The sequence below is a fragment of the Pithys albifrons genome, chromosome 15 (genome assembly GCF_047495875.1).
Source record: "Pithys albifrons albifrons isolate INPA30051 chromosome 15, PitAlb_v1, whole genome shotgun sequence".
Lineage (NCBI taxonomy): Eukaryota > Metazoa > Chordata > Aves > Passeriformes > Thamnophilidae > Pithys > Pithys albifrons.
In genome coordinates this window covers 19,771,207-19,839,086 of record NC_092472.1, presented here as the reverse complement: position 1 = coordinate 19,839,086, position 67,880 = coordinate 19,771,207, and the positions used below count along the sequence as shown (strand labels likewise).

General features: G+C 55.0%; 1 protein-coding gene and 1 long non-coding RNA gene across 6 annotated transcripts; one reads left to right on the top strand and one right to left on the bottom strand.

The window, feature by feature from the left end:
* Positions 1-38,976: 38,976 nt before the first annotated feature.
* Positions 38,977-41,927, bottom strand: LOC139678829 (exportin-2-like). The gene is made up of 4 exons (XM_071570020.1): positions 41,697-41,927; positions 41,091-41,188; positions 40,826-40,911; positions 38,977-39,496 (listed from the first exon to the last, which is right to left on the bottom strand). Exons 1-4 carry the CDS (start codon positions 41,925-41,927, stop codon positions 39,468-39,470), a joined length of 444 nt encoding a protein of 147 aa, XP_071426121.1. The 3' UTR covers positions 38,977-39,467.
* A 566-nt stretch (positions 41,928-42,493) lies between these two features.
* LOC139678911 (uncharacterized) lies at positions 42,494-64,335 on the top strand. Of its 5 annotated transcripts, none has more exons than XR_011699116.1 (8): positions 42,494-42,673; positions 43,163-43,253; positions 43,763-43,819; positions 46,277-46,350; positions 51,468-51,548; positions 53,156-53,256; positions 54,157-54,287; positions 62,720-64,335. It is a non-coding gene; the product is annotated as an uncharacterized lncRNA (long non-coding RNA). The 5 variants fall into 5 exon arrangements; XR_011699115.1 differs by lacking the exon at positions 62,720-64,335 and adding an exon at positions 56,854-57,168; XR_011699117.1 differs by lacking the exon at positions 62,720-64,335 and adding an exon at positions 56,854-57,168 and having other exon boundaries at positions 54,138-54,287.
* Positions 64,336-67,880: the final 3,545 nt, after the last annotated feature.

The following is a 67,880-nucleotide window of genomic DNA, read 5'->3' as shown; positions in this document are numbered from 1 at the left end:
GAGTCCCTGAGGGGTGTCTGGAGGTCTAGGGGGGTCCATGGGGTGTCTGGGGGTGTCTGGGGGTCTCTGACAGTCTCTGGGGGGTCTCTGGGGGAAACTGGGGGTTCTCTGGGAGATCTCTGTAGCGTCCTGGGGGTCCCTGGGGGGTCCCTGGGTGTCCCTGGGAGTGTCTGGGAATCTCTGGGGTCTCTGGGGGTCCCTGTGGAGTCCCTGGGGGGGTCCTCTGGGGGTCTCTTGGGTCCCCAAGGAGTTTGGCCGAGGGACGACATTTCGAGCACCGGGGGTCCCCAAGGGGGTTGTCCGAGGGACGACATTTCAAGCACCGGGGGTCCCCAAGTGGTGGTTGCCCAGGGGCGACACCTCGGGCACCGGGGGTCCCCAAATGGGAGGTTGCCAAGGGGCGACACCTCGGGCGCCGGGGCTCCCCCAAGGGGGTTCCCCGAGGGACGACATTTTGGGCACCGGGGATCCCCAAGGGGGTTGTCCGAGTGACGACATTTTGGGCATCGGGGGTCCCCAAGGGGGTTGTCCGAGGGACGACATTTCGGGCACCGGGGCTCCCCACGGAGTGGTTGCCGAGGGGCGACATTTCGGGCGCCGGAAGTCCCCGAAGGGAGGGGCTGCCGAGGGGCGACACCTCGGGCGCCGGGGCTCCCCAAGGGGGTTCCCCGAGGGACGACATTTCGGGCACCGGTGGTCCCCAAGGGGGTTGTCCGAGGGACAACATTTCGGGCACCGGGGATCTCTGTGGGGGTCTCTGGGGTGTCTCTGGAGCATCTCTGGTGGTCTCTGAGGTTCTCTGGAGGTCTCTGTGGGATCTATGGGGGTCTCTGGTGGATCTATGAGGGGTTCCTGTGGGTCCCTGGGGTCCTCTGGGGGTGCAAAGGTGGGTCCCTGAGGGTCGCTGGGGGTCTCTGGGAGTCTCTGGGGGTGTCTGAGGGTTTCTGGGGGGTCTCTGGGAGTCTCTGGGGGTGTCTGGGGGTTTCTGGGGGGTCCCAGGAGATCCCCAGGGGAGTTCTTTGGGGGTCACAGGGGGCGTCTCTGGGGATCTGTGGGGGTCCCTAGGGGGTCCTTGGGGGTCCCTGTGGGGTCTCTGGGGGATCTCTGAGAGTCTCTGGGGGTCTCTGGAGGGTCTCTGGGGGTCCCTGGGGGTCTCTGGGGGTGTCTGGGGGTCCCTGGAGGGGTCTGGGGGTCTCTGGGGATCTCTGGGGGTCTCTGGGGGCATCTGAGGGTCCCTGGCGGGTGTCTGGGGGTCTCTGGGTGTCCCTGGGGGTCTCGGCGTGTGTCTGGGAGTCCCTGGAGGTCTCTGAGAGTCTCTGGGGGGTCTCTGGAGGTCCCTGGGGGTCCCTGCGGGTCTCTGGGGGTCTCTGGGTGTCCCTGGAGGGGTCTGGGGGTCTCTGGGGGTCCCTGGAGGGGCCTGGGGTTCTCTGGGGATCTCTGGGGGTCTCTGGGGGCATCTGAGGGTTCCTGGCGGGTGTCTGGAAGTCTCTGGGGGTCCCTCAGGGGTCTCTGCGGGTCCCTGAGGGGTCTCTGGCAGTTTCTGGGGGCCCCTGGGAGTCTCTGGGGTGTCTGGGGGTCTGTGGGGGTCCTTGGGCGGTCCCTGGTGATCTATGGAGGGTCTCTGGGGGTCCCTGGGGGGTCTCGGCGGGTGTCTGGGAGTCCTTGGAGGTCTCTGAGAATCTCTGGGGGGGTCTCTGGTGGTCCCTGGGGGGTCTCTGGGGGGTCTCTGGGGCTTTCTGGTGGTCCCTGGGGGTCTCCGTGGGGGTCTCTGGGGGTCTCGGCGTGTGTCTGGGAGTCCCTGGAGGTCTCTGAGAGTCTCTGGGGGGTCTCTGGAGGTCCCTGGGGGTCCCTGCGGGTCTCTGGGGGTCTCTGGGTGTCCCTGGAGGGGTCTGGGGGTCTCTGGGGGTCCCTGGAGGGGCCTGGGGTTCTCTGGGGATCTCTGGGGGTCTCTGGGGGCATCTGAGGGTTCCTGGCGGGTGTCTGGAAGTCTCTGGGGGTCCCTCAGGGGTCTCTGCGGGTCCCTCAAGGGTCTCTGGGAGTTTCTGGGGGCCCCTGGGAGTCTCTGGGGTGTCTGGGGGTCTGTGGGGGTCCTTGGGCGGTCCCTGGTGATCTATGGGGAGTCTCTGGGGGTCCCTGGGGAGTCCCAGTGGGCTCTCTGGGGGTCCCTGGGGGGTCTCTGAGAGTCTCTGGGGGTCTCTGGGGTGTTCCTGGGGGGGCCCTGGGGGTCCGTGGGGGCTTCTGGGAGTCCCTGGGGGGTGTCTGGAGGTCTAGGGGGGTCCCTGGGGTGTCTGGGGGTGTCTGGGGGTCTCTGACAGTCTCTGGGGGGTCTCTGGGGGAAACTGGGGGTTCTCTGGGAGATCTCTGTAGCGTCCTGGGGGTCCCTGGGGGGTCCCTGGGTGTCCCTGGGAGTGTCTGGGAATCTCTGGGGTCTCTGGGGGTCCCTGTGGAGTCCCTGGGGGGGTCCTCTGGGGGTCTCTGGGGTCCCCAAGGAGTTTGGCCGAGGGACGGCATTTCGGGCACCGGGGGTCCCCAAGGGGGTTGTCCGAGGGACGACATTTCAGGCACCGGGGCTCCCCATGGGGTGGTTGCCGAGGGGCGACATTTCGGGCGCCGGAAGTCCCCGAAGGGGGGCGTTGCCGAGGGGCGACACCTCGGGCGCCGGGGCTCCCCAAGGGGGTTCCCCGAGGGACGACATTTCGGGCACCAGGGGTCCCCAAGGGGTTCCCCGAGGGACGACATTTCGGGCACCAGGGGTCCCCAAGGGGGTTCCCCGAGGGACGACATTTCGGGCACCGGGGATCTCTGTGGGGGTCTCTGGGGTGTCTCTGGAGCATCTCTGGTGGTCTCTGGGGTTCTCTGGAGGTCTCTGTGGGATCTATGTGGGTCTCTGGTGGATCTATGAGAGGTTCCTGTGGGTCCCTGGGGTCCTCTGGGGGTCCAAAGGTGGGACCCTGAGGGTCTCTGGGGGTCTCTGGGAGTCTCTGGGGGTGTCTGAGGGTCCCTGGGGGGTCTCTGAGAGTCTCTGGGGGTGTCTGGGGATTTCTGTGGGGTCCGAGGGGATCCCCAGGGGAGTTCTTTGGGGGTCCCTGGGGGGTCTCTGGTGGATCTATGAGGGGTTCCTGTGGCTCCCTGGGGGATCTCTGAGAGTCTCTGGGGTTCTCTGGGGGTCTCTATGAGTCTCTGGGGGTGTCTGAGGGTCCCTGGGGGGTGTCTGGGAGTCTCTGGGGGTGTCTGGGGGTTTCTGGGGGGTCCCAGGAGATCCCCAGGGGACTGTTTTGGGGTCACAGGGGGGTCTCTGGGGATCTGTGGGGGTCCCTAGGGGGTCCTTGGGGGTCCCTGTGGGGTCTCTGGGGGATCTCTGAGAGTCTCTGGGGGTCTCTGGAGGGTCTCTGGGGGTCCCTGGGGGTCTCTGGGGGTGTCTGGGGGTCCCTGGAGGGGTCTGGGCGTCTCTGGGGATCTCTGGGGGTCTCTGGGGGCATCTGAGGGTCCCTGGCGGGTGTCTGGGGGTCTCTGGGTGTCCCTGGGGGTCTCGGCGTGTGTCTGGGAGTCCCTGGAGGTCTCTGAGAGTCTCTGGGGGGTCTCTGTGGGTCCCTGCGGGTCTCTGGGGGTGTCTGGGGGTCCCTGGAGGGGTCTGGGGGTCTCTGGGGATCTCTGGGGGTCTCTGGGGGCATCTGAGGGTTCCTGGCGGGTGTCTGGAAGTCTCTGGGGGTCCCTCAGGGGTCTCTGCGGGTCCCTGAAGGGTCTCTGGGAGTTTCTGGGGGCCCCTGGGAGTCTCTGGGGGTGTCTGGGTGTCTGTGGGGGTCCTTGCGCGGTCCCTGGTGATCTATTGAGGGTCTCTGGGGGTCCCTGGGGGGTCTCGGCGGGTGTCTGGGAGTCCCTGGAGGTCTCTGAGAATCTCTGGGGGGTCTCTGGTGGTCCCTGGGGGGTCTCTGGGGGGTCTCTGGGGCTTTCTGGTGGTCCCTGGGGGTCTCCGTGGGGGTCTCTGGGGATCTCTTGGAGTCTCTGGGGTCTCTGGAGGTCCCTGGGGGGTCTCTGAGGGTTTCTGGGAGTCTCTGGGGTGTCTGGAAGTCTCTGGGGGTCCCCGAGGGGTCTCTGCGGGTCCCTGAGCGATCTCTGGGAGTTTCTGGGGGCCCCTGGGAGTCTCTGGGGGTGTCTGGGGGTCTGCGGGGGTCCTTGGGCGGTCCCTGGTGATCTATGGGGAGTCTCTGGGGGTCCCTGGGGAGTCCCAGTGGGCTCTCTGGGGGTCCCTGGGGGGTCTCTGACAGTCTCTGGGGGTCTCTGGGGGGTCCCTGGGGGGGCCCTGGGGGTCCGTGGGGGCTTCTGGGAGTCCCTGGGGGGTGTCTGGAGGTCTAGTTGGGTCCCTGGGGTGTCTGGGGGTGTCTGGGGGTCTCTGACAGTCTCTGGGGGGTCTCTGGGGGAAACTGGGGGTTCTCTGGGAGATCTCTGTAGCGTCCTGGGGGTCCCTGGGGGGTCCCTGGGTGTCCCTGGGAGTGTCTGGGAATCTCTGGGGTCTCTGGGGGTCCCTGTGGAGTCCCTAGGGGGATCCCCTGGGGGTCTCTGGGGTCCCCAAGGAGTTTGGCCGAGGGACGACATTTCGGGCACCGGGGCTTCCCAAGCGGTGGTTGCCGAGGGGGGACACCTCGGGCACCGGGGGTCCCCAAATGGGAGGTGACCAAGGGGCGACATTTCGGGCGCCGGAAGTCCCCGAAGGGGGGCGTTGCCGAGGGGCGACACCTCGGGCGCCGGGGCTCCCCAAGGGGGTTCCCCAAGGGACGACATTTTGGCCACCGGGGCTCCCCAAGGGGGTTCCCCAAGGGACGACATTTTGGCCACCGGGGGTCCCCAAGGGGGTTCTCCGAGGGACGACATTTTGGGCACCGGGGGTCCCCAAGGGGGGTTCCCCGAGGGACGACATTTTGGGCACCGGGGGTCCCCAAGGACGTTGTCCGAGGGACGACATTTTGGGCACCGGGGATCTCTGTGGGGGTCTCTGGGGTGTCTCTGGAGCATCTCTGGTGGTCTCTGGGGTTCTCTGGAGGTCTCTGTGGGATCTATGGGGGTCTCTGGTGGACCTATGAGGGGTTCCTGTGGGTCCCTGGGGTCCTCTGGGGGTCCCAAGGTGGGTCCCTGGGGGTCTCTGGAGGTCCCTGGGGGTCTCGGAGGGGTTTCTCGTGATCTCTGGAGGGGTGTCTGGAGGTCCCTGGGGGGCATCTCGTGATCTCTGGGCAGTCTATGGGGGTCCCTGGGGGGCATCTCGTGATCTCTGGGGGTCTCTGGGAGTCTCTGGGGGTGTCTGAGGGTCCCTGCGGAGGTCTCTGGTAGTCTCTGGGGGTGTCTGGGGATTTCTGGGGGGTCCGAGGGGATCCCCAGGGGAGTTCTTTGGGGGTCCCTGGGGGGTCTCTGGTGGATCTTTGAGGGGTTCCTGTGGGTCCCTGGGGGATCTCTGAGAGTCCCTGGGGATCTCTGGGGGTCTCTATGAGTCTCTAGGGGTGTCTGAGGGTCCCTGGGGGGTGTCTGGGAGTCTCTGGGGGTGTCTGGGGGTTTCTGGGGGTCCCAGGAGATCCCCAGGGGACTGTTTTGGGGTCACAGGGGGGGTCTCTGGGGATCTGTGGGGGTCCCTAGGGGGTCCTTGGGGGTCCCTGTGGGAACCCTGGGGGATCTCTGAGAGTCTCTGGGGGTCTCTGGAGGGTCTCTGGGGGTCCCTGGGGGTCTCTGGGAGTGTCTGGGGGTCCCTGGAGGGGTCTGGGGGTCTCTGGGGATCTCTGGGGGTCTCTGGGGGCATCTGAGGGTCCCTGGCAGGTGTCTGGGGGTCTCTGGGGGTCCCTGGGGGGTCTCGGCGTGTGTCTGGGAGTCCCTGGAGGTCTCTGAGAGTCTCTGGGGGGTCTCTGGGGGTCCCTGGGTGTCCCTGCGGGTCTCTGGGGGTGTCTGGGGGTCCCTGGAGGGGTCTGGGGGTCTCTGGGGATCTCTGGGGGTCTCTGAGGGAATCTGAGGGTTCCTGGCGGGTGTCTGGGATTCTCTGGGGTCCCTGAGGGGTCTCTGGGAGTTTCTGGGGGCCCCTGGGAGTCTCTGGGGGTGTCTGGGGGTCTGTGGGGGTCCTTGGGCGGTCCCTGGTGATCTATGGAGGGTCTCTGGGGATCCCTGGGGGGTCTCGGCGGGTGTCTGGGAGTCCCTGGAGGTCTCTGAGAATCTCTGGGGGAGTCTCTGGTGGTCCCTGGGGGGTCTCTGGGGGGTCTCTGGGGCTTTCTGGTGGTCCCTGGGGGTCTCCGTGGGGGTCTCTGGGGGTCTCTTGGAGTCTCTGGGGTCTCTGGAGGTCCCTGGGGGGTCTCTGAGGGTTTCTGGGAGTCTCTGGGGTGTCTGGAAGTCTCTGGGGGTCCCTGAGGGGTCTCTGCGGGTCCCTGAGGGATCTCTTGGAGTTTCTGGGGGCCCCTGGGAGTCTCTGGGGGTGTCTGGGGGTCTGCGGGGGTCCTTGGGCGGTCCCTGGTGCTCTATGGGGAGTCTCTGGGGGTCCCTGGGGGGTCGCTGAGAGTCTCTGGGGGTCTCTGGGGGGTCCCTGGGGGGGCCCTGGGGGTCCGTGGGGGCGTCTGGGAGTCCCTGAGGGGTGTCTGGAGGTCTAGGGGGGTCCATGGGGTGTCTGGGGGTGTCTGGGGGTCTCTGACAGTCTCTGGGGGGTCTCTGGGGGAAACTGGGGGTTCTCTGGGAGATCTCTGTAGCGTCCTGGGGGTCCCTGGGGGGTCCCTGGGTGTCCCTGGGAGTGTCTGGGAATCTCTGGGGTCTCTGGGGGTCCCTGTGGAGTCCCTGGGGGGGTCCTCTGGGGGTCTCTTGGGTCCCCAAGGAGTTTGGCCGAGGGACGACATTTCGAGCACCGGGGGTCCCCAAGGGGGTTGTCCGAGGGACGACATTTCAAGCACCGGGGGTCCCCAAGTGGTGGTTGCCCAGGGGCGACACCTCGGGCACCGGGGGTCCCCAAATGGGAGGTTGCCAAGGGGCGACACCTCGGGCGCCGGGGCTCCCCCAAGGGGGTTCCCCGAGGGACGACATTTTGGGCACCGGGGGTCCCCAAGGGGGTTGTCCGAGGGACGACATTTTGGGCATCGGGGGTCCCCAAGGGGGTTGTCCGAGGGACGACGTTTCAGGCACCGGGGCTCCCCACGGGGTGGTTGCCGAGGGACGACATTTCGGGCGCCGGAAGTCCCCGAAGGGAGGGGCTGCCGAGGGGCGACACCTCGGGCGCCGGGGCTCCCCAAGGGGGTTCCCCGAGGGACGACATTTCGGGCACCGGTGGTCCCCAAGGGGGTTGTCCGAGGGACAACATTTCGGGCACCGGGGATCTCTGTGGGGGTCTCTGGGGTGTCTCTGGAGCATCTCTGGTGGTCTCTGGGGTTCTCTGGAGGTCTCTGTGGGATCTATGGGGGTCTCTGGTGGATCTATGAGGGGTTCCTGTGGGTCCCTGGGGTCCTCTGGGGGTGCAAAGGTGGGTCCCTGAGGGTCGCTGGGGGTCTCTGAGAGTCTCTGGGGGTGTCTGAGGGTTTCTGGGGGGTCTCTGGGAGTCTCTGGGGGTGTCTGGGGGTTTCTGGGGGGTCCCAGGAGATCCCCAGGGGAGTTCTTTTGGGGTCACAGGGGGGGTCTCTGGGGATCTGTGGGGGTCCCTAGGGGGTCCTTGGGGGTCCCTGTGGGGTCTCTGGGGGATCTCTGAGAGTCTCTGGGGGTCTCTGGAGGGTCTCTGGGGGTCCCTGGGGGTCTCTGGGGGTGTCTGGGGGTCCCTGGAGGGGTCTGGGGGTCTCTGGGGATCTCTGGGGGTCTCTGGGGGCATCTGAGGGTCCCTGGCGGGTGTCTGGGGGTCTCTGGGGGTCCCTGGAAGGTCTCGGCGTGTGTCTGGGAGTCCCTGGAGGTCTCTGAGAGTCTCTGGGGGGTCTCTGGGGGTCCCTGGGTGTCCCTGCGGGTCTCTGGGGGTGTCTGGGGGTCCCTGGAGGGGTCTGGGGGTCTCTGGGGATCTCTGGGGGTCTCTGAGGGAATCTGAGGGTTCCTGGCGGGTGTCTGGGATTCTCTGGGGTCCCTGAGGGGTCTCTGGGAGTTTCTGGGGGCCCCTGGGAGTCTCTGGGGGTGTCTGGGGGTCTGTGGGGGTCCTTGGGCGGTCCCTGGTGATCTATGGAGGGTCTCTGGGGATCCCTGGGGGGTCTCGGCGGGTGTCTGGGAGTCCCTGGAGGTCTCTGAGAATCTCTGGGGGAGTCTCTGGTGGTCCCTGGGGGGTCTCTGGGGGGTCTCTGGGGGTCCCTGCGGGTCTCTGGGGGTCCCTGGGTGTCCCTGGAGGGGTCTGGGGGTCTCTGGGGGTCCCTGGAGGGGTCTGGGGGTCTCTGGGGATCTCTGGGGGTCTCTGGGGGCATCTGAGGGTTCCTGGCGGGTGTCTGGAAGTCTCTGGGGGTCCCTCAGGGGTCTCTGCGGGTCCCTCAAGGGTCTCTGGGAGTTTCTGGGGGCCCCTGGGAGTCTCTGGGGGTGTCTGGGTGTCTGTGGGGGTCCTTGCGCGGTCCCTGGTGATCTATTGAGGGTCTCTGGGGGTCCCTGGGGGGTCTCGGCGGGTGTCTGGGAGTCCCTGGAGGTCTCTGAGAATCTCTGGGGGGTCTCTGGTGGTCCCTGGGGGGTCTCTGGGGGGTCTCTGGGGCTTTCTGGTGGTCCCTGGGGGTCTCCGTGGGGGTCTCTGGAGATCTCTTGGAGTCTCTGGGGTCTCTGGAGGTCCCTGGGGGGTCTCTGAGGGTTTCTGGGAGTCTCTGGGGTGTCTGGAAGTCTCTGGGGGTCCCCGAGGGGTCTCTGCGGGTCCCTGAGCGATCTCTGGGAGTTTCTGGGGGCCCCTGGGAGTCTCTGGGGGTGTCTGGGGGTCTGCGGGGGTCCTTGGGCGGTCCCTGGTGATCTATGGGGAGTCTCTGGGGGTCCCTGGGGAGTCCCAGTGGGCTCTCTGGGGGTCCCTGGGGGGTCTCTGAGAGTCTCTGGGGGTCTCTGGGGGGTCCCTGGGGGGGCCCTGGGGGTCCGTGGGGGCGTCTGGGAGTCCCTGAGGGGTGTCTGGAGGTCTACGGGGGTCCATGGGGTGTCTGGGGGTGTCTGGGGGTCTCTGACAGTCTCTGGGGGGTCTCTGGGGGAAACTGGGGGTTCTCTGGGAGATCTCTGTAGCGTCCTGGGGGACCCTGGGGGGTCCCTGGGTGTCCCTGGGAGTGTCTGGGAATCTCTGGGGTCTCTGGGGGTCCCTGTGGAGTCCCTGGGGGGGTCCTCTGGGGGTCTCTTGGGTCCCCAAGGAGTTTGGCCGAGGGACGACATTTCGAGCACCGGGGATCCCCAAGGGGGTTGTCCGAGGGACGACATTTCAAGCACCGGGGGTCCCCAAGTGGTGGTTGCCCAGGGGGGACACCTCGGGCACCGGGGGTCCCCAAATGGGAGGTTGCCAAGGGGCGACACCTCGGGCGCCGGGGCTCCCCCAAGGGGGTTCCCCGAGGGACGACATTTTGGGCACCGGGGATCCCCAAGGGGGTTGTCCGAGGGACGACATTTTGGGCATCGGGGGTCCCCAAGGGGGTTGTCCGAGGGACGACATTTCAAGCACCGGGGCTCCCCACGGGGTGGTTGCCGAGGGGCGACATTTCGGGCGCCGGAAGTCCCCGAAGGGAGGGGCTGCCGAGGGGCGACACCTCGGGCGCCGGGGCTCCCCAAGGGGGTTCCCCGAGGGACGACATTTCGGGCACCGGTGGTCCCCAAGGGGTTCCCCGAGGGACGACATTTCGGGCACCGGGGATCTCTGTGGGGGTCTCTGGGGTGTCTCTGGAGCATCTCTGGTGGTCTCTGGGGTTCTCTGGAGGTCTCTGTGGGATCTATGGGGGTCTCTGGTGGATCTATGAGGGGTTCCTGTGGGTCCCTGGGGTCCTCTGGGGGTGCAAAGGTGGGTCCCTGAGGGTCGCTGGGGGTCTCTGGGAGTCTCTGGGGGTGTCTGAGGGTTTCTGGGGGGTCTCTGGGAGTCTCTGGGGGTGTCTGGGGGTTTCTGGGGGGTCCCAGGAGATCCCCAGGGGAGTTCTTTGGGGGTCACAGGGGGGGTCTCTGGGGATCTGTGGGGGTCCCTAGGGGGTCCTTGGGGGTCCCTGTGGGGTCTCTGGGGGATCTCTGAGAGTCCCTGGGGGTCTCTGGGGGTTCCTGGAGGGGTCTGGGGGTCTCTGGGGATCTCTGGGGGTCTCTGGGGGCATCTGAGGGTCCCTGGCGGGTGTCTGGGGGTCTCTGGGTGTCCCTGGGGGTCTCGGCGTGTGTCTGGGAGTCCCTGGAGGTCTCTGAGAGTCTCTGGGGGGTCTCTGGAGGTCCCTGGGGGTCCCTGCGGGTCTCTGGGGGTCTCTGGGTGTCCCTGGAGGGGTCTGGGGGTCTCTGGGGGTCCCTGGAGGGGCTTGGGGTTCTCTGGGGATCTCTGGGGGTCTCTGGGGGCATCTGAGGGTTCCTGGCGGGTGTCTGGAAGTCTCTGGGGGTCCCTCAGGGGTCTCTGCGGGTCCCTCAAGGGTCTCTGGGAGTTTCTGGGGGCCCCTGGGAGTCTCTGGGGTGTCTGGGGGTCTGTGGGGGTCCTTGGGCGGTCCCTGGTGATCTATGGGGAGTCTCTGGGGGTCCCTGGGGAGTCCCAGTGGGCTCTCTGGGGGTCCCTGGGGGGTCTCTGACAGTCTCTGGGGGTCTCTGGGGTGTTCCTGGGGGGGCCCTGGGGGTCCGTGGGGGCTTCTGGGAGTCCCTGGGGGGTGTCTGGAGGTCTAGGGGGGTCCCTGGGGTGTCTGGGGGTGTCTGGGGGTCTCTGACAGTCTCTGGGGGGTCTCTGGGGGAAACTGGGGGTTCTCTGGGAGATCTCTGTAGCGTCCTGGGGGTCCCTGGGGGGTCCCTGGGTGTCCCTGGGAGTGTCTGGGAATCTCTGGGGTCTCTGGGGGTCCCTGTGGAGTCCCTGGGGGGGTCCTCTGGGGGTCTCTGGGGTCCCCAAGGAGTTTGGCCGAGGGACGGCATTTCGGGCACCGGGGGTCCCCAAGGGGGTTGTCCGAGGGACGACATTTCAGGCACCGGGGCTCCCCATGGGGTGGTTGCCGAGGGGCGACATTTCGGGCGCCGGAAGTCCCCGAAGGGGGGCGTTGCCGAGGGGCGACACCTCGGGCGCCGGGGCTCCCCAAGGGGGTTCCCCGAGGGACGACATTTCGGGCACCAGGGGTCCCCAAGGGGTTCCCCGAGGGACGACATTTCGGGCACCAGGGGTCCCCAAGGGGGTTCCCCGAGGGACGACATTTCGGGCACCGGGGATCTCTGTGGGGGTCTCTGGGGTGTCTCTGGAGCATCTCTGGTGGTCTCTGGGGTTCTCTGGAGGTCTCTGTGGGATCTATGTGGGTCTCTGGTGGATCTATGAGAGGTTCCTGTGGGTCCCTGGGGTCCTCTGGGGGTCCAAAGGTGGGACCCTGAGGGTCTCTGGGGGTCTCTGGGAGTCTCTGGGGGTGTCTGAGGGTCCCTGGGGGGTCTCTGAGAGTCTCTGGGGGTGTCTGGGGATTTCTGTGGGGTCCGAGGGGATCCCCAGGGGAGTTCTTTGGGGGTCCCTGGGGGGTCTCTGGTGGATCTATGAGGGGTTCCTGTGGCTCCCTGGGGGATCTCTGAGAGTCTCTGGGGTTCTCTGGGGGTCTCTATGAGTCTCTGGGGGTGTCTGAGGGTCCCTGGGGGGTGTCTGGGAGTCTCTGGGGGTGTCTGGGGGTTTCTGGGGGGTCCCAGGAGATCCCCAGGGGACTGTTTTGGGGTCACAGGGGGGTCTCTGGGGATCTGTGGGGGTCCCTAGGGGGTCCTTGGGGGTCCCTGTGGGGTCTCTGGGGGATCTCTGAGAGTCTCTGGGGGTCTCTGGAGGGTCTCTGGGGGTCCCTGGGGGTCTCTGGGGGTGTCTGGGGGTCCCTGGAGGGGTCTGGGCGTCTCTGGGGATCTCTGGGGGTCTCTGGGGGCATCTGAGGGTCCCTGGCGGGTGTCTGGGGGTCTCTGGGTGTCCCTGGGGGTCTCGGCGTGTGTCTGGGAGTCCCTGGAGGTCTCTGAGAGTCTCTGGGGGGTCTCTGTGGGTCCCTGCGGGTCTCTGGGGGTGTCTGGGGGTCCCTGGAGGGGTCTGGGGGTCTCTGGGGATCTCTGGGGGTCTCTGGGGGCATCTGAGGGTTCCTGGCGGGTGTCTGGAAGTCTCTGGGGGTCCCTCAGGGGTCTCTGCGGGTCCCTGAAGGGTCTCTGGGAGTTTCTGGGGGCCCCTGGGAGTCTCTGGGGGTGTCTGGGTGTCTGTGGGGGTCCTTGCGCGGTCCCTGGTGATCTATTGAGGGTCTCTGGGGGTCCCTGGGGGGTCTCGGCGGGTGTCTGGGAGTCCCTGGAGGTCTCTGAGAATCTCTGGGGGGTCTCTGGTGGTCCCTGGGGGGTCTCTGGGGGGTCTCTGGGGCTTTCTGGTGGTCCCTGGGGGTCTCCGTGGGGGTCTCTGGGGATCTCTTGGAGTCTCTGGGGTCTCTGGAGGTCCCTGGGGGGTCTCTGAGGGTTTCTGGGAGTCTCTGGGGTGTCTGGAAGTCTCTGGGGGTCCCCGAGGGGTCTCTGCGGGTCCCTGAGCGATCTCTGGGAGTTTCTGGGGGCCCCTGGGAGTCTCTGGGGGTGTCTGGGGGTCTGCGGGGGTCCTTGGGCGGTCCCTGGTGATCTATGGGGAGTCTCTGGGGGTCCCTGGGGAGTCCCAGTGGGCTCTCTGGGGGTCCCTGGGGGGTCTCTGACAGTCTCTGGGGGTCTCTGGGGGGTCCCTGGGGGGGCCCTGGGGGTCCGTGGGGGCTTCTGGGAGTCCCTGGGGGGTGTCTGGAGGTCTAGTTGGGTCCCTGGGGTGTCTGGGGGTGTCTGGGGGTCTCTGACAGTCTCTGGGGGGTCTCTGGGGGAAACTGGGGGTTCTCTGGGAGATCTCTGTAGCGTCCTGGGGGTCCCTGGGGGGTCCCTGGGTGTCCCTGGGAGTGTCTGGGAATCTCTGGGGTCTCTGGGGGTCCCTGTGGAGTCCCTAGGGGGATCCCCTGGGGGTCTCTGGGGTCCCCAAGGAGTTTGGCCGAGGGACGACATTTCGGGCACCGGGGCTTCCCAAGCGGTGGTTGCCGAGGGGGGACACCTCGGGCACCGGGGGTCCCCAAATGGGAGGTGACCAAGGGGCGACATTTCGGGCGCCGGAAGTCCCCGAAGGGGGGCGTTGCCGAGGGGCGACACCTCGGGCGCCGGGGCTCCCCAAGGGGGTTCCCCAAGGGACGACATTTTGGCCACCGGGGCTCCCCAAGGGGGTTCCCCAAGGGACGACATTTTGGCCACCGGGGGTCCCCAAGGGGGTTCTCCGAGGGACGACATTTTGGGCACCGGGGGTCCCCAAGGGGGGTTCCCCGAGGGACGACATTTTGGGCACCGGGGGTCCCCAAGGACGTTGTCCGAGGGACGACATTTTGGGCACCGGGGATCTCTGTGGGGGTCTCTGGGGTGTCTCTGGAGCATCTCTGGTGGTCTCTGGGGTTCTCTGGAGGTCTCTGTGGGATCTATGGGGGTCTCTGGTGGACCTATGAGGGGTTCCTGTGGGTCCCTGGGGTCCTCTGGGGGTCCCAAGGTGGGTCCCTGGGGGTCTCTGGAGGTCCCTGGGGGTCTCGGAGGGGTTTCTCGTGATCTCTGGAGGGGTGTCTGGAGGTCCCTGGGGGGCATCTCGTGATCTCTGGGCAGTCTATGGGGGTCCCTGGGGGGCATCTCGTGATCTCTGGGGGTCTCTGGGAGTCTCTGGGGGTGTCTGAGGGTCCCTGCGGAGGTCTCTGGTAGTCTCTGGGGGTGTCTGGGGATTTCTGGGGGGTCCGAGGGGATCCCCAGGGGAGTTCTTTGGGGGTCCCTGGGGGGTCTCTGGTGGATCTTTGAGGGGTTCCTGTGGGTCCCTGGGGGATCTCTGAGAGTCTCTGGGGATCTCTGGGGGTCTCTATGAGTCTCTAGGGGTGTCTGAGGGTCCCTGGGGGGTGTCTGGGAGTCTCTGGGGGTGTCTGGGGGTTTCTGGGGGTCCCAGGAGATCCCCAGGGGACTGTTTTGGGGTCACAGGGGGGGTCTCTGGGGATCTGTGGGGGTCCCTAGGGGGTCCTTGGGGGTCCCTGTGGGAACCCTGGGGGATCTCTGAGAGTCTCTGGGGGTCTCTGGAGGGTCTCTGGGGGTCCCTGGGGGTCTCTGGGAGTGTCTGGGGGTCCCTGGAGGGGTCTGGGGGTCTCTGGGGATCTCTGGGGGTCTCTGGGGGCATCTGAGGGTCCCTGGCAGGTGTCTGGGGGTCTCTGGGGGTCCCTGGGGGGTCTCGGCGTGTGTCTGGGAGTCCCTGGAGGTCTCTGAGAGTCTCTGGGGGGTCTCTGGGGGTCCCTGGGTGTCCCTGCGGGTCTCTGGGGGTGTCTGGGGGTCCCTGGAGGGGTCTGGGGGTCTCTGGGGATCTCTGGGGGTCTCTGAGGGAATCTGAGGGTTCCTGGCGGGTGTCTGGGATTCTCTGGGGTCCCTGAGGGGTCTCTGGGAGTTTCTGGGGGCCCCTGGGAGTCTCTGGGGGTGTCTGGGGGTCTGTGGGGGTCCTTGGGCGGTCCCTGGTGATCTATGGAGGGTCTCTGGGGATCCCTGGGGGGTCTCGGCGGGTGTCTGGGAGTCCCTGGAGGTCTCTGAGAATCTCTGGGGGAGTCTCTGGTGGTCCCTGGGGGGTCTCTGGGGGGTCTCTGGGGCTTTCTGGTGGTCCCTGGGGGTCTCCGTGGGGGTCTCTGGGGGTCTCTTGGAGTCTCTGGGGTCTCTGGAGGTCCCTGGGGGGTCTCTGAGGGTTTCTGGGAGTCTCTGGGGTGTCTGGAAGTCTCTGGGGGTCCCTGAGGGGTCTCTGCGGGTCCCTGAGGGATCTCTTGGAGTTTCTGGGGGCCCCTGGGAGTCTCTGGGGGTGTCTGGGGGTCTGCGGGGGTCCTTGGGCGGTCCCTGGTGCTCTATGGGGAGTCTCTGGGGGTCCCTGGGGGGTCGCTGAGAGTCTCTGGGGGTCTCTGGGGGGTCCCTGGGGGGGCCCTGGGGGTCCGTGGGGGCGTCTGGGAGTCCCTGAGGGGTGTCTGGAGGTCTAGGGGGGTCCATGGGGTGTCTGGGGGTGTCTGGGGGTCTCTGACAGTCTCTGGGGGGTCTCTGGGTGAAACTGGGGGTTCTCTGGGAGATCTCTGTAGCGTCCTGGGGGTCCCTGGGGGGTCCCTGGGTGTCCCTGGGAGTGTCTGGGAATCTCTGGGGTCTCTGGGGGTCCCTGTGGAGTCCCTGGGGGGGTCCTCTGGGGGTCTCTTGGGTCCCCAAGGAGTTTGGCCGAGGGACGACATTTCGAGCACCGGGGGTCCCCAAGGGGGTTGTCCGAGGGACGACATTTCAAGCACCGGGGGTCCCCAAGTGGTGGTTGCCCAGGGGCGACACCTCGGGCACCGGGGGTCCCCAAATGGGAGGTTGCCAAGGGGCGACACCTCGGGCGCCGGGGCTCCCCCAAGGGGGTTCCCCGAGGGACGACATTTTGGGCACCGGGGGTCCCCAAGGGGGTTGTCCGAGGGACGACATTTTGGGCATCGGGGGTCCCCAAGGGGGTTGTCCGAGGGACGACGTTTCAGGCACCGGGGCTCCCCACGGGGTGGTTGCCGAGGGACGACATTTCGGGCGCCGGAAGTCCCCGAAGGGAGGGGCTGCCGAGGGGCGACACCTCGGGCGCCGGGGCTCCCCAAGGGGGTTCCCCGAGGGACGACATTTCGGGCACCAGGGCTCCCCAAGGGGGTTCCCCGAGGGACGACATTTCGGGCACCGGTGGTCCCCAAGGGGGTTGTCCGAGGGACAACATTTCGGGCACCGGGGATCTCTGTGGGGGTCTCTGGGGTGTCTCTGGAGCATCTCTGGTGGTCTCTGGGGTTCTCTGGAGGTCTCTGTGGGATCTATGGGGGTCTCTGGTGGATCTATAAGGGGTTCCTGTGGGTCCCTGGGGTCCTCTGGGGGTGCAAAGGTGGGTCCCTGAGGGTCGCTGGGGGTCTCTGAGAGTCTCTGGGGGTGTCTGAGGGTTTCTGGGGGGTCTCTGGGAGTCTCTGGGGGTGTCTGGGGGTTTCTGGGGGGTCCCAGGAGATCCCCAGGGGAGTTCTTTTGGGGTCACAGGGGGGGTCTCTGGGGATCTGTGGGGGTCCCTAGGGGGTCCTTGGGGGTCCCTGTGGGGTCTCTGGGGGATCTCTGAGAGTCTCTGGGGGTCTCTGGAGGGTCTCTGGGGGTCCCTGGGGGTCTCTGGGGGTGTCTGGGGGTCCCTGGAGGGGTCTGGGGGTCTCTGGGGATCTCTGGGGGTCTCTGGGGGCATCTGAGGGTCCCTGGCGGGTGTCTGGGGGTCTCTGGGGGTCCCTGGAAGGTCTCGGCGTGTGTCTGGGAGTCCCTGGAGGTCTCTGAGAGTCTCTGGGGGGTCTCTGGGGGTCCCTGGGTGTCCCTGCGGGTCTCTGGGGGTGTCTGGGGGTCCCTGGAGGGGTCTGGGGGTCTCTGGGGATCTCTGGGGGTCTCTGAGGGAATCTGAGGGTTCCTGGCGGGTGTCTGGGATTCTCTGGGGTCCCTGAGGGGTCTCTGGGAGTTTCTGGGGGCCCCTGGGAGTCTCTGGGGGTGTCTGGGGGTCTGTGGGGGTCCTTGGGCGGTCCCTGGTGATCTATGGAGGGTCTCTGGGGATCCCTGGGGGGTCTCGGCGGGTGTCTGGGAGTCCCTGGAGGTCTCTGAGAATCTCTGGGGGAGTCTCTGGTGGTCCCTGGGGGGTCTCTGGGGGGTCTCTGGGGGTCCCTGCGGGTCTCTGGGGGTCCCTGGGTGTCCCTGGAGGGGTCTGGGGGTCTCTGGGGGTCCCTGGAGGGGTCTGGGGGTCTCTGGGGATCTCTGGGGGTCTCTGGGGGCATCTGAGGGTTCCTGGCGGGTGTCTGGAAGTCTCTGGGGGTCCCTCAGGGGTCTCTGCGGGTCCCTCAAGGGTCTCTGGGAGTTTCTGGGGGCCCCTGGGAGTCTCTGGGGGTGTCTGGGTGTCTGTGGGGGTCCTTGCGCGGTCCCTGGTGATCTATTGAGGGTCTCTGGGGGTCCCTGGGGGGTCTCGGCGGGTGTCTGGGAGTCCCTGGAGGTCTCTGAGAATCTCTGGGGGGTCTCTGGTGGTCCCTGGGGGGTCTCTGGGGGGTCTCTGGGGCTTTCTGGTGGTCCCTGGGGGTCTCCGTGGGGGTCTCTGGAGATCTCTTGGAGTCTCTGGGGTCTCTGGAGGTCCCTGGGGGGTCTCTGAGGGTTTCTGGGAGTCTCTGGGGTGTCTGGAAGTCTCTGGGGGTCCCCGAGGGGTCTCTGCGGGTCCCTGAGCGATCTCTGGGAGTTTCTGGGGGCCCCTGGGAGTCTCTGGGGGTGTCTGGGGGTCTGCGGGGGTCCTTGGGCGGTCCCTGGTGATCTATGGGGAGTCTCTGGGGGTCCCTGGGGAGTCCCAGTGGGCTCTCTGGGGGTCCCTGGGGGGTCTCTGAGAGTCTCTGGGGGTCTCTGGGGGGTCCCTGGGGGGGCCCTGGGGGTCCGTGGGGGCGTCTGGGAGTCCCTGAGGGGTGTCTGGAGGTCTACGGGGGTCCATGGGGTGTCTGGGGGTGTCTGGGGGTCTCTGACAGTCTCTGGGGGGTCTCTGGGGGAAACTGGGGGTTCTCTGGGAGATCTCTGTAGCGTCCTGGGGGACCCTGGGGGGTCCCTGGGTGTCCCTGGGAGTGTCTGGGAATCTCTGGGGTCTCTGGGGGTCCCTGTGGAGTCCCTGGGGGGGTCCTCTGGGGGTCTCTTGGGTCCCCAAGGAGTTTGGCCGAGGGACGACATTTCGAGCACCGGGGGTCCCCAAGGGGGTTGTCCGAGGGACGACATTTCAAGCACCGGGGGTCCCCAAGTGGTGGTTGCCCAGGGGCGACACCTCGGGCACTGGGGGTCCCCAAATGGGAGGTTGCCAAGGGGCGACACCTCGGGCGCCGGGGCTCCCCCAAGGGGGTTCCCCGAGGGACGACATTTTGGGCACCGGGGATCCCCAAGGGGGTTGTCCGAGGGACGACATTTTGGGCATCGGGGGTCCCCAAGGGGGTTGTCCGAGGGACGACATTTCAAGCACCGGGGCTCCCCACGGGGTGGTTGCCGAGGGGCGACATTTCGGGCGCCGGAAGTCCCCGAAGGGAGGGGCTGCCGAGGGGCGACACCTCGGGCGCCGGGGCTCCCCAAGGGGGTTCCCCGAGGGACGACCTTTCGGGCACCGGTGGTCCCCAAGGGGTTCCCCGAGGGACGACATTTCGGGCACCGGGGATCTCTGTGGGGGTCTCTGGGGTGTCTCTGGAGCATCTCTGGTGGTCTCTGGGGTTCTCTGGAGGTCTCTGTGGGATCTATGGGGGTCTCTGGTGGATCTATGAGGGGTTCCTGTGGGTCCCTGGGGTCCTCTGGGGGTGCAAAGGTGGGTCCCTGAGGGTCGCTGGGGGTCTCTGGGAGTCTCTGGGGGTGTCTGAGGGTTTCTGGGGGGTCTCTGGGAGTCTCTGGGGGTGTCTGGGGGTTTCTGGGGGGTCCCAGGAGATCCCCAGGGGAGTTCTTTGGGGGTCACAGGGGGGGTCTCTGGGGATCTGTGGGGGTCCCTAGGGGGTCCTTGGGGGTCCCTGTGGGGTCTCTGGGGGATCTCTGAGAGTCCCTGGGGGTCTCTGGGGGTTCCTGGAGGGGTCTGGGGGTCTCTGGGGATCTCTGGGGGTCTCTGGGGGCATCTGAGGGTCCCTGGCGGGTGTCTGGGGGTCTCTGGGTGTCCCTGGGGGTCTCGGCGTGTGTCTGGGAGTCCCTGGAGGTCTCTGAGAGTCTCTGGGGGGTCTCTGGAGGTCCCTGGGGGTCCCTGCGGGTCTCTGGGGGTCTCTGGGTGTCCCTGGAGGGGTCTGGGGGTCTCTGGGGGTCCCTGGAGGGGCTTGGGGTTCTCTGGGGATCTCTGGGGGTCTCTGGGGGCATCTGAGGGTTCCTGGCGGGTGTCTGGAAGTCTCTGGGGGTCCCTCAGGGGTCTCTGCGGGTCCCTCAAGGGTCTCTGGGAGTTTCTGGGGGCCCCTGGGAGTCTCTGGGGTGTCTGGGGGTCTGTGGGGGTCCTTGGGCGGTCCCTGGTGATCTATGGGGAGTCTCTGGGGGTCCCTGGGGAGTCCCAGTGGGCTCTCTGGGGGTCCCTGGGGGGTCTCTGAGAGTCTCTGGGGGTCTCTGGGGTGTTCCTGGGGGGGCCCTGGGGGTCCGTGGGGGCTTCTGGGAGTCCCTGGGGGGTGTCTGGAGGTCTAGGGGGGTCCCTGGGGTGTCTGGGGGTGTCTGGGGGTCTCTGACAGTCTCTGGGGGGTCTCTGGGGGAAACTGGGGGTTCTCTGGGAGATCTCTGTAGCGTCCTGGGGGTCCCTGGGGGGTCCCTGGGTGTCCCTGGGAGTGTCTGGGAATCTCTGGGGTCTCTGGGGGTCCCTGTGGAGTCCCTGGGGGGGTCCTCTGGGGGTCTCTGGGGTCCCCAAGGAGTTTGGCCGAGGGACGGCATTTCGGGCACCGGGGGTCCCCAAGGGGGTTGTCCGAGGGACGACATTTCAGGCACCGGGGCTCCCCATGGGGTGGTTGCCGAGGGGCGACATTTCGGGCGCCGGAAGTCCCCGAAGGGGGGCGTTGCCGAGGGGCGACACCTCGGGCGCCGGGGCTCCCCAAGGGGGTTCCCCGAGGGACGGCATTTCGGGCGCCGGGGCTCCCCAAGGGGGTTCCCCGAGGGACGACATTTCGGGCACCAGGGGTCCCCAAGGGGTTCCCCGAGGGACGACATTTCGGGCACCGGGGATCTCTGTGGGGGTCTCTGGGGTGTCTCTGGAGCATCTCTGGTGGTCTCTGGGGTTCTCTGGAGGTCTCTGTGGGATCTATGGGGGTCTCTGGTGGATCTATGAGAGGTTCCTGTGGGTTCCTGGGCTCCTCTGGGGGTGCAAAGGTGGGTCCCTGAGGGTCTCTGGGGGTCTCTGGGAGTCTCTGGGGGTGTCTGAGGGTCCCTGGGGGGTCTCTGAGAGTCTCTGGGGGTGTCTGGGGATTTCTGTGGGGTCCGAGGGGATCCCCAGGGGAGTTCTTTGGGGGTCCCTGGGGGGTCTCTGGTGGATCTTTGAGGGGTTCCTGTGGCTCCCTGGGGGATCTCTGAGAGTCTCTGGGGTTCTCTGGGGGTGTCTATGAGTCTCTGGGGGTGTCTGAGGGTCCCTGGGGGGTGTCTGGGAGTCTCTGGGGGTGTCTGGGGGTTTCTGGGGGGTCCCAGGATATCCCCAGGGGACTGTTTTGGGGTCACAGGGGGGTCTCTGGGGATCTGTGGCGGTCCCTAGGGGGTCCTTGGGGGTCCCTGTGGGGTCTCTGGGGGATCTCTGAGAGTCTCTGGGGGTCTCTGGAGGGTCTCTGGGGGTCCCTGGGGGTCTCTGGGGGTCTCTGGGGGTCCCTGGAGGGGTCTGGGCGTCTCTGGGGATCTCTGGGGGTCTCTGGGGGCATCTGAGGGTCCCTGGCGGGTGTCTGGGGGTCTCTGGGTGTCCCTGGGGGTCTCGGCGTGTGTCTGGGAGTCCCTGGAGGTCTCTGAGAGTCTCTGGGGGGTCTCTGTGGGTCCCTGGGGGTCTCTGAGAGTCTCTGGGGGTCTCTGGGGGTCCCTGGAGGGGTCTGGGGGTCTCTGGGGATCTCTGGGGGTCTCTGGGGGCATCTGAGGGTTCCTGGCGGGTGTCTGGAAGTCTCTGGGGGTCCCTCAGGGGTCTCTGCGGGTCCCTGAGGGGTCTCTGGGAGTTTCTGGGGGCCCCTGGGAGTCTCTGGGGGTGTCTGGGTGTCTGTGGGGGTCCTTGGGCGGCCCCTGGTGATCTATTGAGGGTCTCTGGGGGTCCCTGGGGGGTCTCGGCGGGTGTCTGGGAGTCCCTGGAGGTCTCTGAGAATCTCTGGGGGGTCTCTGGTGGTCCCTGGGGGGTCTCTGGGGGGTCTCTGGGGCTTTCTGGTGGTCCCTGGGGGTATCCGTGGGGGTCTCTGGGGATCTCTTGGAGTCTCTGGGGTCTCTGGAGGTCCCTGGGGGGTCTCTGAGGGTTTCTGGGAGTCTCTGGGGTGTCTGGAAGTCTCTGGGGGTCCCCGAGGGGTCTCTGCGGGTCCCTGAGCGATCTCTGGGAGTTTCTGGGGGCCCCTGGGAGTCTCTGGGGGTGTCTGGGGGTCTGCGGGGGTCCTTGGGCGGTCCCTGGTGATCTATGGGGAGTCTCTGGGGGTCCCTGGGGAGTCCCAGTGGGCTCTCTGGGGGTCCCTGGGGGGTCTCTGAGAGTCTCTGGGGGTCTCTGGGGGGTCCTTGGGGGGGGCCTGGGGGTCCGTGGGGGCGTCTGGGAGTCCCTGGGGGGTGTCTGGAGGTCTAGGGGGGTCCCTGGGGTGTCTGGGGGTGTCTGGGGGTCTCTGACAGTCTCTGGGGGGTCTCTGGGGGAAACTGGGGGTTCTCTGGGAGATCTCTGTAGCGTCCTGGGGGTCCCTGGGGGGTCCCTGAGTGTCCCTGGGAGTGTCTGGGAATCTCTGGGGTCTCTGGGGGTCCCTGTGGCGTCCCTGGGGGGATCCTCTGGGGGTCTCTGGGGTCCCCAAGGAGGTTGGCCGAGGGACGACATTTCGGGCACCGGGGCTTCCCAAGCGGTGGTTGCCGAGGGGGGACACCTCGGGCACCGGGGGTCCCCAAATGGGAGGTTGCCAAGGGGCGACATTTCGGGCGCCGGAAGTCCCCGAAGGGGGGCGTTGCCGAGGGGCGACACCTCGGGCGCCGGGGCTCCCCAAGGGGGTTCCCCAAGGGACGACATTTTGGCCACCGGGGGTCCCCAAGGGGGTTCTCCGAGGGACGACATTTTGGGCACCGGGGGTCCCCAAGGGGGTTGTCCGAGGGACGACATTTCAAGCACCGGGGGTCCCCAAGGGGGGTTCCCGACGGACGACATTTTGGGCACCGGGGGTCCCCAAGGGGGTTCCCCGAGGGACGACATTTTGGGCACCGGGGGTCCCCAAGGGGGTTCTCCGAGGGACGACATTTTGGGCACCGGGGGTCCCCAAGGGGGGTTCCCGACGGACGACATTTTGGGCACCGGGGGTCCCCATGGGGGTTCCCCGAGGGACGACATTTCGGGCACCGGGGGTCCCCAAGGACGTTGTCCGAGGGACGACATTTTGGGCACCGGGGATCTCTGTAGGGGTCTCTGGGGTGTCTCTGGAGCATCTCTGGTGGTCTCTGAGGTTCTCTGGAGGTCTCTGTGGGATCTATGGGGGTCTCTGGTGGATCTATGAGGGGTTCCTGTGGGTCCCTGGGCTCCTCTGCGGGTCCCAAGGTGGGTCCCTGGGGGTCTCTGGAGGTCCCTGGGGGTCTCGGAGGGGTTTCTCGTGATCTCTGGAGGGGTGTCTGGAGGTCCCTGGGGGGCATCTCGTGATCTCTGGGCAGTCTATGGGGGTCCCTGGGGGGCATCTCGTGATCTCTGGGGGTCTCTGGGAGTCTCTGGGGGTGTCTGAGGGTCCCTGCGGAGGTCTCTGGTAGTCTCTGGGGGTGTCTGGGGATTTCTGGGGGGTCCGAGGGGATCCCCAGGGGAGTTCTTTGGGGGTCCCTGGGGGGTCTCTGGTGGATCTTTGAGGGGTTCCTGTGGGTCCCTGGGGGATCTCTGAGAGTCTCTGGGGTTCTCTGGGGGTCTCTATGAGTCTCTAGGGGTGTCTGAGGGTCCCTGGGGGGTCTCTGGGAGTCTTTGGGGGTGTCTGGGGGTTTCTGGGGGTCCCAGGAGATCCCCAGGGGACTGTTTTGGGGTCACAGGGGGGGTCTCTGGGGATCTGTGGGGGTCCCTAGGGGGTCCTTGGGGGTCCCTGTGGGAACCCTGGGGGATCTCTGAGAGTCTCTGGGGGTCTCTGGAGGGTCTCTGGGGGTCCCTGGGGGACTCTGGGAGTGTCTGGGGGTCCCTGGAGGGGTCTGGGGGTCTCTGGGGATCTCTGGGGGTCTCTGGGGTCATCTGAGGGTCCCTGGCAGGTGTCTGGGGGTCTCTGGGGGTCCCTGGGGGGTCTCGGCGTGTGTCTGGGAGTCCCTGGAGGTCTCTGAGAGTCTCTGGGGGGTCTCTGGGGGTCCCTGGGTGTCCCTGCGGGTCTCTGGGGGTGTCTGGGGGTCCCTGGAGGGGTCTGGGGGTCTCTGGGGATCTCTGGGGGTCTCTGAGGGAATCTGAGGGTTCCTGGCGGGTGTCTGGGATTCTCTGGGGTACCTGAGGGGTCTCTGGGAGTTTCTGGGGACCCCTGGGAGTCTCTGGGGGTGTCTGGGGGTCTGTGGGGGTCCTTGGGCGGTCCCTGGTGATCTATGGAGGGTCTCTGGGGATCCCTGGGGGGTCTCGGCGGGTGTCTGGGAGTCCCTGGAGGTCTCTGAGAATCTCTGGGGGAGTCTCTGGTGGTCCCTGGGGGGTCTCTGGGGGGTCTCTGGGGCTTTCTGGTGGTCCCTGGGGGTCTCCGTGGGGGTCTCTGGGGGTCTCTTGGAGTCTCTGGGGTCTCTGGAGGTCCCTGGGGGGTCTCTGAGGGTTTCTGGGAGTCTCTGGGGTGTCTGGAAGTCTCTGGGGGTCCCTGAGGGGTCTCTGCGGGTCCCTGAGGGATCTCTTGGAGTTTCTGGGGGCCCCTGGGAGTCTCTGGGGGTGTCTGGGGGTCTGCGGGGGTCCTTGGGCGGTCCCTGGTGCTCTATGGGGAGTCTCTGGGGGTCCCTGGGGGGTGTCTGAGAGTCTCTGGGGGTCTCTGGGGGGTCCCTGGGGGGGCCCTGGGGGTCCGTGGGGGCGTCTGGGAGTCCCTGAGGGGTGTCTGGAGGTCTAGGGGGGTCCATGGGGTGTCTGGGGGTGTCTGGGGGTCTCTGACAGTCTCTGGGGGGTCTCTGGGGGAAACTGGGGGTTCTCTGGGAGATCTCTGTAGCGTCCTGGGGGTCCCTGGGGGGTCCCTGGGTGTCCCTGGGAGTGTCTGGGAATCTCTGGGGTCTCTGGGGGTCCCTGTGGAGTCCCTGGGGGGGTCCTCTGGGGGTCTCTTGGGTCCCCAAGGAGTTTGGCCGAGGGACGACATTTTGAGCACCGGGGGTCCCCAAGGGGGTTGTCCGAGGGACGACATTTCAAGCACCGGGGATCCCCAAGTGGTGGTTGCCCAGGGGCGACACCTCGGGCACCGGGGGTCCCCAAATGGGAGGTTGCCAAGGGGCGACACCTCGGGCGCCGGGGCTCCCCCAAGGGGGTTCCCCGAGGGACGACATTTTGGGCACCGGGGGTCCCCAAGGGGGTTGTCCGAGGGACGACATTTTGGGCATCGGGGGTCCCCAAGGGGGTTGTCCGAGGGACGACATTTCAGGCACCGGGGCTCCCCACGGAGTGGTTGCCGAGGGGCGACATTTCGGGCGCCGGAAGTTCTCGAAGGGAGGGGCTGCCGAGGGGCGACACCTCGGGCGCCGGGGCTCCCCAAGGGGGTTCCCCGAGGGACGACATTTCGGGCACCAGGGGTCCCCAAGGGGGTTGTCCGAGGGACAACATTTCGGGCACCGGGGATCTCTGTGGGGGTCTCTGGGGTGTCTCTGGAGCATCTCTGGTGGTCTCTGGGGTTCTCTGGAGGTCTCTGTGGGATCTATGGGGGTCTCTGGTGGATCTATGAGGGGTTCCTGTGGGTCCCTGGGGTCCTCTGGGGGTGCAAAGGTGGGTCCCTGAGGGTCGCTGGGGGTCTCTGGGAGTCTCTGGGGGTGTCTGAGGGTTTCTGGGGGGTCTCTGGGAGTCTCTGGGGGTGTCTGGGGGTTTCTGGGGGGTCCCAGGAGATCCCCAGGGGAGTTCTTTGGGGGTCACAGGGGGGGTCTCTGGGGATCTGTAGGGGTCCCTAGGGGGTCCTTGGGGGTCCCTGTGGGGTCTCTGGGGGATCTCTGAGAGTCTCTGGGGGTCTCTGGAGGGTCTCTGGGGGTCCCTGGGGGTCTCTGGGGGTGTCTGGGGGTCCCTGGAGGGGTCTGGGGGTCTCTGGGGATCTCTGGGGGTCTCTGGGGGCATCTGAGGGTCCCTGGCGGGTGTCTGCGGGTCTCTGGGGGTCCCTGGAAGGTCTCGGCGTGTGTCTGGGAGTCCCTGGAGGTCTCTGAGAGTCTCTGGGGGGTCTCTGGGGGTCCCTGGGGGTCCCTGCGGGTCTCTGGCGGTGTCTGGGGGTCCCTGGAGGGGTCTGGGGGTCTCTGGGGGTCCCTGAAGGGGTCTGGGGGTCTCTGGGGATCTCTGGGGGTCTCTGGGGGCATCTGAGGGTTCCTGGCGGGTGTCTGGAAGTCTCTGGGGGTCCCTCAGGGGTCTCTGCGGGTCCCTGAGGGGTCTCTGGGAGTTTCTGGGGGCCCCTGGGAGTCTCTGGGGTGTCTGGGGGTCTGTGGGGGTCCTTGGGCGGTCCCTGGTGATCTATTGAGGGTCTCTGGGGGTCCCTGGGGGGTCTCGGCGGGTGTCTGGGAGTCCTTGGAGGTCTCTGAGAATCTCTGGGGGGGTCTCTGGTGGTCCCTGGGGGGTCTCTGGGGGGTCTCTGGGGCTTTCTGGTGGTCCCTGGGGGTCTCCGTGGGGCTCTCTGGGGGTCTCTTGGAGTCTCTGGGGTCTCTGGAGGTCCCTGGGGGGTCTCTGAGGGTTTCTGGGAGTCTCTGGGGTGTCTGGAAGTCTCTGGGGGTCCCTGAGGGGTCTCTGCGGGTCCCTGAGGGATCTCTTGGAGTTTCTGGGGGCCCCTGGGAGTCTCTGGGGGTGTCTGGGGGTCTGCGGGGGTCCTTGGGCGGTCCCTGGTGATCTATGGGGAGTCTCTGGGGGTCCCTGGGGAGTCCCAGTGGGCTCTCTGGGGGTCCCTGGGGGGTCTCTGAGAGTCTCTGGGGGTCTCTGGGGTGTTCCTGGGGGGGCCCTGGGGGTCCGTGGGGGCGTCTGGGAGTCCCTGGGGGGTGTCTGGAGGTCTAGGGGGGTCCCTGGGGTGTCTGGGGGTGTCTGGGGGTCTCTGACAGTCTCTGGGGGTTCTCTGGGGGAAACTGGGGGTTCTCTGGGAGATCTCTGTAGCGTCCTGGGGGTCCCTGGGGGGTCCCTGGGTGTCCCTGGGAGTGTCTGGGAATCTCTGGGGTCTCTGGGGGTCCCTGTGGAGTCCCTGGGGGGGTCCTCTGGGGGTCTCTGGGGTCCCCAAGAAGTTTGGCCGAGGGACGGCATTTCGGGCGCCGGGGCTCCCCAAGGGGGTTCCCCGAGGGACGACATTTCGGGCACCAGGGGTCCCCAAGGGGGTTCCCCGAGGGACGACATTTCGGGCACCGGGGATCTCTGTGGGGGTCTCTGGGGTGTCTCTGGAGCATCTCTGGTGGTCTCTGGGGTTCTCTGGAGGTCTCTGTGGGATCTATGGGGGTCTCTGGTTGATCTATGACAGGTTCCTGTGGGTCCCTGGGCTCCTCTGGGGGTCCAAAGGTGGGTCCCTGAGGGACTCTGGGGGTCTCTGGGAGTCTCTGGGGGTGTCTGAGGGTCCCTGGGGGGTCTCTGAGAGTCTCTGGGGGTGTCTGGGGATTTCTGTGGGGTCCGAGGGGATCCCCAGGGGAGTTCTTTGGGGGTCCCTGGGGGGTCTCTGGTGGATCTTTGAGGGGTTCCTGTGGGTCCCTGGGGGATCTCTGAGAGTCTCTGGGGGTCTCTGGGGGTCTCTATGAGTCTCTGGGGGTGTCTGAGGATCCCTGGGGGGTCTCTGGGAGTCTCTGGGGGTGTCTGGGGGTTTCTGGGGGGTCCCAGGAGATCCCCAGGGGAGTTCTTTGGGGGTCACAGGGGGGTCTCTGGGGATCTGTGGGGGTCCCTAGGGGGTCCTTGGGGGTCCCTGTGGGGTCTCTGGGGGATCCCTGAGAGTCTCTGGGGGTCTCTGGAGGGTCTCTGGGGGTCCCTGGGGGTCTCTGAGGGTGTCTGGGGGTCCCTGGAGGGGTCTGGGGGTCTCTGGGGATCTCTGGGGGTCTCTGGGGGCATCTGAGGGTCCCTGGCGGGTGTCTGCGGGTCTCTGGGGGTCCCTGGGAGGTCTTGGCATGTGTCTGGGAGTCCCTGGAGGTCTCTGAGAGTCTCTGGGGGGTCTCTGGGGGTCCCTGGGTGTCCCTGCGGGTCTCTGGTGTTCTCTGGGGGTCCCTGGAGGGGTCTGGGGGTCTCTGGGGATCTCTGGGGGTCTCTGGGGGCATCTGAGGGTTTCTGGCGGGTGTCTGGAAGTCTCTGGGGGTCCCTCAGGGGTCTCTGCGGGTCCCTGAGGGGTCTCTGGGAGTTTCCAGGGGCCCCTGGGAGTCTCTGGGGGTGTCTGGGGGTCTGTGGGGGTCCTTGGGCGGTCCCTGGTGATCTATGGAGGGTCTCTGGGGGTCCCTGGGGGGGTCTCGGCGGGTGTCTGGGAGTCCTTGGAGGTCTCTGAGAATCTCTCGGGGGTCTCTGGTGGTCCCTGGGGGGTCTCTGGGGGGTCTCTGGGGCTTTCTGGTGGTCCCTGGGGGTCTCCGTGGGGGTCTCTGGGGGTCTCTTGGAGTCTCTGGGGTCTCTGGAGGTCCCTGGGGGGTCTCTGAGGGTTTCTGGGAGTCTCTGGGGTGTCTGGAAGTCTCTGGGGGTCCCTGAGGGGTCTCTGCGGGTCCCTGAGCGATCTCTGGGAGTTTCTGGGGGCCCCTGGGAGTCTCTGGGGGTGTCTGGGGGTCTGCGGGGGTCCTTGGGCGGTCCCTGGTGATCTATGGGGAGTCTCTGGGGGTCCCTGGGGAGTCCCAGTGGGCTCTCTGGGGGTCCCTGGGGGGTCTCTGAGAGTCTCTGGGGGTCTCTGGGGGGTTCCTGGGGGGGGGCCTGGGGGTCCGTGGGGGCGTCTGGGAGTCCCTGGGGGGTGTCTGGAGGTCTAGGGGGGTCCCTGGGGTGTCTGGGGGTGTCTGGGGGTCTCTGACAGTCTCTGGGGGGGTCTCTGGGGGAAACTGGGGGTTCTCTGGGAGATCTCTGTAGCGTCCTGGGGGTCCCTGGGGGGTCCCTGGGTGTCCCTGGGAGTGTCTGGGAATCTCTGGGGTCTCTGGGGGTCCCTGTGGAGTCCCTGGGGGGGTCCTCTGGGGGTCTCTGGGGTCCCCAAGGAGTTTGGCCGAGGGACGGCATTTCGGGCACCGGGGGTCCCCAAGGGGGTTGTCCGAGGGACGACATTTCAAGCACCGGGGGTCCCCAAGTGGTGGTTGCCCAGGGGCGACGTTTCGGGCGCCGGAAGTCCCCGAAGGGGGGCGTTGCCGAGGGGCGACACCTCGGGCGCCGGGGCTCCCCAAGGGGGTTCCCCGAGGGACGACATTTCGGGCACCGGGGATCCCCAAGGGGGTTCCCCGAGGGACGACATTTCGGGCACCGGGGATCTCTGTGGGGGTCTCTGGGGTGTCTCTGGAGCATCTCTGGTGGTCTCTGGGGTTCTCTGGAGGTCTCTGTGGGATCTATGGGGGTCTCTGGTGGATCTATGAGGGGTTCCTGTGGGTCCCTGGGGTCCTCTGGGGGTCCAAAGGTGCGTCCCTGAGGGTGTCTGGGGGTCTCTGGGAGTCTCTGGGGGTGTCTGAGGTTCTCTGGGGGTCTCTGGGAGTCTCTGGAGGTGTCTGGGGGTTTCTGGGGGGTCCCAGGAGATCCCCAGGGGAGTTCTTTGGGGGTCAGAGGGGGGTCTCTGGGGATCTGTTGGGGTCCCTAGGGGGTCCTTGGGGGTCCCTGTGGGGTCTCTGGGGGATCTCTGAGAGTCTCTGGGGGTCTCTGGAGGGTCTCTGGGGGTCTCTGGGGGTCTCTGGGGGTGTCTGGGGGTCCCTGGAGGGGTCTGGGGGTCTCTGGGGATCTCTGGGGGTCTCTGGGGGCATCTGAGGGTCCCTGGCGGGTGTCTGGGGGTCTCTGGGGGTCCCTGGGAGGTCTCGGCATGTGTCTGGGAGTCCCTGGAGGTCTCTGAGAGTCTCTGGGGGGTCTCTGGGGGTCCCTGGGTGTCCCTGCGGGTCTCTGGGGGTGTCTGGGGGTCCCTGGAGGGGTCTGGGGGTCTCTGGGGATCTCTGGGGTCTCTGGGGGCATCTGAGGGTTTCTGGCGGGTGTCTGGAAGTCTCTGGGGGTCCCTCAGGGGTCTCTGCGGGTCCCTGAGGGGTCTCTGGGAATTTCTGGGGGCCCCTGGGAGTCTCTGGGGGTGTCTGGGGGTCTGTGGGGGTCCTTGGGCGGTCCCTGGTGATCTATGGAGGGTCTCTGGGGGTCCCTGGGGGGTCTCGGCCGGTGTCTGGGAGTCCCTGGAGGTCTCTGAGAATCTCTGGGGGGTCTCTGGTGGTCCCTGGGGGGTCTCTGGGGGGTCTCTGGGGCTTTCTGGTGGTCCCTGGGGTTCTCCGTGGGGGTCTCTGGGGGTCTCTTCGAGTCTCTGGGGTCTCTGGAGGTCCCTGGGGGGTCTCTGAGGGTTTCTGGGAGTCTCTGGGGTGTCTGGAAGTCTCTGGGGGTCCCTGAGGGGTCTCTGCGGGTCCATGAGCGATCTCTGGGAGTTTCTGGGGGCCCCTGGGAGTCTCTGGGGGTGTCTGGGGTCTGCGGGGGTCCTTGGGCGGTCCCTGGTGATCTATGGGGAGTCTCTGGGGGTCCCTGGGGAGTCCCAGTGGGCTCTCTGGGGGTCCCTGGGGGGTCTCTGAGAGTCTCTGGGGGTCTCTGGGGGGTTCCTGGGGGGGCCCTGGGGGTCCGTGGGGGCGTCTGGGAGTCCCTGGGGGGTGTCTGGAGGTCTAGGGGGGTCCCTGGGGTGTCTGGGGGTCTCTGACAGTCTCTGGGGGGGTCTCTGGGGGAAACTGGGGGTTCTCTGGGAGATCTCTGTAGCGTCCTGGGGGTCCCTGGGGGGTCCCTGGGTGTCCCTGGGAGTGTCTGGGAATCTCTGGGGTCTCTGGGGGTCCCTGTGGAGTCCCTGGGGGGGTCCTCTGGGGGTCTCTGGGGTCCCCAAGGAGGTTGGCCGAGGGACGACATTTCGGGCACCGGGGCTCCCCAAGGGGGTTCCCCGAGGGACGACATTTCAGGCACCGGGGATCTCTGTGGGGGTCTCTGGGGTGTCTCTGGAGCATCTCTGGTGGTCTCTGGGGTTCTCTGGAGGTCTCTGTGGGATCTATGGGGGTCTCTGGTGGATCTATGAGAGGTTCCTGTGGGTCCCTGGGCTCCTCTGCGGGTCCCAAGGTGGGTCCCTGGGGGTCTCTGGAGGTCCCTGGGGGTCTCGGAGGGGTTTCTCGTGATCTCTGGAGGGGTCTCTGGAGGTCCCTGGGGGGCATCTCGTGATCTCTGGGCGGTCTATGGGGGTGCCTGGGGGGTCCCTGAGGGTCTCTCAGGTCTCTGGGAGTCTCTGGGGGTGTCTGAGGGTCCCTGGGGGATTTCTGGGAGTCTCTGGGGGTGTTTGGGGATTTCTGGGGGTTCCGAGGGGATCCCCAGGGGAGTTCTTTGGGGGTCCCTGGGGGGTCTCTGGGGATCTGTGGGGGTCCCAGGGGGTCCTTTGGGGTCCCTGTGGGGTCTCTGGGGGATCTCTGAGAGTCTCTGGGGGTCTCTGGGGGTCTCTATGAGTCTCTGGGGGTGTCTGAGGGTCCCTGGGGGGTCTCTGGGAGTCTCTGGGGGTGTCTGGGGGTTTCTGGGGGCTTCCAGGAGATCCCCAGGGGAGTTCTTTGGGGGTCACAGGGGGGTCTCTGGGGATCTGTGGGGGTCCCTAGGGGGTCCTTGGGGGTCCCTGTGGGGTCTCTGGGGGATCTCTGAGAGTCTCTGGGGGTCTCTGGGGGTCTCTGGCGTTCTCTGGGGGTCTCTGGGAGCATCTGAGGGTTCCTGTCGGTTGTCTGGGAGTCTCTGGGGGTCCCTGGAGGTCTCTGCGGGTCCCTGAGGGGTCTCTGGGAGTTTCTGTGGGCCCCTGGGAGTCTCTGGGGGTGTCTGAGGGTCCCTGGCGGGTCTCTGGTGGATCTTTGAGGGGTTCCTGTGGGTCCCTGGGGGATCTCTGAAAGTCTCTGGGGGTCTCTATGAGTCTCTGGGGTTGTCTGAGGGTCCCTGGGGGGTCTCTGGGAGTCTCTGGGGGTGTCTGGGGGTTTCTGGGGGGTCCCAGGAGATCCCCAGGGGAGTTCTTTGGGGGTGACAGGAGGGTCTCTGGGGATCTGTGAGGGTTCCCTAGGGGGTCCTTGGGGGTCCCTGGGGGGTCTCTGAGAGTCTCTGGGGGTCTCTGGAGGGTCTCTGGGGGTGTCTGGAGGGGTCTGGGGGTCTCTGGGGGCATCTGAGGGTTCCTGGCGGGTATCTGGGAGTCTCTGGGGGTCCCTCAGGGGTCTCTGCGGGTCCCTGAGGGGTCTCTGGCAGTTTCTGGGGGCCCCTGGGAGTCTCTGGGGGTTTCTGAGGGTCTGTTGGGGTCCTTGGGCGGTCCCTGGTGATCTATGGAGGGTCTCTGGGGGTCCCTGGGGGGTCTTGGCGGGTGTCTGGGAGTCCCTGGAGGTCTCTGAGAATATCTGGGGGGTCTCTGGTGGTCCCTGGGGGGTCTCTGGGGCTTTCTGGTGGTCCCTGGGGGGTCCGTGGGGGTCTCTGGGGGTCTCTTGGAGTCTCTGGGGTGTCTGGAAGTCTCTGGGGCTCCCTGAGGGATCTCTGGGAGTTTCTGGGGGCCCCTGGGAGTCTCTGGGGGTGTCTGGGGGTCTCCGGAGGCTCTTGGGCGGTCCCTTGTGATCTCTGGGAGTCTCTGGGGGTCCCTGGGGAGTCCCAGTGGGCTCTCTGGGGGTCCCTGGGGGGTCTCTGAGAGTCTCTGGGGGTCTCTGGGGGGTCCTTGGGGGGGCCCTGGGGGTCCGTGGGGGCATCTGGGAGTCCCTGGGGGGTGTTTGTAGGTCTAGGGGGGTCCCTGGGGTGTCTGGGGGTGTCTGGGGGTCTCTGACAGTCTCTGGGGGGGTCTCTGGGGGAAACTGGGGGTTCTCTGGGAGATCTCTGTAGCGTCCTGGGGTGTCCCTGGGTGTCCCTGGGAGTGTCTGGGAATCTCTGGGGTCTCTGGGGGTCCCTGTGGAGTCCCTGGGGGGGTCCTCTGGGGGTCTCTGGGGTCCTCAAGGAGGTTGGCCGAGGGACAGCATTTCGGGCACCGGGGGTCCCTACTGCGGGTGTCCGAGGGGCAACACCTCGGGCACCGTGGGTCCCCAAATGTTGGGTTCCCAAGGGGCGACATTTTGGGCGCTGGAAGTCCTCGAAGGGGGGGGTTGCCGAGGGGCGACACCTCGGGCACCGGGGCTCCCCAAGGGGGTTCCCCGAGGGACGACATTTCGGGCACCGGGGATCTCTGTGGGGGTCTCTGGGGTGTCTCTGGAGCATCTCTGGTGGTCTCTGGGGTTCTCTGGAGGTCTCTGTGGGATCTATGGGGGTCTCTGGTGGATCTATGAGGGGTTCCTGTGCGTCCCTGGGGTCCTCTGTGGGTCCCAAGGTGGGTCCCTGCGTGTCCCTGGGGGTCTCTGGAGGTCCCTGGGGGTCTCGGAGGGGTTTCTCGTGATCTCTGGAGGGGTGTCTGGAGGTCCCTTGGGGGCATCTCGTGATCTCTGGGCAGTCTATGGGGGTGCCTGGGGGGTCCCTGAGGGTCTCTGGGGGTGTCTGAGGGTCCCTGGGGGGTCTCTGGGAGTCTCTGGGGGTGTCTGGGGATTTCTGGGGGGTCCGAGGGGATCCCCAGGGGAGTTCTTTGGGGGTCACAGGGGGGGTCTCTGGTGGATCTTTGAGGGGTTCCTGTGGGTCCCTGGGGGATCTCTGAGAGTCTCTGGGGGTCTCTATGAGTCTCTGGGGGTGTCTGGGGGTTTCTGGGGGGTCCGAGGGGATCCCCAGGGGAGTGTTTTGGGGGTCACAGGGGGGGTCTCTGGGGATCTGTGGGGGTCTCTAGGGGGTCCCTGTGGGATCTCTGAGAGTCTCTGGGGGTCTCTGGAGGGTCTCTGGGGGTCTCTGGGGGTCCCTGGAGGGGTCTGGGGATCTCTGGGGGTCTCTGGGGGCTTCTGAGGGTCGCTGGCGGGTGTCTGGGGGTCTCTGGGGGTCCCTGGGGGGTCTCGGCGTGTGTCTGGGAGTCCCTGGAGGTCTCTGAGAGTCTCTGGGGGGGTCTCTGGAGGTCTCTGGGGGATCTGTGGAGTTCTCTGGGGAATCTGTGAGCGGTTCCTGTGGGTCCCTGGTGTTCTCTGTGGGTCCCAGGGTCGGTCCATGGGGGTTCCTGGCGGTCTCGGAGGGGTCTCTAGGGATCTCTGGAGGGGTCTCTGGGGGTCCCTGGGAGGGTCTCTCGTGATCTCTGGGGGTCTATGGGGGTCCCTGGGGGGTTTCAGAGACGTCTCTGGGAGGTCTCTGGGGGTCCCTGGGGGGTCCCTGAGGGTCTTTGGTGATCTTTGGGAGTCTCTGGGGGTGTCTGAGGGTCCCTGGGGGGTCTCTGGGGGGTCTCTTGGAGTCTCAGGGGGTGCCTGAGGGTTTCTGGGGTGTTCCAGAGGATCCTCAGGGGGGTTCTTGAGGGGTCACAGGGGGGTTTCTGGGGGTCTGTGGGGGCCCCTGGGGGGTGGTTGGGGGTCTCTGGGGGGTCCCTGGGGGATCTCTGGGGGTCTCTGGGTGTCCATGGAGGGTCTCTGAGAGTCTCTGGGGGTCTCTGTGTGGCCCCTGGGGGTCTCTGAGGGTGTCTGGAGGTCCCTGGGGGTCTCGGAGGGGTTTCTCGTGATCTCTGGAGGGGTGTCTGGAGGTCCCTGGGGGGCATCTCGTGATCTCTGGGCAGTCTATGGGGGTGCCTGGGGGGTCCCTGAGGGTCTCTGGGGGTGTCTGAGGGTCCCTGGGGGGTCTCTGGGAGTCTCTGGGGGTGTCTGGGGATTTCTGGGGGGTCCGAGGGGATCCCCAGGGGAGTTCTTTGGGGGTCACAGGGGGGGTCTCTGGTGGATCTTTGAGGGGTTCCTGTGGGTCCCTGGGGGATCTCTGAGAGTCTCTGGGGGTCTCTATGAGTCTCTGGGGGTGTCTGGGGGTTTCTGGGGGGTCCGAGGGGATCCCCAGGGGAGTGTTTTGGGGGTCACAGGGGGGGTCTCTGGGGATCTGTGGGGGTCTCTAGGGGGTCCTTGGGGGTCCCTGTGGGATCTCTGAGAGTCTCTGGGGGTCTCTGGAGGGTCTCTGGGGGTCCCTGGAGGGGTCTGGGGATCTCTGGGGGTCTCTGGGGGCTTCTGAGGGTCGCTGGCGGGTGTCTGGGGGTCTATGGGGGTCCCTAGGGGGTCTCGGCGTGTGTCTGGGAGTCCCTGGAGGTCTCTGAGAGTCTCTGGGGGGGGTCTCTGGAGGTCTCTGGGGGATCTGTGGAGTTCTCTGGGGAATCTGTGAGCGGTTCCTGTGGGTCCCTGGTGTTCTCTGTGGGTCCCAGGGTCGGTCCATGGGGGTTCCTGGCGGTCTCGGAGGGGTCTCTAGGGATCTCTGGAGGGGTCTCTGGGGGTCCCTGGGAGGGTCTCTCGTGATCTCTGGGGGTCTATGGGGGTCCCTGGGGGGTTTCGGAGACGTCTCTGGGAGGTCTCTGGGGGTCCCTGAGGGTCTTTGGGGATCTTTGGGAGTCTCTGGGGGTGTCTGAGGGTCCCTGGGGGGTCTCTGGGGGGTCTCTTGGAGTCTCAGGGGGTGCCTGAGGGTTTCTGGGGTGTTCCAGAGGATCCTCAGGGGGGTTCTTGAGGGGTCACAGGGGGGTTTCTGGGGGTCTGTGGGGGCCCCTGGGGGGTGGTTGGGGGTCTCTGGGGGGTCCCTGGGGGATCTCTGGGGGTCTCTGGGTGTCCATGGAGGGTCTCTGAGAGTCTCTGGGGGTCTCTGTGTGGCCCCTGGGGGTCTCTGAGGGTGTCTGGGGGTCCCTGGAGGGGTCTGTGGGTCTCTGGGGGTCCCTGGGAGTGTCTGAGGGTCCCTGGGGGTCTCTGGGTATCCCTGGGGGTCTCGGGGGGTGTCTGGGGGTCCCTGTGGGTCTCTGGGGTGTGTCTGGGGGTGTCTTTGGGGGTCTCTAGAGGGTCTCTGGGGGTCTCTAGAAGTCTCTGGGGGAGCTATGGAGTTCTCTTGGGGATCTATGGGGGATTCCTGGGGGTCCCTGGGGTTCTCTGTGGGTCCCAGGGTCGGTCCATGGGGGTTCCTGAGGGTCCCTGGGGATCTCGGAGGGGTCTCTGGGGGTCCCTGGGGGGTCTCTCGTGATCTCTTGGGGGGTCTATGGGGGTCCCTGGGGGTTCTCAGAGGCGTCTCTGGGAGGTCTCTGGGGGTCCCTGGGGGGTCCCTGAGGGTCTCTGGGGATCTCTGGGAGTTTCTGGGGGTGTCTGAGGGTCCCTGGGGGGTCTCTGGGGGGTCTCCTGGAGTCTCAGGGGGTGCCTGGGGGTTTCTGGGGTGTTCCAGACGATCCTCAGGGGGGTTCTTGAGGGGTCACGGGGAGGTTTCTGGGGGTCTGTGGGGGCCCCTGGGGGATCTCTGGGTGTTCATGAAGGGTCTCTGAGAGTCTCTGGGGGTCTCTGTGTGGCCCCTGGGGGTCTCTGAGGGTGTCTGGGGGTCCCTGGAGTGGTCTGGGGGTCTCTGGGGGTCTCTGGGAGCGTCTGAGGGTCCCTGGGGGGTGTCTGGGGATCTCTGGGTATCCCTGGGGGGTCTCGGGGGGCGTCTGGAGGTCTATGGAGTTCTCTGGGGGATCTATGGGGGATTCCTGGGGTTCTCTGGGGGTCCCAGGGTCGGTCCATGGGGGTTCCTGGGGGTCCCTGGGGGTCTCGGAGGGGTCTCTGTGGGGTCTCTCGTGATCTCTGGGGGGTCTATGGGGGTCCCTGGGGGGTCTCGGAGGGGTCTCTGGGGGATCTATGGGGGTCCGTTGGGGTCTCTGAGGGTCCCTTGGGGGGTCTCTGGGAGTGTCTCGGAGTCTCTGGGGGTGTCTGAGGGTCCCTGGGGGATCTCTGAGAGTCTCTGGGGGACTCTGGAGGGTCTCTGGGGGTACCTGGAGGGGTCTGGGGGTCTCTGGGGGCATCTGAGGGTCCCTGTCGGGTGTCTGGGGGTCCCTGGGGGGTCTCGGTGGGTGTCTGGGAGTCCCTGGAGGTCTCTGAGAGTCTCTGGGGCTTCCTGGTGGTCCCTGGGGGTCTCTTGGAGTCTCTGGGGTCTCTGGAGGTCCCTGGGGGGTCTCTGAGGGTTTCTGGGAGTCTCTGGGGTGTCTGGGAGTCTCTGGGGGTCCCTGAGGGGTCTCTGGGAGTTTCTGGGGGCCCCTGGGAGTCTCTGGAGGTGTCTGGGGTTCTGTGGGGGTCCTTGGGCGGTCTCTGGTGATCTATGGGGGATCTCTGGGGGTCCCTGTTGGTCTGGGGGTGTCCCTGGGGGTCTTGGGGGGGTTCTCTGGGGGTCCCTGGGGAGTCCCAGTGGGCTCTCTGGGGGGTCTCTGAGAGTCTCTGGGGGGTCCCTGGGGGTCCGTGGGGGCATCTGGGAGTCCCTGGGGGGTGTCGGGGGGGTCTATGGGGGTCCCTGGGGTGTCTGGGGGTCTCTGACAGTCTCTGGGGGGTCTCTGGGGGAAACTGGGGGTTCTCTGGGAGATCTCTGTAGCTTCCTGGGGGACCCTGGGTGTCCCTGGGAGGGTCTCTGGGGGTCCCTGGGGTCCCCAAGGAGGTTGTCCAAGGGGCGACACCTCGGGCGCCGGGGGTCCCCAAGGGAGGGTTGCCGAGGGGCGACACCTCGGGCGCCGGGGGTCCCCGAAGGGGGGTTGCCCAAGGGGCGACACCTCGGGCGCCGGGGCTCCTCGAAGGGGGGGTTCCCGAGGGACGACATTTCGGGCACCCGGGGTCCCCAAGGGTGTTCTCCGAGGGACGACATTTTGGGCACCGGAGGCCCCCAAGGGAGGTTCCCGAGGGCCGACATTGCTGGGCTGTGGGCAATGGGGGTCCCTGAGTTCCCCAGGCACCCCCTGACCACTCTTACCTCCCCTTACCTCCCTGTGACTCCTCTGAGACCCACGATCCACTGTGAGACCCCCCTCATTTCTCTCTGACTTCTCCTGGATCGCTTTGGACCCTCCTGAACTCCCCTGGACCCCCCTTGGACTTTCCTCAACTCTCTTGGACCACCTTGCACCACCCCCCAGCCCCCCTTGACACTCTCAAAAACCTTGGACCCTCTTGAATCACACTTGGACTCCCGTGGACCCCTCCAAACCCCCTGAAGCCCCCTGGACCCCTCTCAAACCTGCCTGGGACCCCTTGGACCCTCCTTAGACCCTTCTGGACCCCTTCGAACCTTTCTGGACACCTCTGAGACTCCCCTGGACACTCCTGGACCCCCCGCAAAACCCCCTGGACTCTCCGAATCTCTCCTGGACCCCCTTGGACCCCTCTGAAACCCCCTTCCACTCCCTTAAAACCCCCTGGACCCTCCTGAACATTCCTGGACCACCTTGAATCCTCCTAGGGCCCCCATGGACCCCCCCCTCATACCCCCAGGGAAACCTCCTGGACCAACTTGAACTCTCCTGGACCCCCCAAAATGCTTTGGACCCCTCTGGACCCCCCTGGGCCCTCTCGGACTTCCCTGGACGTCCCATGTCCCCTGCATGTCCCCCCATAGCCTTCCCATGTCCCCAATGTTCCCCCCATGTTTCCTCCATGTCCCCTGCGTCCCCCATGTCCACCCCATCTCCCTCATGTCCTCCCCATGTCCCCTCGATGTACCCTCCTGTCCCCCTGATGTCCTCCCATGTCCCCCTGATGTCCCCCCCCATGTCCTCCCCGTGTCCTCCCCCATGTCCTCCCCTTGTCCCCCCATGTCCCCCCAATGTATGTCACTCCATGGCCTCCCAAGACACGCAGCTGCCAGCACAGGACACACACAAATCCCTCCGAAATTCTGGAACACGACATTCCTCTGCAGGGCTGAAAACAAGACGGGGAGGCTTTTTTCCTTTCCGTAGGTGGACTAATGCCCCCAAAACCAGGGAGCTGGGACAGTGGCTGCTCCCTGCACTCTGCTGCACTTTCCACAGCTCCTTCGTTGACTTCCTGGTGGATTTGTGCATCCTCTGAAGGTGGCACTTCTCTGCAAAGCAACTCAGCAAATCCCTTCAGTTTGATTTGTTTCCAGATTTTTCTCCCTAGCACCACAGAGCTCAAAAAGGAAATCAAAAAACCAGGAAAAAACCCCAAAGAACAAAAAATCGCACCGTGCCAACCCCCAGCTCCTCCCACAAAGCTCAAGGGGTCCCATGTGTGTCCCCGCCACCTCCAGCTGGCCACCAGGCCCCCAGAGCTGAGGGAAATCTGAGCAGATACTGAGAAACCTCCTTTGCTGAGCACACTCACCACTGCAGTCCTTCAGGCTTTGCAAGAGTCTGTAGGGATCAGACCCCAATTCCAATCCCTGACTACCTTTCTAACAGGTTTTGTTAGACACACACGGGGTGGTCACTCCAAGAACAGCACACAGAGACTGCACAAGGCATTACAGGATTGCCACAAAGAACAGAAGTACCTTTTCTTTCGCATGATTTTTCCTCTGCAATAACTATCGACTGGTCTGGTTCCTACTGGACATTTCCCTTGAGGATTCAGGGCCCTCTGGTCAGGTGGGGTTGTTTAGGGCTGATCCTCACAGGCTCAGACCAAACCCAGCCACCCCATCACTGCTGCACCTGGGAGCAGATGGAAATCTCAATACAGCACATAAATGCTCCCCTTCCCTACTACTCAGTCTTTCCTTGCAGATACGAGGAGCAGATTTACTCCATCCTTTGCAGGGACTTGCTTAACTCCTGGCACTGTCCCTGTCCCAGGGAAGCTGCACTAGGACTGTGGGTCTGGGTCCTTTCCAGGCACAATGCAGCTGCTCATATTAACAGCATCAGCAATGCCCTCATTTTTTATCAGGTCAAATTGTTGTGATATAAACCCAAGAATAGGAATTCTTTTCCAGATTACAATTTTCCTCTAAGTACATTCAAAAAGAGTTCTAGTCCTGGATCCAGTTATCGTCATTCAATTTGGGCTACCTGACCCCCCAGACTGCTGGACTGCCTTTCAGTCTCCAGAGCTTTCCCCCAGATTCCACTTTCAGGCTAAGACACTACAGCCTGTCAGGTTGTGAGTATTCTCAGGCCTCCTGACTATGACAGTTACAAGTCAAAAGTGGGCCCAGCTTTCCAGAAGGAATGCAAGCTGACAGTAGCCTAATTCCCTTCAGTGGAGCTCTACTCAGCCAAATCCAGGCTACCCCCATAAAACACATCTCAAACCAGCTCTGCCATTTGCTTTGAAAACAAACTTTCCTTTGTGGACTGAAGGATGAAAAGGTATGAAAAGCCTCAAGCTGAGTCTCACCACAACAGTGGGCCTGAAGAAATGCCAAAGGAGTTTATTAGAGGGGCCTATTCTGGTGAAAGCTCCTACTTTCCAGACCTCCAACAGCATCACCAGCAGACCCTGAAGAAGTGTGGCACCTACCACGGCTTGGGGTACTCAGTGTCCATCACGGGAGGACATTCTGTTAATGTCTTGGTGATGCCAACAGCACGGATCAGCTTTTCAACTTGTCCCAGACACTTTCTGGATTTCAGGAATCATCATTTTCTCCAAGCCCGTTTCAAACATCCTAGTATGACAGTTAGAGAAAAAGTATCAGAACGATTTATCACCCTATGGTGACCAAAGAAAAGCAGAAACCACACAAAGCACCAGGAAACAGAGAACACAAGACAATTTGTTAAGGTGCTGCCCTCTTACATAGATGTTTGCACATACAAACTTGTTACAAAGGATAAAAACCAGAGACAGCAATCCTTCCCTTTTATGACCTGCTTAGGAGATCAGTAACTTGAACTATCAGTGAGGAACTGTGGGCAAAAAATCAGAAAAATTTGCTCGAGAAAGAAATGAACCCCAAAAGGAGAGGCACCCGGGCAGTCAAATTAGCCCCAAACCTCGTTTGCCATTTTAGCCAGAGAGACAACTCCTTCCTACTTCAAAGGCAAAAACTGCACAGCAGCCTTAAATACAACCCAAGCCAACAGAACACACTCCCTTTGGCTGTATGCTGCCAAGTATTTCCTGCAGAGCTCATGCCCCATTTCTTGTGCCATACTAGTTAATGAAGAGGAGAAAAAGGACAAAGTAAAACTCCAGATGAAAACAAGAGAATTGCTTTAGAGTCAGCAGCAAAATGCATTCTAAGAAGGAGACAGAAAGGGCAGCCTTCATAAATATTCCCTTTTAGTGAAGGGCATTAACTTGCTGCTCCAAAGTTTGCCTAAAAACTGCTCATCTTCTCGGGCACCACAACACTGAAACGTGGAACGCTGGAAGCACCACTTCCATTTGGTTGGTGGAACACCATTGGAAGAACCCTGTAATTCTTGCTCCTCTACAGGAGGCATCAAGCAGATTTTAAAGGATTAATAACAGACCTTGTGTGATCTGTGTAGAGATAACATCACGAATTTCATCAGCATGGCCATCTGCCTGGGGATGATTTCAACAATGTGTCACAGCTTTGACAGAGGAACGTAAACCCTTCCTCATAACTTTATTCCCATGAAGGCCAAAATGACACAAAAGCATGGAATGTTTCCCAGCATGAACACAAACTGCAGAGAGCAGTGGTCAGAATGGCTGTGCTGTGTGGCAGGGCAAGTGTGTTGCTATTAGCTGGAGATTAAATGGAGACACTTTCAGACAAGTAACGACATCACACACACCAGGAAAGGAGGAGAACTACACAAGTCCTTTAGTTCCATTCCCTCAGTTTTCATGGAGTGTCACCTGCTGTGGCCACTGCCCTTTATGCCCCCCTTGACTACAGAGCATTTGGAGCAAGTCCCTGGAGCCACCAGAGTCCCACCCATGTACAGGATGCCTGATCTGTGCAACTGCACACTCTGAACCACTCGTGTCACACTGGAGCTTTTCAGAGCAAGGAACTTACTTTTGATAAGTTTTGTTGGTTTGGAATTTGGAAGTCTTTGGAATAGCAGAATGAAGACCTGTTTCCTGTACCAGTCAACTGATTCACTGGAAATTTAAAAGAACAGTTATTCAGTTCATAGTGGGCTTTGACTGGTGCTGTCACTTTACAGAAAACACAGATAAAGTTGTTTTGCTCCTGAAGTGTTAACCTTTGGCATGACTGCACACTGCAGAACCAAAGCCCACAGAAGTCAGTTTTGAATGCAATTTGAGCTCATACTCACGGGGGCATATGCTCCATGATGCTGTTTAGCAGGTCAAAGCCTTGGGGATCACTGGCTTTCAAGGCAATCAGCTTCTGGAATCCCCCCAACACTCCAGGCTGCAAGGAAAGCAAACATGAAGCTCTAGGCAACTGTTCTTCCTAAGTGGCCCAGCAGAAAGTTGGCTCTGACCATCGAACACACACACCAGTGCAAAAGCATCCCTAACCTAAACCAGGATTCTGATCCTGCAGTGCAGGACAAGGAAGACACGTTGTGGCTCCTTCTCACTCACTCACTCACTCACTCACTCACTTACTCACTCACTCACTCACTCACTCACTCACTCTCCTCAAGCCTGTTCTGAACACAAGCCCTGAGAGTTCTGCTGGTCCACATGTTCCACAGGAAGCAAACAAGGCAAGACAATTCTGGGAAACTGCCACTTGCCAAAACCAAGTGCAGGAATTTTCCATCTCGGCTGACAAAAGCACAGGAGCCCAGGATTCACCTCACCCCCAGGACGGGAAAGCACCCACCGAGCTGCACGCAGAGTATTTGTCCGTGCATGGAGTGCCACTGAGGCCCAGCCCAGCCCAGCCCCTGCCACGCGGCCCCGGCACTCACGATCTTGGCGGCGACGCTGCGGGCGATGGTGCCGGCGCCGCGCTCCAGGAACGCATCTGCAGAAGCCGCACCAGCGGCGGGATGTTCCCCGCGCGCTCCCGCGGCACCGGCTGCGGCAGGTGCGGGAAAACAGCGCCATATGGGACGTCGGAAAGTGGCTCTCGTGCAGGAGAGACAGAGAGGCGGAATCCGCGCGAGCGCAGTAGCGACGGCGCCCTGTACTCCGCGCATGCGCAATAGCGACACCGCTCTGTACTCCGCGCGTGCGCAGTAGCGACAGCGCCCTGTACTCCGCGCGTGCGCAGTAGCGACAGCGCCCTGTACTCCGCGCGTGCGCAGTAGCGACTGCGCCCTGTACTCCGCGCGTGCGCAGTAGCGACGGCGCCCTGTACTCCGCGCGTGCGCAGTAGCGACGGCGCCCTGTACTCCGCGCGTGCGCAGTAGCGACGGCGCCCTGTACTCCGCGCGTGCGCAGTAGCGACGGCGCCCTGTACTCCGCGCGTGCGCAGTAGCGACGGCGCCCTGTACTCTGCGCGTGCGCAGTAGCGACGGCGCCCTGTACTCCGCGCGTGCGCAGTAGCGACGGCGCCCTGTACTCCGCGCGTGCGCAGTAGCGACGGCGCCCTGTACTCCGCGCGTGCGCAGTAGCGACGGCGCCCTGTACTCCGCGCGTGCGCAGTAGCGACGGCGCCCTGTACTCCGCGCGTGCGCAGTAGCGACGGCGCCCTGTACTCCGCGCGTGCGCAGTAGCGACGGCGCCCTGTACTCCGCGCGTGCGCAGTAGCGATCGCGCTCCGTATTCCGCGCGTTCTAATTTCTGCCCTCGTCAAAACAAGATTTAAGATTTAATGGTTTTAAGGTTGGGAATGTTCTTTTAAAAAGGGGAAGAAGGTGAAAGTTCCCATATATTTACTCTAAACTTAGTATTCTGCAGCGATGTTTTGGACTGAAGTGACAGCTTCTCCATTTAGAAAAACGTGTGTATGAATTGCAGTACTTTTGCTCAGACCATTTCTTTCTGGCATGAATACTTTGGAGAAGGAGTGATTTTGCTGCACATGTTGATTCTATATGTCACATGCAGTTCTTCCTGAGAGTAACTAAGAGGAAAAAAGGGTATATCAAGAAACAGAAATTAGTCTATTCCTGTGCTTCACTACTTAATGAAGAAAAATTACAGGCCTTGAAGAGTGGGGAAAAGAAACCTAAAAGTTGGTATTATATCTGGCTCTTAAAATGCTTCAGTGGCCAATCCATCATTTAATTCTAGGTCAGTCTGTTCCTTGTTGCTTGTACTTTTTTTGATTTCTTGTTTTTGTGGGGTTTCTTTCATGACTCCATCAGGACTTGCCAACCATAAGCAAGTTTGCAAATTACCAAGGTTCAAAGCAGAATCGTTTCTAACAAATTGTCTTTGCACAGATTATTTCAAAGCTGTCTCTGATGAGTTTTCTTCATTTCTCCAGGTGCTTTGATTGAAGACTTGAAATTTTGGGGAAAAACTGCACCTCATTATGAGCAGAAATCTTACATCATTAGGAGTTAGATAAATCAGAGGTATACCAGTGACTAAATTAACCAATGAGTAATGTAGTTCTATCTCTACCTAATTAAGTGGATATACAATGATAACCTTTGGAGCTGATTAGGCCATGTTATTTATACTCTTCATTGTAGTTTATTTTAATCTTCCTGTAAGATTTATTGTCAAATCCTACATATTGTGAAAGTCTAGAATCTTTTTTTCTTGCTGCAGCATTGCTAAAATAAGCTGGGCTTTATCAAGACTTAATTCAGTTTTTCATGGAATTTTAGGGCATGACTTTAAAGGTAATAAGAGTAAAATGCATATGTGTGATATATACACATTCATGGACAAGGTGCTGTTTAGGTTAAAACAAGATGCCTGTGCATGTGTGTGTGCATAATGAATATCAGATTGTCTGTCATGGAGTCATGATTTTCTTGCAGGCAAAAGTTTCTAATCGGGATTTTCTCTACAAATTTAACAGCTGCCTCTCCAGCTAAGTATGGCCAGAGTAATGCTCACTGATTTTGTTTTCTAGATGCAGGCTGTAGTGTACAGCTCAGCTCTTGGGTGCCACCACGTGTGTTCTGGAGAGGTAATACTGTCTCAAAGCCTGCAACACCTGTAGGCAATAAGGGTACCCTCTAGGGATATAGCAGTATTTTTGAATGAGCAATTTGGGTCACGGCCCCAATGGAAAAGCAAAATTGACCCAGCTCTTACACCACTTTTATCCCAGAGATTCCAGTTTAAGCTACATTACAGTCTGTATTTGAGAATGAATGAACTCGATGGGTTTGTATTCTTAGAAGCATGAACGTTTTTAAATTGCATCAACTGATTTAATAGAAAGTAGTGTTTTCTTTAGAAACCTCACCTTGTCTGACATGCACAATTAATTAGCAGACAGCTTTGGGATGACATGCAGCAGCCTAATGAGACCAAATCCTGATTGTGCTGATTACTGACTAGAATTTGTCAAAAAGTAGGCTATCTAATCAGCAGGGTTGAATCTGTGTCTGTCTGTTCCCATGTGTAGACATGGAGGGGGTTGGTGGGAATGAGGGGAGAAAATCCAACTTTTTCCAAATACCTTGTTCACTAGGAAGTGTAGAAGATTGCTGCCCTGGCAGCCCTACGATCCCTTTTAAACACAATTTTGAATGGAAAATGTTTCTTAAGCACTCAACCAGGTTAGTGAACACTAAGTTCCCAAGCATGCAATACCATTTCACCTTTACTGAAGTTGTTTCCCAGATCTCAAGTCCTCCACTTGTTGCAAAAACTGTCTGTCTCCTGACTTGGGACTCCTTTTTCCGAAGCAGGCTGCTGGATGCTGGTCTCCTCGGAGGGCCTTGGAGCCCGAGACTGCCAGTCGGAATTTGCTGCCTCTGGGACAATCTGGCTGATGGATCTGATGGGAAGTCCCCTTCCTCTTTCTTTCAGAAGGGTACCAGGCATAAATTTTAAGGAAGCCTGTGGAACCCAAGAAACATTGTAGGTGACTGCTTTGAGATCAGCAAAACACACACATGCATATATAGAGAGATGTGAAAAGATATGTATGTATATATATAGGGGGTTTTTTTCCCTCATGAAACTTGGACAAATCAGAAAGCTTTAAATGAGTTGTCTAGGGCCAGGATAAGAATTTATTTAACTCTTCACAGTGTTTTAGAACAGGTAGTGAAAATGAATAAGGGAAATTCAGGTAAGAGACCATAATTAGTCAAACTGGATTTTGGTCAGGACATTAGAGCTAGCAGTTTCATTTCTGTGGGAAATGCTGTGGGATTTTTAAAGGCAATTTGGTTTTATCTCATATTACAAATATTGCCTGTTTTCATGGCTCAGTGATTTGAAGCTTGTATTTGAGCTTAAGGAATATTTTTCAGTGGATTCAAGACTGGGGAATAGCATATAAACCCCATGGTACTGGTGTAATCAAATTTTATAAATAAAACTGTTAAATTTAAATTGATCCTCAACTGCTATAGGGTAATTTTCCAGTTCTTAGGAAGTGTGCTTTGTGACTTCTCACTCTGGATCTAACCCCATTGTGCTGGCAGTTGCCTTTTCATTCTTGCAGCAAGGTGTGTGAGTAACAACTAATTCATGAGCATATGAAAGACTCTTGATGTAGATGTGGCTGCTGAGTGACTATCTTAGAAGCAAATTAATCATCTGCTTAGAATAAAGGGAGCCAGGCTATCTAAATGTTTAGTACACAATGAAGTGCTGTGAGTCTTCCTTCCGGGGGACTTGTTACCAGTAGGAAGAAATGAAAACCAAAAGAATAATAATGATACTTAGTTGGTGGGCAAGAGCTATATTATTATAAAGATTATCTTTTCCCACAGTCTGATCCTAGTCTGTGTTCTGTTTGTCTTGGTTTAAATTAGTAGTAATATTGTAATCAGTAGCTCTTTAGGAGCTGACTTCAGGCTTTTGTTGGTTTCAGGACTGGTTAAATTAAACAGAGGCACTGAGGATTCAATTGAGAACCTAAATCAGGAAGGCTGCCATGAGTGACATTGTATGCAGACTGTTCCTAAAGTTCTGTCCACGTTTTTGGAAACTTCCTCTGGGATCTTAACTGTCAGGTCAAATACAGTGATAATTTGAAAAAGTGTGAGAAGTGAAAAAAAAGTCGTAACAGTGTCAGATGGAAACATGAAAGCAAATACTGTGGCATTAGGGCCCAGTAGAGAGCATGGAATTTTTGAGAATGTAAACATGCAGTAATTTCTTTAAGCAAGTTTGCTAAACTACTCATGCATCCAACTCTTCCCCAAATTTGAATTTTATAGCACTTTTTATTGCTATAGTCTGCTTTTCAAATAAAACCATTTGGTTTTGTCAATTCCCTAACACTGGAATGTTTAATAATACATTTAATGTTTTAAAAGCCTTGGAGCAGTTGGTATTTGCTTGGAACATAGTGTGGTAATGAACAAGTGATGCTTAAAAGGTCACAAACAAAACAAATAATTCAGGCTTTTGTAATTTATTGCCTTATTAAACACCTTGTTGAACATTTTTCTGAATGCAGTGTTTGCTGTGTGGTGTGATGGATTATTTGTCTTCTTCCACTTAAAGATATGAAAATGCTCATTTCTACATGCTGTAAGTATGTAATATCTTACAATAATTATATCAACAAACATAGCAGTGAAAATTTTATAAGTTTCTGAGTTGTTCTGTTTTGTGAAAGTATTATTTTAACTTGGTTTTACAATGCCCTACAGATAAGCATGTGTCACCTCTGAAAACAAAGCCCTGAAGCTTTCATGCATAGTTGTGCCAGGTCTATTCTAAGTCTGTAAAGCAGCAGAACTTCCAATTACATTTATTCTCTGAAGGCAGTTGTGGCAAATCTAGGGTTGAGGAGAGTCCACAGGGAAGAATGGCAGTCTGCATGCAAATTTTTTTTGTTGAAATCAGGATGGTTTTTTTTTCTATTAAAAATTAGAAAGTTTATATTTTGGGAAGGAAGAAACATTTCATGGTCCCACTCTTCAGAAATTCTCCATTTATTCACGGCTAAAATATATTTCAAATATTAAATGTTAAATTAAAGTTCTCAACTTTGAAATACTGATTTTTTACATTTTGTATCTGAATTATCCGGGCAAAATACACTCATTTTTCTTAAGATTTTTGATTTAAATAAATCATCTCTGTCATTTTGACAGTATAAATCAGAGTCTAGGAGTCTTTCACACAGAGCAAATTGGTGAAAACCAGTTCTTTACCTAGATTTGTAGTTAGTGTTCATGTTTTAATTTTGAAAAAAAAATGTATTTTTTAATGGCAGTTTAATTTTTTTCTATATATTGCTTGATTTACTCAACCATATCAGATATATTAATGGAATGTTGCAGAAATACATTTCAATGTATTTCCAATATTCACTATAACTGAACGAAGTGATTCTGAATCTCTGTTGCAGAGCTTTCAGTCTGGCCTGACCTTTGGTGGAGAGCTGTACTGCCAGAGGAAACGTACACAGGGCTCTTTTGGTGTTGCATTGGAAGTAGCAGTGGCAGTCATGGAAGGTTTTTCAGGACAGAAAAGCACACAGGAAAGACAGAGCAATGTGATATAATAACTTTTTCTAACGCTCTGTTTCTGCTTCAAGAAGCTGATTAAAAGGAGGAACCTAAAAGTGTTCTGGCATTAGGGAGCTTAACTGTGAGTTTTGAATTCTAAACAGAAGTCACTCAGGAGCAAACAGCTCTGGCTGAGTTCTCTGAGTGTATTTATTCTAGGAGGCTTTGTGGACACATGGCTATATGGATTATTGATGTCTTTCCCCTCTGAGGGATTTTCATCATAATTGAAATTCAAATGGATCAGTTAAGCTGAGGTTTGACAAATATCAATGTCTTTTTTTTTCAAGGTCACAAATGCTGAAACATGATACAAGAGGATCCTTAGCTCTGAAAGTTTAAATAAGAGTTAGTGGCATTGAAATCAATTAAAATCAACATAGGTGAGATGGGTGTCATACCCAGAATCTCTAAGCATTATAAGGAGATGTGCTGGGCCATAGTCTGTTCTGGGATGAAGGATCTTGGGTTACGCCGGTTGTTCTATTGACTCTCAGGCTGCAGCTTTGGTAAAATGTAATACTGGTATGGTTAGAAAGAATAATGCTCTTGTGCGCTCGCTTGAAACTCCTGAGAGCTTGGGTGGACGATGTGTCGGGGTGCGAGGAACTTCATGCTTATCTGACTACATTCTTGCTGTGTCGGACCAGTCAACTCGTGTCTGTGTGGGAGGGTGGGGAGCCCTGCGCCATCGGGGGGAGCGCGGGGGGCACGTGGGGCGCACGTGGCCTCGGGGAACACGCGGCCTCGGAGAGCGGCCTCGGGGAACACGCGGCCTCGGAGAGCGGCCTCGGGGAACACGCGGCCTCGGAGAGCGGCCTCAGAGAACACGCGGCATCTGGGCGTGCGCGGCTCGGAGGCCCTGCCGCAGGCGCCCGCCCATCACAGGGGCCCGCCCGCTGTGGCCCGTGGAGCTTCTGACTGGGTGACTCACCTCTCGCTCCAGCTAACAGGGCACTGAGTGGTCAATTCACTGGTTGTCCCGCCTGGCAGGGATGGCCACAGTGGCCGCAGCATAGAAATGCAGACGCAGAGGAGCTGATTTTGTTCAGCCTTGCTGTCGTGGCCCCTGCTGACGTCTGACTCTTGGTGGTAATTATTTTTCTTTCTTTTTTTCTGCATTACTTCTTTTTTCTCTTAATTTCTTCCCCTTGTGGGTAATTTAAAGCTGACGGGTGGTATTTCACTACGTTGTATGGCGTTAGTGTTTCCTGGGCGCTTTGGTGTAATATTTCTCCTTGGTTGGTTGTTACTTCTGTAAAACCTTTCGTCAAAATGCTTATTTTCTCTCTAAATTAACGTTTCTTGGGAAAGGCATGTTGCCTATACTCTCTATGTGACTTCAAGGTATCAAAAATGTAAAGGCTCTGCAAAAGTTTTGTGTGGGAACTCTTGGAAAGTCTTAAATATAAGTAGAACACCCGGGCAGCTTCCAGCTTGACCCTGGGGCTTCATGCGTGGTCCTGTGTACAAGGTGAGTTGGCACAAGATGAAGTTGAGTGATATTAACTCTTCCCCTTCTGCCTGCACATTCTTGGTTTGACGTTGCAACTGCATCTACCTTGTGGTTGCCCTGGCCTAAGGAAATAAAGGTTCGTGGTTTGCATGCTCCCCACAAAAATCATGTGCTGCTGAGATCTGGGCTGGGAGAGAAGAGGTTTATTTAAAAATGTGTGTATTTTGTGGACCAGGGCCAGTTTGAGAGCACCTCATGTATGGCATTCTGGTAGGGTAACCTGTCTGGTACCTGATACTACCAAAGAATACTTTGTTTTACCACTTTCCATTGTGCCAGTAGCTTCAATGATTTCTTTTTCCCCACTAAGCCCGTGAATCTTTTTGCTAATTACTGTGCTGAATAATTGTACCATTTAGTAGACTTCTCTTCGCTTAGTTGCTTGTTTCAGCGGCAATTATTTTGCAATTGTGTGCTCAGTAGTGCCTTTGCCATCTGTTGGAGCAATTGCTTAAGTGATTGAATTTGTTTAAAGCTGTTGTCATTCATTTTTTTATCCTTCTTGCATTTTGGTGTCATCTAAGACCTTGGAAGTTTGTTCTTACTGTTGCTGCTACATAGAATTTCTTGTGAGAGGATCCCTCCCCAAAAAATGAGAAATTTCAGTAGTTAATTCTTGAGGGGTTTCAGTATATTATGAAAGCTTCCATCACAAAATTTCAGCTCTAAAAAAATTAAAAGCAGTTTGTTTGGACTGTGATTACAATGACAATTACAAGAGTAGCCTACAGTGATAAATGTTTTCTGAGTCTACAGTCTGAGACAGGTGAATAAAAGTAAATTGGTTTTGTCCTGTTAATAAGGACACAGTCTAATATATGCATGAATAACAACGCAACATAATAGAAATATATACTTCTAAATAGGTGAAATCGTAACAGATGTACACAAATAATGTGAAATGAAGGAATCGAGTAATTTTCTGTCAGTAAAGTCCAATGGCTGTGTCTTCCGCAGGTGGTAGAACATCTGGGTTTGCCTGATACCGCAGGCTTCCCCTTAAAGGGTTTGGCTTTGTTTTGTCCTTGAACTGGTGTGCAGAGTAACTATTAAAACATCTCTTCAAGATATGCAAGCCCAAGAATACAATACTGAAAGTCATAATTACTGTTAGCCAGACTTGCTGATTTCCTTTGCAGACTAATCTTTGCTCTAGAATTCAACCCTTTAAAGGTCTGTAGAACATACCAAACCTGTAATGGTCTAGAAGAGACTGTGGCTTGTCTCTGGTTATATCTGTGTCCCAGAGTGACTCCAGAGGGACCCCTAATTGTTGTGCAAAGTAATAGTAGACTAATCTTTCTTCATAATAATGTAGGATATGAATATAGAGGCAAGGACTCTATTTCTGCTTCTGTCTAATCTGTGCTAAGGTGTTCCAGTGAAGAAACTTCGTAACTTCCCAAGTAACAGAACCTGGTAAGACCCATGTGAGGGGTGCAGCCTCAGATGTGTTCTCTGCCAGGATGTAACCGTGGGTACTCCAGCAGGTCTGTACTTACTCAAGAACAGCCTGAAAAATGCTCAAAGTATGCCCCTGCTCTTGGAGCCTGCCTCCTCTCCCTCTGACATCACCATTTCTGTTCGGGATTTATTAATATTCTGAGTTCCTGACTGCGAGTCAGGAGCTCCTTAGCCACTGCCGAGATCACTCTGGTATGAAGCCTCTCTGAAGCCCGAAGAGTCTCATCAGCACTGATTACAGAATAAGAGATGGACTTAAAAAAGTATCTATCTTAAAAAAACCCTACTGTGTTGTTTTTGTAATTAATTTGTAATTTGTCGGGCTCCCTCAGCAGTGTCTGTGCAGTCCATGTTGGGCTCCCTCAGCAGTGTCTGTGCGGTCGGTCCATGTTGGGCTCCCTTAGCAGGAGTGTCTGGGCCACGCCAGGCCCGGCCAGAGCCTCCCTGCGCTGCCTCTGGCTGTTCCAGGGCAGTTCCTCCTGGCCTGCCGGAGCAAACAGAGGAACATACAACTGTTTGTAGGACACATCCAGCCTGTGTGCTGCCGAGTCTCTCCTCGCTGTTCCGGGCACGGGGTGACCCTTGTGTCACAGTGCTGTGTTTGGTGTGTCAGGCACTGCTGACTGAGGAGGTGTCAGTTCAATGCAGCAGCACGTGCTGGGCTGCAGGACCCCTGTTTGGGAAGGGGAAAATCCAGAGTGAAAGAATGAAAACAATCTTAAGTTTCTCTGATTGTTCGCTTACCTTGTCCCCTCATAGCAGCTAAGTGTAAACACTGGGAAATGGAGAAGAAACTGAGTGTTGCTTTACAATGCACTAGTGTCTGGGCAGGTTTATTTTTTTCCATTTTTAGGGGTTGGTGGTGGCTTACTCAGTTTTCTTTAAATAGAAGCTCTTTCAGGTTTTTGATCTGTCTTCTACAGTCATCACTAGAATTGAAGTTGTATCATGACAAATTTGAATCCCAAATTTATGACTTTCATGTCTTGAGAAGCTCTGCTTTAGGTGGATAAAGAATTGGCATTACGCTGCTTTTTATTTAGTCTGAAATCAGCTTATATTGATATATTGTATTTATCTTCTCCTCTGCAAGGGAGAAGGAAGAGCATGATGAGCCAGAATTTAATTACTTTGCTCCTTTTCATTTGTAGTATCACCAGCAATCATAGCAAGTAACCCTAAGGCACATCACAGAAGAGATGAGTTGGGAAGGCAAAAGCTTTGAATTCTTAGTAAGTTTTTTCTTTCTGATTTTGCTTTATGATTATGCTTCCTGTTGTGTTTTTTTTCCTGGTTAACCATAACCTAAATCTGAATTCTGACGTCCTTTCATTAGCACAGACATGTTTACAACTGTTGCCTCATGAGATCTAGGGCAAAATATGAAGAAAATGAAGTATCCACTAATGTGAACTATTTACAGCTAATTCAAATTACCTCTTTTCCTCCGATCTCAGACCTCCAAAGAAAAAATATTAATTTTCTAGACATCAGGTGTCTAGTGCAAAAGTTTTCCAGTTAATTAATCTTCTCTAATCTTTACATCTGAGACAGTTAAAGAATAATGCCATAAAGAAATACCCATGAAGATGAAGAGTTTTTCTAAAGCATTTTGCAGACAGTGACATAAATTGAAGACTCTTGTGCCCACATTTCCTTAAAATGTTGCTCTACTGCTTTTATCTAAAGGAATTCACAGCCATGAGATGGTAAAATGCTGATCGTAGGTGTGTCATTACAGCAAATGAAGTCTTTCTCTTTGTGTTAGTGTCTTGGGATCTATTCAGATTCTTTTCTGTATAAAATTAAGTACTGTTGGAAGAACAGTTTACTGCGTAGCAATGAAATGTTTAAGAACCCAGAGAAATAACAGAAAAGTATTTCTGCTAAAGGGAAATGTATTTTAAAAAGAGTAATCTAAAAAATCGTGATCAACTCCTATGACTGAATGTAATGGAACCACTAGAAAGTAATCACTGCCTAGGGAGGCAAATTTTTGCTGTGAGAAAGTAAACTTGAGTGTTTCTAATTTTCTTTGTGTTACATGCCTTCTATATTACGTGATTTGCTGTTACCAAAATGTAGATAAAAACTCTAAATATATTATTTAAAATTCTTATCGTATATGTGGTGGAAACAGATACCAAATTAATTCAGATGCTACTTTGAGTTACATGTATTGTAAAATAGCATTCCTTCTGCTGGCCACAGCTATTTATAGCATATAGAGATGATCCTGTATTTGTCAGGTAAATCAGTAAGGAATTACTTTGAAAGCTGCCTCAAGTTTTTATGATTGCTTTCATTACAATACAAAATATGAAAATACCATCGTGCAGTATCTGAACAATGTTTATAGTTCTGAAGAAGAAAAGAATTTTACTGTGTTTAGTATTTTCAAGGAAGTTGGTTCTGTGTCACTGAACTGCAGAACCATTCTTGATTTCCCATTGATTTTCTGGCTTATATTACTAAAGAGAGAACCTCAAGATAACATTTGTTTTCATATTTGAATCTGTCTAAATTGTCCTTAAAAAAATCTGGTTTTAAAGAATTAGTCAAGTTTTCTTTGTGTTTACTTGATCGTTTTCCCATGTCAGATAACTACAGTAAAATTCTATAGCGCAGGATATGGAACCTTTTTTAGTTGGAGTCACATTTGGGGTTCCCTGATACTGCTGATGTGGCACTGCCACAAGCTGTTCCTTTCATCATTCTTACAACCCCCCACTAGGCAGCAATTACATTTTCAGTGACTTTATGTGCTGGATTTACCTTTCCCCGTCGCTCCAGTGCAATCATGCTCTGCTTCATAAATCCATGTGCTGTTCTTCAACAGGCATATTCCTGACTTTCCGTTGGACCAGGGAGGAGAAGCAGCGTGTGCTGTTACAGCATTTTGGAGTGGGAAACCCACCTGCAGAATCCAGCCCAGCCTTTGTAAGCTATTTCTGAAGAACAAGGCTGGTTCTAGCCTGGCCTGTAGGCAGCAAACTTTAAAAAGCTTGCAGTGCTGTCGTTCCCAGAGAACTTAAAATGATGGAAGCCTCTCAGCTATTTCCATTCAAAGCCATGTACTCTTAGCTAAAGGGTGGAATGTCATTGCTAGGTATGTTCAGAATATGGTAATGAGGGAGAGATTTTACATCACATTAATAATAGAGGAGACCTGTCAAGTTTGAAGTAATGAGGGGTTTGGGTTTTTTTTTATCCTTTTTGTTGCCTTGAGAGCACAAAGTGAAATGGTGATGTTTTGGAGTTTGGATTGAAATCGTAGTACTTGAAAAAAGATTGCATTAAACCTCAAAGGAGCTTATGTCTTTAAAAGCATTGCTGAGCTTTGCAGTTTGGCAAAATATGCTTACTCACACACTTCAGTTAAAAAAGACAGCTAAAAATAGTTAATACAATCAGAATATGCATAAAATAACTTTAAGGTGTCAAGCTATCATCTCTGTTGGATGAGAACAGAAATGTAAGCTAAAAATGTTAGAGGCCACACTGTGGCACTCTTAATTTTGCAAAGTAATGTGGGTAAGCAGTTTTCTAGTTTGGGCATTCGTCCCACCTCTGTGTAGCTGTATGAAAGTTAGTCTGTTACATCCAAGAAAATTCACTGTATTTTGGACACACCAACTGAGATGTTTGCCCCATTGCAAAAGATTCAAATGAATCCAGGAAGCTGCAAGTTCTGCACATAAAGTCAAGTGGGGAGAAATCACAGCCTAAACAGTTTTTACTGTAGGCAAAGTCATTAACTACAAGAATATGCATAAAATTCACATCAGTTCAAATGAAAAGTCTGTTGTGCTGTGTTTCAGGGGCAGAAATTTCTTGCAGGTAAACGAGTGAGAGAACACTCCAGATTCCCAGTGAGATGCTAATTCAGGAGCAAAGGAGTCTGTGTGAGATGCAGGTGATTGGCATGCAAGTCTGGGGCCGAAGTGCTTGTTAAATAGCTACTTATCTAGGTAAGTGCAGAACTCCTTTATGTTGTGTGAGTACCTTATCTGTTAAGTTAGTGACTATTCTGGATGGCAGAATCTTGCAAAAAGAAATCTGGGAGACCCTCAAGGCAAAATAAATACCAGCTGGGTACTTCCTAACAAATATATGTCTGTTTATAAAACCCTGTAGTGATAACTATGCCATGGTTACCCCACTCACTTAATTTCACTGTTCCTTCGTTACTTCCCAGAGTTTTTTCTCAACCTGTAAACTGATGTATTCATACAGTTTAAGCTCGTTGCCCTTTCACTTACTTATTGTAGTTACGAAGCTGGAGAATTCCCTACCCTTTTACTCTTTCCTTTGTTATGTTTCCTAAGTCTCTGATTATCTACATCAGTTTGTCCATGTCTTTGCTAAAGCACAGCAACAGCTTCATTTGCTTCATGGAGGTGATGGCAGTCTTGCCGAAGCCTTGCCAACACCGAGTAGACGGGAACCACTGTGACAACAATTTTCCACATATTTATTGTGTATATGTATAGCTGTGTACTTTCTTTTCCTTTATTTATGCTAATAATGAAAATATTGAACCAGACCATCAAATAGATCCCTGTATCTCTGCTGAGTGTGTTTTAGCATTTCGTAGTAAACCATTATTTGCTATTTCGTAAACCCAGTGATCCCAATTACTTTTATACCTATTCTTTATTACTTTTGTTACAATTGTGCTTCCCTGGTTCACCTAATAGGCTATACTGGGTCAAAAGCTATACAAAAATTGATATACACAATATATTTGCTTCATCCAGATTACCTGTTGCCCTGTCAGAGAAGAAAATTAGTTTGACATAATTTGTGCCTAATCTATGCCAGCTCTTGGGCATAATCGTAATTTTTTTCAGATGTCTTGTTATTTGTGATCAGTTTGGAGGTGAGGGGAAATTTAATTAACTCAGTCATCCTTTAAAAGCTGACTGGTTTATGTTTCCTGTATTTCCTTTTAATGGACAGACACAGTGATTTACATTTTTGGGTTTTGAGTTTCTCACAGCTATCTAATGAGTTTTAATATGCCTGATTTGTTGCATCTAGTTCAGTGAATTCATCACTCAGTATGAGTAGCTGAATTGTTTTAATCTGTTTTTCTTTATTCCAAACTGAGATTTTATTATTTTCTGCATTGTTAATTGTTCTAACCACATGCTTGCAGTTAACATTTCAAAGCAAGATTATTGGGCAGCATGTGAGCTGTCGTGGTGCTCTGGTAGCTTTTCTTCTCCGATTAGTGCTAGACTGCCACATAGTTCTCTTGCTCCTAACATCTGCAGTGATTTCCTGTTGTCTGCAATTCTTTTCTGGCTACTTTCCGTCTTATGCTTTGACACAGTCAATTTTCTTTTACACAGTCCTCCTGTATGTTTAGTGTAATTGACCTCTTTCTACTTCGTCTGTGCTTCTTGCTTTGGCTTGACACTGGTGAGAATCTTCCAATGTAGGTTGTGCTTATTCTTGCACCACTAATATTTTTTGTGGAACTGCCACTCTGTATTTTTTTTCCAGTCATATGTGCTTTACCAAAGGGGTTTTTTGAATCTGTGGAACTCTGTTTTCTTCAAATCTATTTGTTGCTATTCTGCTATCCAGTCCCCTTCCTTTTCATTAACTTTGGCCGTATCAGGGTTGTTTTGTTCCAAGCTGTGTTTCAATTGCTTTCTATTGATTAAATATGCTATAGTCTTCGTATTGACTGCTTTTTCCTGCTTCCTTATGTGCATCTGTGGGACTTCATCACCACCATAGTTTACAGATTAATCCACGTTGTACTGCATTTATTCTGTTTTGAAAGGTTGTCTGGGTACTGTAAATTTCCATTATTACCTTGTATTGTGCCTTGGGTAATTGTAGCATTTGTTCACAAAAGTTCTTTGCACTGTGTTTTCACGGGTCAGCTGTCTGCAGTGGACTCTAACATGTTCTTAGACTTTCAGCAAGGATAATTTCCTAAATTTAGATCTCAAGTATCATGTATGAATGTGGTAGCTTTCTCCATTGCAGTAACATGTCTAATTTACTAAGTTTCTGTAGTACTAGTCTGAGTTGTTACTGTCTTACTAAACAAACAGCTGCATGGCTGCCTGTTGCCAAGTTCCAGCTGTCTGATCAGCTGTTTTTGCAAAGTTACCCTTTCCATGTTGTAATCCTATTGTCAGTAGCTGTAGGATCCGTTCTTTTTGCACAGATCTTCTGGTTGTGTAATTATATATTTCATACATCATCTAGTTATACTTTGAGACTATTCCAAATAAGTGAGTAACTTCCCTTTTTCTCCTTTCTTGTTTTTTTCATGTTTTAATTTCAGTCTGTCCTGATCACACTCCAGTTATCCAACAAATTCCTCTTTCCTTTCTGCTTTCTTGTCAGCTGCTCTTTAGCATCTATTTTTACTTCCACGGCTTCTGTTAGTCAGAGATTCTGATGTGTGAGTTGCTATTCCTGCAGCCCCGTGTCTACCACCATCCGTTTAATCATCTCCATTGTGTGCTGCTTCTGCTGTTCAATCAGCAGTGATTTTTTTCTTTTGTGCAGGCCTGCAGTGATCTGATCAGTGCTGTCTGTCCTATGATTGCCCCTGGTTATCATTCCTACTGCATAATCATCACAAGGAGCTCTGTTCTTGCACTGTCTTGGGTAATTGTCTGCTTATGCTGTTTTTGGTGACTGTCTCAAGCCCACAGAGTGGAGTTACACAATTCTTAGAAGCACATGCTTGGACTATATACTGCACTAATTATATTGCTGGACTTTGGAGGATTAGTATCCTGGAGTTAAATATATATAAATGTGTATTCTTAGCTGAAAGTTTTGCAAATAGCTGAATTTCACTGTGCGTAATCAATAAAAAGTTCCTATTCTCTCTCCTCTCTCTTTTTGTTTGCTTTCACATATTCCTCTGTTTACCTGGTAAATATGTCATTACTCTTTATTAATCAAGAACGTGTACATCAAGGCAGTGATGTTGGTCTTTCAGCTCATCTTTCCTTCTCATTACTTGTCCAGTCAGCACAGCCAAACTGAGCCCTGGTTTACTGGTGTATTATAATGTAAAATAAAAGAACAATGCTCAGCTGATGTAAATTGTCACAGTTCACTGACTTCAGTGGACCCCAGTAATTAAGACGGTCAGCTCAGAGTCTCTGGAGGAGAGGACACATGTTGTGATTAAAGAGTACTGTCTCCTGTTGCTGGCTGAGAAAAGAAGTTGATTATCTTTGCTTTTCAGAGGAAGATTAGGAATTAGTCAAGAAGAATAAAAGCACATTATAGTCTTACTAAGAGCTTTAAAAGGTATCAGACAGGGAGATGCATATTTCACAGCCATGCAAAAATCTGTGAAGTTCTATTACAGGAACAATCAGTTGTTCCTTCCTTCAGGATTTTTTCCCCCAAAATAGGTCTTGGGAGAATGGCCAAGGTTGCATTTGGTACTTTACCTTTCAAGGTGCGATTGCCTGAGTTAAATGCTGGTTTATTATTGGAATGTTTAAATCAACTGCCAGATGTGGCCTCTGCTTGTTGCAGTAAGACTGGCTTGCCATAACCTCTCTGATCTTCAGCTCCTCATAAGGGGGAGGAGGCAGAACTTTAAAGAAACGAAGCAATTTTTTAAAGCTATCCGTGTAGGAGCAAAAAAGTGTTCTGTTTGACTGTTTCCTTAACTGTTTCGGTACTTGGGGAAGGAAAGCAGCATTAAGAAAACTTGTATTTGTGAAAATTAATTCTTCTATGAAATAACCTGGAGGGATGCAAAAAATGAGTTAGCAAGTTTTGCAGTGGGAAGGTGGATGAGACACCCTCTTGGAGTACCTTCCAGTCTCATCTTTTATGATTGCCTTCACACTGAGTAAACATCTGTGATTTATGAAGTTTTATGGAAAGTCACTCATTTTTCAGATAGCCTCCCATATGGTTGCATATTTACCCAGATCTTTCTGATAGATAAATTCTAAAAGGTTAGAAGAATGTAGAAATAGGTGGAAAGTAAATTGTACCATAGAATTCAGAATTTGAAGAAATGTTTGAATTTAGGTAGATTTCCCCCCCCTGCCACATGCATGTATAGTAATAACAAAAACTTTAATTTTGGAATTTAGAAAAACATGATTTTAGAGACTGGATGTGTACTATGAGATTTTTTAAAGGGAAAAAGGAATTTGTAAGTATAAAATAGGATCATGTGCTATCAGTATCTTCTCATATTGAAGCAGTAGATAAATTCATTTTTCTAGTATCATTCATATAATCCTTCACAGATCAAAGAATGTTACCCCGTGTATGTTTTATCATCTGATAGCACTCATTTTGTCTGTGACAACTACAGTAAATGTTGCATCCACCTACACAGACAGGTTTTAAATACTTGTCTCAGATTCCAAAGCACACTACAGGAGGAAATCTCCATCCTCTTCCATCCATTTTCTTATGCAGTCTCAGGAGGTTGTAGACACTTCTTGAGTCCTTCTGGGTCCTGTTTTCATATCAGCTCAGCTCTAAATAATGCCGTGTCTTAAGTGCTCTGGCAGTATGTTGTTAGGAATTCTTGTAGCCTGTGCATGTAAGATATAAATGAAGATTTTTTCAAGTTTAATACATTGCAAAAACTCTTAAAAGTGTTTTGGTTTTACTTATACTCTGCATCATTCAAAGCCAAAACCCCACAAAATCATGTTGTCTACCTGGAACATTTTCCTGCGCAGTTTCCAGTTGTTGAAAAAATCTTTTTATTTTACACTCTTAATTTTACGGTTGTAATTCTTTCAGTAAAGATACATGTATCTTATGTTAAATTCAATGGCCTTCGATCCAGCTGAGAATGACTGTTTACCCAGAATCTGGTAAAATAAACCTTGGGTTAAAGTCTGACAGAAGATGTAGATAAGGTGCTTAACTGAAGTCTGTAGTTTCAAAAGTCTGTATCGAAACTACATTAAGAACCATCTCCTACAGAATTGTTCAAACGAGTCAGAAGCTTTCAGAGTTTACTAGAGAGTCTGGGAAGTGCTGCAGCTCTGCCTGAGTGGGATGCTCTCACCTCCTGCAGCTGGTCTTTGCTCCGTGAGTGGCACAGGAGTCCCCCTTGGAGGTGCCCTGTGCCCACTCTGCCCACAGGACCAACACTGACTGAGTGGGGCACAGTGTTACTCCTCTGAATTATTGCAGACAGCATTTCCAACAAGGCCACTTCTTTCTGCTTTTTTTCTGTTCTGAGATTACTTGCTGTTTGGTTGATTGGTTTTTTCTTCTTTGTGACCTACTTGGATCTATTTCCTTTTCGTTACATTAAAAACCAATGAAACTAATGTAGCATAATGATAATGTTTAAACCTTCAAGTTGCTTCCTAAGTTTGATCCAAAAGTCTAAGTTGATCATAAGAACAGTGGATTTTTCCTTTGACTTCAGTGAAGTCATTGAAAGATTGATGGGCCACCATAGAGCTGGCAGTATCTTTTCCATCACATGCTTAGATATTAATTAAGCAGAGAAGAGGAGCAATTTTTATCTTACAAGAATATTTTGAAGAAAGTATTTATTATAGAAGCCATTTAGTAGTATGAAAAGGAGAAACAGCATGCTATTTATATTTAATATTCAATTTGCAATTGAATAAAAGCAATGAGCCAAATACTGATATAATATATTCTGTATGAATTAGGAATGGATACTTGTAAGGCGATATAATAATCCAGGAATAATTTTTCCTTTTGTATTTTGGAGGAAACATTCATTGTAATTACCTTTACATTTGTAAAGCAGTTTCTGATAGGGTTACTAAGTCTATGATAGACCTAAATCTCTGCTTAATGCCCACAAAAGTCACAGTAGAAAGTAATGGTGAGGATTTATAAAGCTCATTAATAATTATAAATACTTAGCAGGGTAAGAAGTTAAAAAGAACTCCACAGGTTTCTTTTGAGACTCTTCATGCTATTAAAAGGAGGGAAAAAGGAAGTAACCAAGTTACATTTTCTTCTCTCTCTCTCTCTCTCTCTCTCTCTCTCTCTCTCTCTCTCTTTTTCTTCTGTCTTTCTCAGCTAACTCAAAGTGAAGCTCTTAATTATCACCCAGAGTACAATCTTTACTTTCTGGATTAATTACAGAAGTCTTGCTGTGTGTTTTAAATTCTTTTGGGATATTTTTAAATTTGGTGGGCATTAATATGGCCATCTGTTTTGTAAACTGATGGTTAGTTCTTACTGAAATCATTAAAATTTCGAAAACTACACTGCCACTGTCAAGGCTCATAAATAAATGGTTTTTTTTAAAAACCAAAATCTGCTTATACTCTACTGTTCACATCTGAACCAACATTCAGTGTCCCTCCCACATATGCCATGGGTGAACAGCTGACCTGGGAAGACAGAACGCACAACCTGTCTATCCAGATCACGTAGAATCTGCAGATAGCTAAACAAACTTAGAGCTGTAATCTTCATGTTGCAGATTTTTTCCAGCAAATAGAAATCTTTAAAGAAGACTATTCTAACAAAGTCACCAATTTTCATGTGATGCTGGAAAAGTAATAGCTCAGAACTGGCTGCTGCCGTTCACTTGGCATTCTCTGTTGCCTGAGAGGCTCATCCACATCCAAATCTGAATATAAATAAAACCTGGTTTTGTAGGGAATACTGTTGAACACATATTTACCAGGAATTGCCCTCAGGAGAAAAAATATCCCCAAGTGAACTAATTGTAGGTTAGTCAGCCCTCTCTTACTCTGCAATGGGTGTCTTTTCATTTCTTGTTGAAACCATATTGGATAAGACATTTTCATCCCTGGTGCTGGCAGGAATCTGACAGACTTGCAGAGATCCACATCATTTCCAGACACATTTGTATGCAACATTTAGTTTAGGATTTTTAATCAATAGAATTGTCAAGCTCTCACTGATGTTCTTTTTAAGTACAATGAGTTCAAGCCGTGTGCTTGTTGGCTTGGAGTTCTTCATAGTTCCCTTCATTGCATTCCCTTCATATTTTTTCAGTGATCTCAATATTCCTGTGTTTTTTCATCTTGGGAATCACACCTCAGCTGCTGGTTGTGTTGAACATTTTGGATATATCAATTTAGAGTAAATAACTGCATATTAACTATCTATTATACCAGGAAGGTATTGTTTCTTCCTCCAAATTCAACTTCTTTTTACAGCCCACAAATAAATTACCTAAGTGTTTTTAAGTTAGAAAATCTTGTGAAGTTCTCCTGAAGTTAAGACATGTGAAGTTTCCCAGTCAAGTCAGCTCTATTACCTACTGTATTGGTGTCTGTCAGTCAGTCAGGAAAATAAATGAATATTTTACCTGTTGGGAAGCAGGAAAAACTGAAGGGAAAGAGACTATTCTGTAGTTCCAGGGAGGGATGATCCTTTTTTATGATAATGAGAAATTGTGAGGAAAACTGCCTGACATCCTATGGACTTAGCAAATCCAGAGAACTGATGGAAGGGTAACAGCATAGAGGAGTTACAGGAATTCTTAATGGGCAGGTATTCAGCATTTTTAGCTTGGTTCAGTATTTCCAGAAATAACAGAGAGATCTTAAGGAAACAAAATAGGGTAAGAAAAATAGTGAGAGAGACTGAAAAAAACCATAATATTTAGACTTCTGTTCATACAGATTTTTAATATGTTACTTACAATATGAAGTGTTCATATGCATCACACTTGAAAAAATACATCTTACATACTGTAAAAGTAGAAGAAGAGGATCAATCATGAGCTGCTCATAAGTGCAGCAGTTACTAAATGGCCATCTGTGATTTTCTACTCATGGGAACATTTGGGCTGCATAGCAGGAGAAATGGAAGTGATTTTTCCCCCTTTTCCTTACTCTCTCACTGCTTCAGGATTAATTTTGGATCTGACCTTTGAAAGCTTAGATGTCAAAAGCCTATGTATTTTAGATTTCATTTGCATGGAGTTGGAAAAGTTGTTGTCAGTACATTTCCACTTGGGAGAGCTTTGCAATTTCCCTCATCTCAAATCCCTGAAGGCTTTGATTGCCACTGAATCTGATCCTTCTCATCTTCTGGGTAAAATTCCAACCCATTTTTCCTAAAGCAAGTTCATGTGGTGTGTGGGTATGTGCCAGTAATACCAGCAGCTTGTGAGTGCATTTTCATGCCATTGCACTACTGACTATTAGATAAAGACAGACCAGCTAAACACTTATTCTTTAATGATTTTTTTTTAATTTGTAAAGTAAAAGTTAATACCTGTGCAGCAAGATACGCATTTAACACACTTCAGTTCAAATCTAATACAAGAGCTCTTGTAGGTAATAGTTCATTATACTTGCATATATAATACTGTTACTATCAGGAAAGGAAGTTTTATAACTAACTCTTCCGCTTTTTGTTTTTCCCTGAATTCCTGTGTCCACTGTCTGCCTTACAGAGCATTTGTTGTGCCTTGATGATTGGTGGCCATGGCATGGATTGCTCACACACTGGAGTCAGCCCCATCATGCTCTTCAAACTCTGCCTTAAAAGGCTCTTAAACTTGCTGTTTATCTTCACTGAAATCAGAGAAGAAACGCTGTTGCAAATACAACTTCCCTGGTTTGCAAACTCCTGGGATCTAATACATATCACACTTCTCTTTACAAAACTGTGCATGGAGTAGGAAGAGAAGAGCTTGGAAGACGTCTGGACTGCTTTCCAAATGCTAGGGCTGTCCTGAGATGTTTGAAAGTTTTTTAATACCCTAAATGTGAGCCTGGAGAGTGTTAGATAATCTATTCTGTGAAGGCTTTTATTTGCAGTCAAGACATAATCATGACACAGTTTCCTGTCACTTAATTAAGCTCTTGCAGCTAATTTTACTCATTAAAATTTACAAGTGTTTCTTCTTCTCCCCTTGTCTCCTTCCAGCCCATTTGTTGCATCCCTGATTTGTGGATCTTTGATTTTTAAATCTTTCAGCTGTGATGGGCAGCAGCATTACTGATAGTTCCTCAAATTTTAACCTTTGGAGTTAGTGCTGCTCTAGGCCAAAGTATCCTCAGACTAGATAATACCACTTTGAGATTCTTTTGAGAGGCTTCTGATGGTGGAAAGGAGGCATTTTATGGGATTAAATAGAAAATCAATTGGATAAACAACCCTTTCTCTAGCATGTTTATTTTTATTTTCTGATTGTATCTCTCTCTGTGAGAATTGCCTGTGGCAGAAAAGGGGGAGGTCTAAGATGACCGTTTCAGTTGTACCATAAAGATTGTGCTTGAACAAATTATAAAATAGTAGGAAAAATCACCATTCCATTCTTCCAATCTCAAGGTAACCTCTGTATCTGAAACATTTACTTTGTACTGAAGGGTATAAAGTCTAGTCACATAAAAACTACCCAAACCAAATAACTTAAATTAGAGGGTTTTTAGGTTTTGAATTTAAACCATTCTGAATTATACATACCAGGTTGTTTTGGTATGTGAATGATTTCCTTTCATCTCAAATTAGAGGTGGAGGAATTTTCTCTGAGGCCTTTGGGTGTCACCTTGAATAGGAAAGAATTAAGAGGTAAATCTCTCATTCTCCTCCCCTGTAGAGATTCAGAAGTAAATAGTGTGACATTTCTTTAAACCCAGGTCTCTATCAAGTGGGTTTTCTTGGCAACAAAAAAATAATACTCCCTTATCAGTATCTCTAAATCCCTAATTATTTTCCTAAAATTTTATTCTAGAGTTATGGACCTATTTGTCCTCCAAGGGAACTATTCAGGATTTTTGTAACAACAGCAGAATAGCTACAGAATAATTAAGGCAATGTCAGTGGTATTAACTTTTAATGAAATATTTAAGTACCTATTTGGATTGGAGAAAACATGTTAGGATGTGACTACATTTCAGCTAGAAGTTTCTTCTAATGTTTTCTGCTACTGTTGTTGAAGGTCATAAAGGTTAGGGTCTGTAATTTTAAACTTTTTCGAAGTTCTCATATTTGGTGTAGGAGTCAGAATAAACCTATGTGAAACTATCATTATTTCTCCTAAATTATAATAAATAGTAATGCTTAAGTAAATATTTATTGTAAGGGTTTTTTCTATAGTGTTACATAACATCACAAAAAAAATAGAAAAGGGGGACTGTTATGGAATGATGTTAACACAGAAAAAGGTTCTAAGCCTGAACTATCCATGTACCACAACAATACGCATGTAGGGCAATAAATCCAAATATTGCCGTTGTTCTTTTGGCTAGATGAGGCTTTGTCATGCTGCTGTGAGTAATGGTGTTTTAAGAACTCTACAGCCCCATCTGGATCTGCATTTTATTCACCCATTTAAAGTGTGCCTTGAAGAACAGATTAAAAGTCTTGTGAAAAATCGTTTGAAGACCAAAAGCTTGGAGTTAATAGGGCAGAAACATAAATCTTGAATATCAAGTATGAATCTAATATGCCAGGTAAGTACTGTTTGTATTAAGGTGTGTGGAGGCCAGAGACAGGGGAGTGACTTAAATGTTTAGTTTTGAGAACTCAGAAAGATTCTGGAACCAAAAAATGAGCAGGAATAAGTTGGCCAGGTATGTATTTCTTCTCTGCAGCTTTATCCCAGTGTTCTCAAAGGTGCAGAGCTTGTCATGGACTTGGCAGTTGCTGCAATAGCTGTTGATTTCTTACTGCGAGTTATAGAACCATAGTTCTCTGGTTTAATTTAACTTAAATTTTATCAATAGCACCATTTTTTGAGGCCTTTTCAAGATTCTGGAATCGAAACAGGGGGTTGGGCTGTTGTCTCACAGTTTTTATTATTTTATTGCTTGACTTTTGGCCTACCATGTGCAGCATTTTTTTTTCTTCTATCAAGCCATGACTGAGTCCTTTTCTGGCTTACAAGTGTTTAGAGCTAGTGAGGGCAAATAATTCAAAATAAATAATTTAATAGGCAAGGCTTGGGTTGCTTTATTTGCCCTGTACATGAAAAGTTCTCACACTATCGTCTGCTTTTCTGTTGAAAAGATTTAAAAAATAAAGCTGATCTTCATTCATTATATTGTTTCTAGCTCAGGTGTTGAAATAATTCAATTGCAATCATGCAGTTAAAGTAAAGCCAAAAATCGTCTCCTAAACTGCTGCCAAACTCACTAGGGGGTGGAAAACTGCATGGTTTATGAAATCTGATCTTTTTATGGAAATGTTATGTTCATGATGAAGCTTTAGAAAAAAAATAGCTCTTTTTCTCCATATTTCAATCTGAATAACTGATTTTAAATTAATCCAAATTTTCAGCTGGAAATCAGGATACATGGACACCTGGACATTATTATGGGGGTTTTTTTAAGTTTGCCAATAAGCTGCCATTAATTTGTAATGTCAAATCTTTCACAGTAGTGATTAGAGCCTTTTAAAAATGTTTGAAAACACAGTGTTGTAGCTTTGAGTATTTTTTATTTAGATTGACTCTTAAAATTTTCACAAGACTTCCCAGTGAAACAACTAGTTATGAGTTATACTGTGCGAATTTAGAAAAAGTTCTAGTATGGAAATTTAAAGCTATGGAAAAAAATATAGCTGATTAGCATTCCAGTAAGATCCATAGCTGTATCCTGTAAGGTGTGAAATCCTCATTTGCTCTGGACTGAAGTAAATGTAAAAAATGGTGTACAGTTGGTCCTAATGTGTGAAGCTCACTAGTCTGTAAAGAGGAATAGAAAAATCTTTGTTAGTTATGGAAATTACATTGATAATGTAGTAAAATAGAGCTGATGCAAATTTAAGAATGAAAAAGCTCAAACCTGTTGCAGACACTTGAAAGTAATACTTCACTATGTCTACTGCAGGAGTCTTAAATCCCTCTTAGATTCATATTTACCTTGATAAAAACAGGCAAAGAAACAAACAAAACTGCAAACAACTTACAGTGTGTGTAAGTGTAGCCTCCTGGGAGTTAATATAAAATATTATTTGGAAAATCTATTGAGTATAATTTAAATAAAAGAAAATTACAGGAATATAAACACTCAAAGATTAATTGCTTAAATTCATAATATATGGGCTTTTTACCTGGAACATCCATTAATTTCTTCCTTGCTGGCATCCAGTTAGTGTCCAGATAGTTTAGTTTACTCCTCTGCAACCACCTCCTGCCTTGAGCAATTCAACCTATTGAAGGGAAGTCATTAGAAAGTACCCTTGGCTAAATGCAAACAAATGGGGTTTGGAGGTCTTAATGTGCACTTTTAAGCAAGTAGAGTGTTTATGGTCTTGTAGGGAAATTTAAATTATTAGTTAGGTTATAAAAATATGGAAAGATCATTCACAGACTCTTTCCTTGGCAACTCCCTGTTTGTTAGGAAACTTTTCCTTAATAGTATGCTTCACATGGGAACTCTATAAATACTATTCTCACGGAATGTTTTTATTCTAGAAAGGCTTTTTGTATCTTGGATTCCTGATTCTCCAAAGACATTTCAGCCTTCATATATTTTATTACATGCAAAAGGCACATTACTATCTGCTATTTTTCCTGCATACAGTTTGATAGAGATTAGGGAAGAACTCACATGGAAAATACACAGAACTTCTGCTGAAGCCAGTTGAATACAAATAGTTCTCATTTGTGCTTTGCTCTTCTGCATTTAGATTTGCTGAAAGAGAAATGAAAATGTGACTAGTGAGGTGTGAAAGTTAAGCAAAGGGTGTCTCAAACCAGCCAGTGAAGTTAAAGGACCTAAACCATGGGCATGAAGAGCCACCAAATTCAATGGGGTTTTATGGAATAAAGAACACTGCTTGCTTGAAAAATAAGGTAACTGGGTAGAATGATGAAATTAACCAAAATCCTTGGATGCAAATTAAAATAAAGATGCAATTCAGACTAAGAATGATGTATTACCAAACCGGAGAAAGATTCCCTTGGATGAAGATTATAATCCAGATGTTACAGAGAAAGCACGATCTGGTGATAGAAAACTTGCCCAGCCAGTGGGATGGATGTGGAAGTGCAGTCTTAGTTTTGCCTCAATCTGCAGTGTAAATGAGGCCTTTCTTCTTTTCTCTGTTACATGCTGGTGGTAAAAGGGTCTGGAAAGGTGTATCTGCCATGTCAGACACAAGGGATATTTTAGTGTAATGCCAGTAGTAGTTGAGAATGAGCCAATGGGATGATCTCACGATGGAATAATTGAGAGGGAATTGGAAAAATTTGAGGGGTCTCCAGAGGTACAGGGCCAACTTGGTAATGTCGTGCTACAGACCCAAAAGAATCTTTCCAGGGAGTGATGTGTATTCCAAAGACACCTTTTGTGTCTGCAGTTCCTAAAAGAGTCAAAGTCACTTCCTGTGGGACTGTATGAGATCCTCAGTGTGCGGTTGATGTCTGGTATCCCGAGAAGGTGAGCTGGTACCTCTGTTTGAGATTGCTCTCCAGAGCACAGAATGACAGTTAAACTGCTGTAACATTTAATTCAAGCCAGCCTTTAAGGTAAAAGCAAAATTGGATTTATTTTACTCCAGTGAAAAACTTACTAAAGCAATTATGTTTAGAGGCTATGATGCAGGGGCATAAACACTTCCAGCTTTTTGGCAGCTTGTAGCTTTTACTTTAAGATGTTTTCTCA

Coding starts and splice junctions, on each gene's coding strand:
- LOC139678829 (XM_071570020.1), bottom strand. CDS start 41,927: ATGCGCGGAGTACAGGGCGCCGTCGCTACTGCGCTCGCGCGGATTCCG. Junction 41,189..41,696: donor GCAGCGTCGCCGCCAAGATC/GTGAGTGCCGGG, acceptor CTTTCCTTGCAG/CCTGGAGTGTTGGGGGGATT. Junction 39,497..40,825: donor ACCAACAAAACTTATCAAAA/GTAAGTTCCTTG, acceptor CTGTCATACTAG/GATGTTTGAAACGGGCTTGG.